At 45.8% G+C, this 72,089-nt stretch overlaps 2 protein-coding genes across 2 annotated transcripts in view; both read right to left on the reverse strand.

Annotated features, from left to right (window-relative positions):
- Nucleotides 1-2,585: 2,585 nt before the first annotated feature.
- LOC144179874 (solute carrier organic anion transporter family member 74D-like) lies at nt 2,586-45,816 on the reverse strand. The gene is made up of 7 exons (XM_077708299.1): nt 45,022-45,816; nt 35,830-35,994; nt 27,795-27,993; nt 25,376-25,514; nt 20,395-20,579; nt 14,928-14,992; nt 2,586-4,787 (listed from the first exon to the last, which is right to left on the reverse strand). Exons 1-7 carry the CDS (start codon nt 45,746-45,748, stop codon nt 4,474-4,476), a joined length of 1,794 nt encoding a protein of 597 aa, XP_077564425.1. The 5' UTR covers nt 45,749-45,816; the 3' UTR covers nt 2,586-4,473.
- An 18,029-nt stretch (nt 45,817-63,845) lies between these two features.
- LOC144179875 (uncharacterized) overlaps nt 63,846-72,089 on the reverse strand; it is a 17,651-nt gene continuing 9,407 nt past the window's right edge. Inside the window, exons 3-4 of the mRNA XM_077708300.1 lie at nt 69,121-69,219; nt 63,846-63,926 (exon numbers count right to left, since the gene is read on the reverse strand). Of these exons, the coding sequence (XP_077564426.1) occupies nt 63,846-63,926; nt 69,121-69,219 (180 nt within the window). The remainder of the gene's footprint in view (nt 63,927-69,120; nt 69,220-72,089) is intronic.

Genomic DNA, 72,089 nt, shown 5'->3' on the forward strand with positions numbered 1-72,089 from the left:
GTAATAACTACCTCCACAAGCTGTCTGGGTGGCTTGGTGTAAACAAGCTACAACTACAGTAAAACTAAATACATTGCATTTGCTCCTATTAATAAGCCGTGTGTATATAATTCAACCATTGTGTTTGAAGGCAGAAAAATTGAACAGGCAGCCGGTCAGAAGTTTTTAGGCGTATGGTTTACCGAAGGCTTGACATGGAACACACATATACAAAAACTAACTATGGAGCTTAGTAGAACTTCTGGGTGTTTATACAAACTCAGCCCAGTTGTACCAAAATGGCTGCACATGCAGTTGTATTATTCACTGTTTTATTCTAAAATGATATATTGTATCATGGTATGGGGTACTACGACACAAACAAACTATCAAAAACTATTGGTTATGCAAAAAAGAGTCCTCCGAGCCTTCGAACAATATCATGGCCTCATCAGGGACTTAAAAACTAAGCATCTTTTCGAAAAATACTCCTGTGAAAAATAACACAACGATATTTTTTAGGCTTTTACAATGCGTTCAGCGAGATTGCCCTCATAGTTTTCAGAACCCACCAGAAAATAAGAATATTAAATACAAGATGCGCCATCTGTACAGGAAAATTAACCCCATCAGGGAGGACAAATTACGTAAACAGCACGTCGAGTATCAAGCACCTGCCTTAATAAATCGTTTACATGGTCTCATAGACACCAATCATATTCATTCTAAAACCCAAATGAAGTCCATCCTTTTATGCCATGACATTGAATATATATAATAAAGTATGTTTACTTAAAACGCTTTACTGATTAATGTGAATTGTGTGATAAAACTGTTATGTGAACGCCTATGTTAAGTTTGTTGTGAAGTTCTACTCTGCAATTGTGCGAGTTTTTAAAAGTATATGAGTGACGTTTATATCTTTTTTAAGTGGAAGCCTATGTTTTCTAAGCTCTACTGTGTTGTGGTGTGAATTTTTATTGTCTGTGTTATTGAGTGAAATGCTGCGATATCATGTTTCATAATTGTTAATAAGTGCCCTATTTGTCCAATGTAGTTACGTGCAGAGGCCCTTGTCAGGCGGCAAAGCCTATACCCTTTGCTCCCGTCCCCGTAAAGACTCAGGACAAATATATTCTTTCATTCATTCAACGCCCTGCGTTGGCACGAAAATGCATAATTAGCGGATTTAACACACTTACAGATAATGCGGAAGTGAGATAATTGGTAGAATAAAAGTAAACTTGCGAGATGAGAAATGTACGTTGTACACCTTCACCAAAAAACGAAAATGAAAAATCCCAAAAAGAAGGACGCAGACACCAATAAAAAATTGTTAAATAAAGAATGAAATAATACAGAAAACGGACCAACCCTATAACACCCGCTATTTGCACATAAATACATTATTGGGGGAGTTAAGACATTCTATCATTACAGCAGACGAAACCGAGTTAATTGGTTGATCAACACTTAAAAAACGCGAGAAATGCAGACGATGCAGAAATGCTGGGCCGCTATACTAATTATTCGAATGGGTATAACACTTGTTATCTCTTGCTTGTCATAATTGGGTAGTCAAGCATGGAGTTGCACACAACTAGAAACTCGTGCCTGCATCAATACATGGGTTCCTCCTGGAGGCAGGTGGTTATGGGAAACAGCTGCGGCTGGCGCATTATTCAAACTATCCCGAAACAAATTGTACCACAATGGTGTGCTGAAAGGACTACTTACGCATCGGAAGTATTATGTGGTAGGTGTGAAGCAAAAGTCGGGAAACCGCGGGCCACATGCGGCTCGCGGTGCAGTCTTATGCAGCCCCCGGCCTGTCGTCAGAACCTACATCCCGCCCCCTGTCACTTGCTATACCAAGGCCGATACGCCATTTTTGACTTTGCCAATGGGTTAGACGGGAGACAAGAAACGGGAATTGATCGCTTCCAGTTTGCATTGTCCATCTTCACACTTAAGCACATCAGTGTCAATCATTGTCAAATAATACTGCCAATTTGATGATTTTCAGATGCAAAGCAACTCTTGCTCTCGGCTCCGTCGTCCGTCGTCCGTCCATCCACCGGCCCAGGAAGACACCGGCAACAATGCCGCTCCAGGAGCCCTTTAAGGGGAAGCGTGCTCGTCTAGTGCCGGCCCAGGAAGACACCGGCAAAACTGTCGCTCCAGCATCTCATGGTCGGGGCTATGTCCCTCCATTGTTGTGGCGCCGTCCACTACCCCACTGCGCATGCGCGGCTCATCTCGGGCCGGCCCAGGAAGACACCGGTAACACTGTCGCTCCAGGAGCCATTAAACGGTAAGACACCACCGGGCGTTCAGCAAGTCGAGCATGCGCTGTGGGGGTGTGGACGGCGCAACAACAAGGGAGGGACATAGCCCCGTTGAATCTGATAAAATTACACCATCTTCCCGTAGTGGAGCATTGAGTAGTATTGGAAACAGCCAGGGGCTCAACGCAATTTCCCATTTTGTAGTTCCGGTAAGTGAAAAGTGTGGTAGTTACCATGGAAACCAAACTGTAAATATAACGGTAGCTACGTACCTCAACCTAACCGAAACGACGAACTGAAAACTAATGGGCACTTGAATCGACCCCATGGCTGCTTTGCATACTACTCAGGGTTCCCCTACGGGAAGATGGTGTAATTTTTTTTCTTTGCCTTGTCGGGGTAAGTGTCGGGGTAAGGATTTGTCGGGGTAAGTGTTTGTCGGGAATCGTCGTATGACAGTATTGAATACAATAGATATTTTATTGCGTTGTGCTTTATGGTCATTCTATTTTTTTCGGTCTATTACCTTCATTCACCCAATTACCGTACGCTCTTGACCAACGGAACTTCAAGGGACGGAAAAAATTTGTTCCATTTAGCAGGAGCTCCGTTTACTGAGAAAGGTGTACGAAAGGTCAAATTTCAGTGCGTGCACACTCTTAAGGGCATTTAATGAAAGGGCATTTAATGATAGTTTTTTAGCAAGCAAGAAAGATACAAGAGGGTTAGGCACAACTTTCAGAAAGTTTATTTGGCAACAATTAGTCAGTGTGCCCTAAAAATGCATGAAAAGGGCCGAAATCCACCAAAGAGCTGTTTTCAAAGTCAAGAATGATGTCCTTTCTTTTCTAACATAAACCCATGGTATGCACGCTTCAGGCCTGACTATGCGAGTGCTTACAAGCCACCGAATTTAGAAGACGGCAACGCGGTAATGAAGCACGAATAGCACCACAATGACACGAACGAGGCGGCCCTGTAACCTAGGCGACTCCAATCAAGATCGAACATCTAGAGTAAGAACTGTAATGTGGATTTCGTCGCGCTAACACGTCTGACAACCAACGAGACCAGTCTTACGAGGCCAACAAAGCTAAAAAAAGAAAACAAAAACGAAACAGCCGCAACCGAAAAAGCTGATGCTGTTGGCCATGGGTCTGACAAGAAGTCCCGTTTTCGGTTCCGTTTACATGGTGAGGCGGAAACTTTAGTTCCGATTACAGAAAGTTTCTTTATATTGTATCTAAAAACAAAACCAACCATCTTACAGGCTACAGTTCCATTTAAGCAGCGATTCCGCTTAAGCGATTTTCGTTTATCCAGATTTTTTAACGTCTGAAGATGTGAACGTCCCAATTTTTTTTTTTCAGGTAGAGGTGGCGCCGATGTGATGCTTTTTGAAGATTTTTATTAGTGTACGGATTAGGTTTTTTTTTTGGGGGGGGGGGCTTCTTTAGTGTGAGGCGGTAGATTTACACAATTTTGATATTTTAGTGCATTTTATGTGCTTAAATCTTTGTTCTTTTATTTTGGATTTCTCGAAAAAAAATTTACCCAATTACACCTCTATACACCAAACTATAAAGATTTAATGCGATAAAATGCAAGTCACTTATATTTGCGCGGTAGCTGGCTGTTACATATTTTGTACTGTGGGGAAACGGCAAAGAATGCTCACGCATTGTAACCACACCTGGGATTGCACTTGTCTAGAACAAACCACCACACCTATGTAAGGTTTAAGGGTTGGGCGAGTTGGTGCATAATTACAAAGGAGGGGAACACCGCAACCCAGACGAAACACAAGAAGAAGGAAGTGACAACCACGGTTGAAGTGAAGTGACAATTAAGTTGTAAGTCAGCGCTGGTAGTTGTCACTTCCTTGTGGTTGTGTTGCGTCTGTGTTGCGCTGTTCCCCTTCTTTGCATCACACCTACGTTCTGTGAAGTGCTCTGGGGCACAAGTCCAACGACATCTACGAATTTCTAACATAACTTCAGGAGAGTCGGAAGGCTCATTGCAATGCATGTTTCAGCAGTGGGAAGATGCTGTGTTGGCTCAGCGTGTTTAACCTTGACCACTTGTTTGGAGGTAATGAGGATGCCATGTACAGTTTCAACACTCGCGTAGACTGTTGAGCCCGTCTATGTATACCTACACGGGACGAAACTTTCCCCTTGTAATGAAACTACACTTTCGACCTCTGTCACGCAATGGAGTCATCATTTGAGTCTTCTTTTTCCGGGAGTGCGTTGAGCGGTACGGAGGTGGGCGTCCAGGACTGGTTCTCCACTGCGGCGTAGTCGTCGTAGAACTGCGTCACGTGGCCGCTGTAGTGAACGATGGGGGCCTGCAAGAGGCAGCCCAGGACGAGAAGAGCGGCTGTGACTCCATGTACAGTGAAGCGGAACTTGGGCAGGTCGTAGAGCCAGCAGGCGCCGCGCTCCCCGCACTTGTCCTCCCACAGCAGACAGCTGGCGTCCGCCAGGGCGCCGTAGATAAGCGGGTACGGGATGAACGCTGCGGTAACGACAATGCGCATGGGATTGAGAAAGGAGTAGGGCAGCGATTACGTGCGGAAGAAAATAGAGTTTTCGCACTCTTTATGATCCGTCTGTTCCGTAGTTACCGTGTTGACGGGGACCCGACTGCGCCTGCGCGTGCGGGAAGGGCGAGGAGGACACCCCCATCGTAACGAAAGCGCGGCCGTGGCGAGGACCGGCCCGCGGAACTAATCCACCCTACTTCGACGAATGCTACAGAGCCGAGACGGGTTCCGGTCAACACGGTACGCCCGAACAACAGGGAGCATACAGAGTGCTAAAACGCTCTAATATCCCATGTAACGTACAAACGTGTGCTTGGGGATTCATAACTTTCGAACTGTAGCGCAGAAGACAATGGACAACGAACGAGTGGAGACGCATAGCGCTGTGTGTGTCTGCTCGTTCTCGGTGTCTTGTCTTCCGCGGTACAGTTGAAAGAGCTATCCTGTGTAGCTCATTAAAACTAAGACAAGTGCTAAGAGTTCTGCTTACAGGGACGCTGAAATCAAAATATAAATTGCTCTAGATCGACTTATTGGCTCACCGAGAACACGACTATATCCCTGTCACGAGTAGGTCCTTTCAAATAAGGTATATAGTGATGAAAACGTGAAGACAGCTATCGCCGCCATTGGCTATACCGCGCCACTTGCAGCGGAATTGCTTAAATTGTCTGATCTGCGGAATGTCTTTCCTGGGTGCGTCAGGATGGCGCTACTCGTTCATACTCGGGGCGGCGGTACCGCTTTTCCAGGAATCGTGCGAGCTACGCACGAACGGTTGGTTCGACGCCAACATTCGCGGGGTCAGAAAAAAACAATACGTTCTTCTTCAGCAAATCAGCAGTACTGATCACGGCTCCCATGAAAGAACATTTTGCTTAGTGGTCCGGAGTGCAAATGACGTGGGAGTTCGGGACAACACAACTGATTAGGATTAGGCTGAAACTGACCAAACCTCTCGGTACGTTGTAGCGTTGTATTCAGTTGCTTATATACCGCTATACATCACCGCTGCCTGGCTCGCTTTCGAATTATCGTGCCGGAAACAGCACTACAGTCGTGTTTGTGCCATGTTAGATCAGTGTTAGATTATTGAGTTCTCCCCAATTAAGGCATCTTTCGGCAGCGAATCGACGCTAAAATGGCTATGGGAATGTGAGACTTTCATTTGAAACCAAACATATGGCGTCTTCTTTGTAACTTTGAGGCTTTCCCAGCAGTAACTGACATAATTACGGCACCACAGAAAACTTTTCCAGTGTCGCTGAGGGACCTGAAGGGCCACTGGAGTGAATTATAAACATCGTCTGATTACCTTACTAGATACAGTTCTAGAATGCGTATGTCATGATGGGAGGTTTTTGGTCCACTTTAAACACACTGAAAATTAGAAAACGTGTTTGAATGTGCAGTTTATCTCGTAGCATCCACCCAGCGCGTTTGCGGACGTCGCCATGACATCACACTGGCAAATGTACAGGGCTAGATTAGGAGGTCGCCGGCATTTTCAACTTGATCAACCTTATTCTGAAGGAAGGAAACTTGATAGGGCTATGAAATGTCCAAAATAAAAATTTGAAAGCTGAGAGAGAGAGAGAACTCTTTATTATAAGAAAGCAGAGAGGTCTGCAGGCATGTATTCGCCTACATGCTACTCTGCGGGGATGGGGTGGAGGGCGTAAAGGGCCTATAGGAAGTAGGACGAAAGAGAGGGGGAAAAAGGAAGAGGTAAACAAGAAGGCCACATGGAGTGCTCCGTGGGTCACGTAAAAGTCCAGGTGCTCTCACAGGATGACGATGTAGAGTTCTACAGTGTCTCTGTGACGCTGATGTCGTGTAAATAACCAAACAGTGCATCTAACACTTTTCGCTGGGATGGTGGAGATGACTATGGTCCAAGAAGAGCTTTCAATGATAAAAGTCCGTTGTTGAGGTACTCGACCTTCTTGGCGAGGTGGGTCTTTTCATGGTTGTACGCCGGACACTCTAATAAAACGTGTTCAGCAGTTTCTTGCAAACCACAGTTATCACAATAAGGGTTTGTGGTTTGACCCAGGCGATGTCGGTAGGAGTTCGTAAGTGCTGCGTTGAGGCGAAGCCGATGGTAGAGCGTCTCAAGTCGACGTGGCATTCGCACTGGGAGCCTCATTCGCAGGTCAGAGTCTATATTATACAGAAAAGGGTGGTGAGTTTTGGGAAAGGATCAGAAGCAGTTTCGTTCCTCTAAGGCAAGCTGCTTTGCTAGCGCTGCAGCTTCGTGCTTTGTAAAGAAAATTTTCCTTACATTGCGCAATTGTAGCCCTCTGCGAGCCGCCTCATCTGCTTTCTCGTTGCCGAGAATGCCACAATGTGCGGGTATCCATTGCAAGGTCACACGATGACCAGCGACGTAGGCTATATGGTGCAGGCAGGTGATGTCGCGGGATACATGGTCGTGAAGGCTGAAGCAACTGGCACGCCGTAGGGTTTGCAGCGCTGTCTGAGAATCCGTGAATATAGCCCCTTCTGCTGATGGCTGACGAAGAATGTAGCGGACGGCTTGCTTAATTGCATGAAGCTCGGCCGACGTGGATGATGTTGCACGTCCAAGGAGGTAGGACAGCGCTTGGCCGGTAGACGAAACGTAGACGCCCGATGCACTACTGTGAGGTGCAGATGAACCGTCCGTAAAATTGTGGGCGATATGTGAATAACACCCACTGATGTGGGCGAGCACGAGTTGAAGGAGGCAGAATTGAGGGAATGTTTGCTTTGAGGTGACATCAGGTATGTTGAGTTTTATGCACACCGGTGACAGAGTCCAAGGGGGGAAATCCGAGGGCATGGTTGCTCGCGCTTGGGAAGGTACAGATATGTCAATAGAGTTTATCATCTCTGCAAAGCTGGAGCTTTCGGTCAGAAGATTGGTTCAGAAGATTGGTTGATGTGTGCGATCGATGCCGCAGGTATATTCGGAAGGTCTCCTGTAACCGAAGAACATCTAAGGGCACGCAGCCAGCCTCCGCAATGGTACCAGCGCAGGAAGAGCCCTTAGGAAGGCTAAGGCAGGTGGGCAGACGATTATTTTTGTCCCATCAAGCTGCTTTTTGCTTCTGGTCGACAGCCGCTGCAAAACACGCAGGATGTAACGCAGCAAGCCATCAACATAAGCCTTGGAGAGAAGCACCATCGATCGACAGTCACTGCCCCATTGACTTCCGGCAAGGTATCCAATGACTTGCGCCGCCGCGGAAATGCGAGTACGTAGTCTCCGAACCTCATGGGCCCAGGAGAGGCTTCGATCCATGGTTGTCCCGAGGTATCTTTGAGTGCGCACATAAGGCAGGCAACGGGCCCCAAGAATTAATGGGTACTGAGTCATCCGCTTGCGGGTGAATGCCATGACAACGCTCTTCTCAGGTGAGGGCGGAGTCCCTTCGGTGCAAGGTATTCAGAGATGTTTTTAGAGCTTTCTGGAGCCTCTGTTGTGTATTAAGACGTGACCTTGCTTCACTCCAAATGCAGATGTCGTCGGCGTAAATTGTGATCTTTACGCGAGGGGGACGCACACGGTTTAGGTAGATTAGCGTAATGTTAAATAACCGAGGACTGAAAACCGCTCCTTGAGGTACCCCCTTTTTTATACTGTAATATGATGTAGGACCTTCCGGTGTGCTCATAAAAAGCTCTCGTCCTTCCAATTAGCTGGAAATGTATGCATACAGCCTGCCACCAAGACCAAGAGCAGCAAGGGACTTTAGAATGGCTGTATGAAAGACCGAATCAAATGCCGACTTTATGTCTAAATAAACCACTGTTGGTGTATCTCCGTGGTGTAATCCTTCTTCTAGGGAAGCCACGATAGCAAGGATGTTGTCGATAGCAGACCGGTTTTCTCTGAACCCATTATTTTCCGGTGGATAAAGATTCCTGTTTTGCATGTACCAAGTCATTCTTTTAAAGATAATTTTTTCCATGATTTTGCCAATGCAGCTAAGTAGAGCTATGGGAAGGAAAGTGCCGTTCCGTGTTGGTTGCTTTCCAGGTTTTAGAATTGCTGTAATTTCGGCTCTTTTCCATTCTGCAGGCCCAGTACTTCGCAGCCGCGTCGAGTTATAATACTCCAGCAGGCGTAAGCGGGAGTGATGAGAGAGGTGGGAAATCGCCTCGTATGTTAAGCTGAGGGAGCACGAAAACACATTGCAAGGCAAGGTGTCGTCGTTGCGGCAGTTTGCACGGGTGGTGATTGACGCGTGGTGTTTACTGGCATTTTCGCCAGTACAGGTTAACTAAGTCTCGGGAGTTCAGCAAAATAAATTATGGATTCCATGGGTTAAACTCCGCGATGCTGCGAGTTCTTAGTATTGAGCTTGCTTTCATGCCTTTTTTTTTTCGACAGCGTTCAATGTGAAAACTTTTTTTTTGGCAGTCATAAAAACAGTTCAACGTGGAGGCCTAACCGAAGGAACGCCGCATTTCTTGGTTATGCACGTATATTTTGCCTCAAGCATGCCTGAGGTTTGCTTTAGTTTTAATAATGCGGGAATACTATCAAACCATGCACTAGTTTTAGTAATTCGGAACGGTCTTGCCTAGGTATACCTCGCGTTCAAGCGTCCTTTAAACTGTTTCTTTGTGTAGATGAGTAAATGGAGTAAAAGACATACATACATACATACATACATACATACACACATACATACATACATACATACATACATACATACATACATACATACATACATACATACATACATACATACATGCATACATACATACATACATACCTACATACATACATACATACATACATACATACATACATACATACATACATACATACATACATACATACATACATACATACATACAGACAGGCAGACAGACAGACAGACAGACAGACTAAAAGTTACTGTTTAGACAACCCAAGAAAGACTATTGCCTTTAAAATTCTGGAAATATAGAAACAATGCCAAGAAAGTAGACAGTTAATAACACCCCCACTGGACAACACAGTAATAGTGGCAAGATCTTGCAAATATGTACGGCGACATCTTAACTGTCGTTCAGCGGCATTTTCAGAAAAAAACACATTCCTCTACTACATGCATTGCTACAGCAGCGGTGGGCGACTCTCCCAATAAATCAATCAATCAGGCAACCTATACACTGCTACAATATCGGCACCAGAAAATTTCAAGCTGCATTGCAACCCCTTCCCTACTTCGTCAGTTATAAAATATGTAGTGCTAACCTCTCGCTGCAACATCAAGACTGCATATTTGATTTCCAAAATACCATCTCTTTCAAGGGCAACTTTTTTGTGGGCCTACCTGAAATGCTAACTCGTCAACGAAACCTTCATTGCTTACAGACTTCAGGTATTTAGATAGCAGTTGAGTGCGCGCTTGGCCCCGCTCCATGCATCTCAAACACTCTTAATATGACTATGGAGTGGCACTTATTGCTTTTTTACATTAGCTTTTGACTTTTAAATGCAGAGCATTTCAGTAACTCACGATGTCACCCGCGTTGACGTCCGTAGTCGTAGTCCGCACCCCTCCAACTACACTATATAAAAAAAAAACTATCCGGCGCCTGGTTCCGATCCAAGTAGGTTGTATAAAACTTCTGGAGTGGAGGCTGCTCTGGAAAACTGACGCCTACGGCCGCCATCTTGCCTTGGGCAAAAAAACTCGCTCCGTCGTAGCAGCCGCACCGCATCTGTCGCGCTCTGCCGGCTCCCTGGTGCACGTCTGGCGGTGTTGCACGCTCGCACTTGTGCATTTACGACTTAGTTTGTCGTGAATATTCTTTGCACGCTACAAAGGTGCAGAAATCAGCAATTTTGTGCTCGTGCGTCGCATTCGGCCGCGCTAATAGCGGGAAGAAGACACCGGGGGTCACCTCGGGCTTTGTTCGTTTTGTGTCTCACGAGTACCTCTACAGCGTTGTAAGTGCACACTTGACCACTATTTGTGCAGTGTGATGCTGATCCACCCTACTTGTTTCCGCACTTGTTTACGCAGATATGCAAATGTTTTCTCTCGTAGTTGCGGGGGTAAGTAGTCGTACCCTTTGCTCATACTATTAGACAATGATATTAGTGCGGAAGCAGAAATTGCGGCACACGTGTGTCCCACAATTTCTGCTTTCGCACTAATTTATATGCAGAGTGTTTGCTCAGATATATACGGGGTGATAAAAATTAGGTCGGCAGGTTTTTTTTTTTAGATCAGGCGCTTAGATTTAAGGGACGACCACCTCTACAGTGACGTTATGCGCCCTGGGGGACACAGAATAAGGTGTAAATATTGATGTCGGTGGCTTATTAACTAACATTTATTGATTAACGTTTTAGTGGCTGCAGTAAACAGGCATGTTTGTATTGAAAAGTTAGACGCAATCGTGTTTCTGAAAAGTTTCATTTGGCAGAATTCTTCTAGCGCATCCGAACTGCAAAGTTTAATTGAAGTTCGCATGATTACGCATGCAAGACAGTGAAGACCGGCGCAAGGGTCCTCCGTTTTGGTCTGTTTCGATAGCGGTTCCAAGTACGGCAGATTGCCCTAACGCCAGTCAAGACTGAAAGAGTGCCAGTTATCTCTTTTGCCTATGCCTCCGCCCCGTTGTCAAACTAAAAACCGTTCACTGCAGGCATGTGACAAAAGTGGGGGCTTTGTGTCGGTGCTCACTGTCTTGCATGGTAATCATGCAAACGGAAATTAAACTTCAAGTTCGATATCCCTGAGTACGGATGCGCTAGAAGATTTCTGCCAAATGACACTGTGTAGAAACACGATTACGCATAACTTTTCAATGCTTACTGCAGCCACTAAAATTATTAATCAATTTTAGTTAATTAAGCCACCGAATTCGATTGTTACCACCTTCTGTTTCTTCCTGGGCGCATAACATCACTGTAGAGGTGGTTTTCACGTACATCATTTAAGCGCGTAATTATAATAAAACCTCTGGACTTAAGTTTGATCACCCTGTATGGTAACAGACACAAACCAAGGCAGTGCCGTCTAATATTTGATTTGCGCTCAGCCCGCCTTACGCGAGTACTCGCACGGTTTTGATTGGAGTTTAATGGTAAAGGCGAGGTTAGCCGAGCCATTTTGCTTAGCTTTGTACAATTCATTGATGAAATACTGTCCCGAGTTCTCGGTCTCCATGGTTTTTTATCAACAGCAGGCGCTACTCGCGTGCAAACGTACGCGGTTAGCGAGGCTGTAAACGCTAATAGTAACCTCCCGCGCGCAGTTTTCTTATCAATAGCAGGTTGCTCGAGTGCGAATGTGCGCGGTTAACGAAGTTGAGAATGTGATTGAGTAACCTCCTGAAAAAGGGAAAAAGAAGAAATAGCGCCAGCGAGACGCGGAAATCAGATGGATATGTAAAATTCACGAAGTACATTACGCTTTTGTATCCATACGTGACATATGCGCGTTTGCCCTTGTCGCAGGTTTTCTTAACATGGAGCGCTTCGTTTTGCGTGAGAGCGTGCTGTAGGCTAAATAACTGGAAACCGAGAGACGACGACTGAATGTGTTTAATTCATTTTCCAGCAAAATTTCCGCAATTTGTCTCATGCTTCCTGTGAAGTGCATAAATGATAGGGACGGTGTACCCTGAATAAACAAACAGCTTTAACGAGCTTAAGGGTAATCCTTATACATTTTGTAAAACACAAGGAAAAGCTAGAAATTGCAGAGATAAACTGAAAAAAAAATTGTAAAGTGTGGGCCGAAGAGTAACTTAGCATGCTACTTAATTTAGCCTTGTGCATGTACAATCAGTGGGGATGTCGTACAAACCAAAAAAACATGCATGTGAAGAAACATATAAACACTTCAATATCATATTACTTGCAGCACTGCTTGCAAACAAGTCGTCTCAATACGCTGTTTTGAAAAAGCTTGCTTGGGTGTGAGAGTTGCGTGGTTAATATTATCGATTCCGGCACTGCTGCTAGAAGAAGCAAGCACCAACTAATCACGCTGGAACAGAGGGGTACCTAACTTTTCAGCACGAAATGCGGGAATTAGTAGCCGTTTTCAGGAGGCATCTCTTGCCATGGTGTGCAACATGTAATTTTAATGCTTAAAGTGCGACCTATAACCTCAGAGACACCGAATGAACGTTTATTGAAATAAATGGTTGATTGATTATGACGTATGCTAATGCGCCGAAGCAACGCAGGAAATGAAGCGCGTCGTAATGGAGGGCTCCGTATTAATTTTGACCACCTAGGTACCTTTAACGTGCCCAGAAACCTCTAACACACGGGCATTTTCGGTTTTCACCTCCATCAGCTTTTCACCTCCATCCCGGCCGCTGTGGCCGGGAATCGAACCCGCGTCCTTGTGCTCAGCAGCACAATGGCAGAACCACTGAGTCACTGCGGCGGGTTTTATTTAAATGAAAGCAAAAGCGGTGTTTTTAACTAGTACAGAACTAGACTTTTCACCACGGGTATCCGCCACCCAAAGAGATGCAAACGCTAATGCGCTGCTCGAATCACGTCAACAGTTTATGCGAAAGGCAAAATTAAGGCTGCCGTCGAATAACCTCATCGAACAATCCAACTCAGCTATTGGTATCTGCCATGTAAACCCAAAGAAGAGCGCAAGCCCTTCAGCGTCCCTGCCGGATCAGCGCCCTTTCTGCCCACGGCAATATGGCCGCCGACCAGTTTCCCCGGCTTCACCTCCCTGCGTGCCGGCTATGGGAGGCCTCCACTCCAGAAGTTTAATACAACCTCCTTGTTTCCATCCCTCGACCCTGCGGGCGGAACGCAATGTACATGGTGCTCTACCCACTGCGCCACAAAGCCGACACAGAATGGGAGGCTACGAACGCGCCTTATATCCTTGACTCATTCAAACTACGTCAAGAAGCTGCTGATAGAACGCATTCACTACCACCAACTCCCCAAACACTAAACGTTAACGCAATACACCCACCCCCTATGCGACGCATTTACTCGAGTCCCCCTCGCGGGGAGATGGGCCCAATTTTTTTGATTAGCTTATAGCTTATTGACAGCACTTATTTTTGTTGGTACTCACTTTACTCGTTTGACGTTACTTACGTATCTGCTGAATTTCAAGTCAGTATAGTGTCAATATCAACTCTAAATCATGGACTGAATAAAGAGCATAACCCGTAGGTTGGTCTATCGGAGCAGATTGCTATCTTCAGTAACACCAAATAACTCTCAAATTCCGGGAACAGGTTTTAGCCGCAACTACTATTTCCATGAACAGTAGGCACACTTGCTGTCCATCTGAAACATATTCATGTTTCAATGGTGCGTCTATTCTCAATCTGTTAGCATAGCGTAACACGGCATATTATCAATGTCGGTAGGTTCGTTTAATCACCATTTAGAAAATGTTCATAGACATACGATATCTCACATCAAACTTCTAGGTTTCGGCAAAACAAGCAAATGGTTGGTGAAAGTTGGCCTTGACAATTTCAAAGCATTTCTGTTGATTAGAAGAGAAACCCGTCATACATGCAAGAAAGGTAAGATCCGTAGGAACTCTAAATATGTTTTAATATTATTAACGTATATTAGGAGCGGGAAATTTACACCAGGAAACATTGTTAGCATTAAAATAAACAGTTTCACAGAAGCGCTATGGGGCTTGCAGTCATTCGTGTTTTCACCACCTTAAGCACGCACCACAGCTGGCATTTTGACCCTTCATTCTAAGTGTTTTAGCTCTAAACGCTACGTGCGGCTGATACCAAGTAAAAAAGACCAAAGAAGTTTTTTGCATCCACCCTCGGATGGGCTCAGAAAAGGCCGCTGGAAAGTAACAATACCCTCACTTCATCAGTACTAAAATGTGAAGTCGGGTTAGTTGGTTCGTAATCATAGTTGGTTCGTTGGTTCGGTCTAGTTGGTTCGGGCTAATTGCTTCGTAAATGGGTCAGTTGGTTTGGAATCACTTCATTGTTTGGATAGTTGCAATTTTGCACCATTAGCACCTCCCTAACTAGGCTAAGGTGTCGGGTGGTCACATCAAATCTGCTGGCGCATTATGCATCCTATGTTCTGGAAGAAGGTCAACCCTCAGTGGTTACGCAAATCTAGAATTGAAATAACTACTCACCGAACACGTTCATTACGGCGGACAATACGCAGAGCGCTGCGCCCTTGTCTAGGGGGTTGAGTGACCTGAAATGAGGGTGTAACAATGTTAAGGGCGTAACATGAACTAAATAACATTTACTGCAAGTAGTCTATGATAGATTCCAACGAAGCGTTTTAATTTTCTTTCTTTCTCCGACGGTCATCATCATCAGAGAAAATGGGGCTTTTGCAGCACGTTTTGCGTCTACTACAGACAGCAGGGAGAGGCTGAAGGCTTCGTTTTACTACACAAGGCAAATTGCCCGGGCCGTCCATGGTCTCGGGCAGCGGGACTGCAACGGAAGACATTTCAAACTCCATTAACTTGGCCCCTGGAGACATTCGCCCACCTTTCCCGCCTACCCGAAAGAATCATCACCATCATCATCATCATTAACAGCCTACTCAGGCCCACTGCAGGGCGAAGGCAACGGCCCGGCCACAGGCGCCGCCATCGGGTCCAAGTTGGACTCGGCTGCGGACCCTCTGAGAAACTATCGGACCACTGAATAATGTTTATATATATATATATATATATCTCTCTCTCTCTCTCTCTCTCTCTCTCTCTCTCTCTCATTGTCTTCCAACAGCTCCTGTCCCGCGCCGCTCGAGTCCACTGTTGGCCACTGAAATTCCATATTTCATCCCTCCATGGTTTTATTGGCCTTCCCCTTCTTCTAGACCCATTTTTGGTATCCGCTTTGTTACCCTAATTGTCCGCCGGTTGTTATGTCACCTAAGTATATGGCCAGTCGTTGTCAACTTCTTTTCTTTACTTCAACTATGATATTATCTACTCAATTTTGTTCCCTGATCCAGGAAACTTGTTTCGTGTCCCTAAGTGGTACTACCATGATTATTTGTTCCATGGCCCGTTTAGCCGATTTATGTTTGCTTTCCAGGTGTTTAGTAAGGCGCCTCGAAATGTCTTAACCGGTAGTATGCACTAATTGTATATTTTTCTTTTCAGTGATACATGTAGCTTATTTTTATTATTTGGGAGTGCTGGCCGAGTGCTCCCAAACTCATGTCTATTCAGCATCGCATTTCTGTCTCGTGGTTGGGATCAGCACTAACCATCTGTACCAGGTAGTTATATTCTTGTACTTCGTGCGTTTCGTCTCCTAAGCTGAAGAGGGCGCTTTACGACATGCTTATTCATGATTACCTTAGATTTATTCATATTTATTTTTAGACTCACTCCCATGGATTCTGGTTGTAGTTCCTCAAGCATTTTTGCAAGTGTTCTGCAGACTCCCCTAGCAAGGGTAGGTCGTCTGCAAACCTCAAATGATTCAAGTATTCTCCGTTTATCCCTTATCCTCTGTTTTCCCAGTCAATCTTTTTAAATACACACTACCGATATGCTGTGAACAGCTTTGGCGCGATAGCATCTCCCGGTCGTACTCCCTTTCGGATAGACAATTTTTCGCTTTGCTTGTGAAGTATTATACTGCTCGTACATCCATTAGATATGATGTTGGTATCTTATATCCCGTGGTCCTTTAATACTTTTAGCACTGCTGCAGTTTGTACTGAATGAAACGCTTTCTCATAGTGTATAAATACCATGTCAGGGGTTTAGTTTATTTGGCAGATTTTTATATCACTATATTGACAACTTGGATGTGATACATGGCTGAGCAACCTTTCCTGAACCCAGCCTGCTTTCTGGGTTGCTGGTTATCCAGGCTGTCTCCAATACCGTCAACTACAACTTTGGTAAACAGCTTGCAAACAGCGCGTAGGCTGAGGGGTATGTAATTCTTAAGCTTCTTGGTATCTATCTCCCTTCTGAGGAATCAGGATAATGTTGGCGTTTTTCCAGGCTATGGGCCCTTTTTGAGTCCTTAAAGGGGCCCTAAATAGGTTTCCGAATGTCGCCATTTCAATCGCGCAATCGCTAGAGCACCCCTTCACGACAACGTGTACCAAATATTACACCTCTGCGTAAAGCAGGGGCCGCACAAACACGAAAAAAAGATTTCACTTCCTCCCCTGGCTCACCAACCATACCTTGCCGCCACACTTGCGCGCTCTGACGCAGTTCTTTGCGGCTCTGACGCGCCTCTATGACGCACGCGACACTGCCCGGTGCGGCGCCGCGAACGCGAACCACAGCGACAGCGCTCACCGTGCAACCGGAATCTGGTGGGCGGAGCATGCGCGTCGAGTGCTAAAAAAAAAAGCGCGCGCAGGGCTTGGCGCAGCCAATGACTGCACGTACATCAAGGAGGGTGATGGATTGCCCTGTTTCTCTCGGTGGTCTTGCGCCGGGTCGATGACGTCGCGGCTTCCACAGTGCTTCGGAGGAGCTACTAGAGGAGGAGAGCCCCAGGCCTTATGGGTGGCCCCTTTTAATGAGCGATAACTCGGCTAATACTTAACGCATTTAAACAATTTTTGCGGGATGACGTTCCTTGGATAGTACTCCAGTGACTGCGCACGCAAAATCGTAACATTTGGCAGCCTATTTAGGGCCCCTTTAAGTATTCCGAATATAGCTGAGCAAACTTTTCCAGTACTATATCTCCCAATTTTTTTATTCGTTTACCCTAAAGTCCCGTACGGGCGTTACGTGTGGGTGGGAGGAAAAAGAAACACACATTGTAACATTAAAAACAGCAACACTCATGGAAATACAAATACAAACACCTCGAAATGAATAGTTGCAAATTAAGGGTACACAAAAAAGAGCACAACAGTTATCCAAGTAAATGACAGGTTTAAGAAAGACACAGGTTCAAAATGACACAAAAATTGAACATTGGACTAATACAACACTCTCAAAAGTGACGCAAACTTGACAAATGATTTATACATTGAGGAATAACTGCAACTTCAAGGGTGATGATGTCACCTGTGAGCTGCTTCTAGTGACAAATAGCAACTAAGAGTGGCGATAATATAAAAAAAGGTTGTTATGTTGGAATATTGCCTCGACTTTGAATGCATAATCTAAACGGGAAAAACACGACTAGCGGGTTTTAGGTGTGAGACAAAGAAAGAAGACTGGCTGTGGTACGGCTGATGGAAAACCGACAAAAGACTATGAAACCGGCGTTGTTGTAGAGGCAGTATGTTCAGGGATTTTTTAGATGCGACGCATCTCTTTCACTCGCCTTCTCCCTCCGGCGTCTTCCGTCGTCCGTAGTCCGCATCCCTCCCCCATTCTCCTCGCCGCGCCAGCAGCGCGCTAACGCCGCTCTCACCGCAGCGCCATCTGCGTGTTAGCGCTCGCTCCCGTCGCCGTGCCAGCTGTGCGTCAGCGTGCGTTAGCGCTCGGTTAAACATCTAACACATGCGCATCCGCTGCTCTCTCTCATTCCCCTCACCGTTAACGCGCGGTACATATAAACGCGGTAACTGCGCCGCTCCGCTCAGTCGTTCCGCCGCTCCGATGACATCCGATGACCACCGATAATTTGAATGGAGACTAACAGGCCTGCTATCGCGATGGTCGGCGCAACCGTACGTAATATAATGGAAACAACAACAAATTGACGCGCTAAATGGAAACAACATAACGGAAACGCAACAGAAACCCCACGATGCGTCGCATCTACCTATGGTTCCCCTCGCGGGAAGATGGTGCAAGTTTTTATTTCTCTTATGCTTGATGTTCGTGAGTAGTTCCTGAGAATGAATCGGGCAGCTTAATTTTAGAATGCTTCAACTTTATTGTCGAGATACGACTGGTGGGGTTCCAGATTAGCACAGCATATTCTACAACTATAGGTGTTTGGTAGGCCAGAAGATCCACGGCTATACCGTCGTCGCCTGAAGCTTTTCCTCTTTTCATGTCCTTGAGAGCCTTTCCTACTCCCTCCTTAGTTACTAGTAAGACATCGGAAGTTGAGCTTGCATTCTCAGTAGTTTCCCCTGGTCTAACGTCGCTGGCATGCAGCCTGGTGTGGAATCGTTCGGCTACCTTTATTATCTCCAACATGTTGTGCGTAGGTACTATGCTCGTCTCTGAGTGCGTACATTTGGTCTTTGCCGATGGCGACCTTCCTCTTAGTTGCTTTCAAACTTCAAGAGTTGCTTTCAAATTTTAATAAAGAATACCGATCACTTTTCCTGGAACATTTGGAACCTATAAATTCCACGAGGAAGCCTTGTAGAAACCATGGATATTTTCTCGCTCCATACGCATATCCGACGCAAAGGCGGCATATCTGCCGCGCTTGTAGCATTCGAAAACATGGAGCGTTCGGTAGACATCGATAAAGATACACTCTACGCCCTTCTCGGCCTAGTATTCAGCCACAATAACTAAAAGTTTCACAAGAGGCATCAAGTTAAACTCACTTAAACGACAAAGGAAACAAAAATGGCTCAAATTATGGGAATCTTTTCATGACGTCGTTGAAAATTCTCTTTCTGAAGAAGTGACCCATGAAACCATTGTTCTGTAGAAAGTTCCAGGACAATTTATTCCTTGCATGGAACTCGGGAAGAACAAGCCTTATATGATTATTGAGAATTTCGAAATCTGATTTTAAATTTGACGGCGAGGTAACTCATTTCCAGATTTCGACATATCTGTAAACGGAAACCACCTCTGCACAACACTATACAGAAAGCCAGCGGACCGGCAGATGAGCCCCCGTTTTCACAGCAGCCAGCCCCACTCCCCTTCGTAAGACGAGAATTCACACTCTCAGACCAACAGATAACGCAAAAGTGCTGTGTGTGTGAGTTAGAGAGGGAGGTAAAAAAGGGGTATACTCAATTAGCAACGCTTTTTATTCGTCGACATTTTAGTCGGAGGTCGACTTTCCTCAAGACAAACCTTTGGGTAGCTTCTACGCGTATTTATCATCCTGCAACCGGACAAGAAAAACCGACAGTATTCTGTTCGTTTTTTTTAAATGCCCTAAAAACAACTCTCTCTCTCTCTCTCATTCACTAAATCTTTCTGATTTTCTCACAGAATAACACGGGATGGTGCTATGGTAACGTTCTGGAAAAGAGACATGCAAGTCGGAGAGGAACACGAGAATACCATTTGAGAAGACCCTATATATATATATATATATATATATATATATATATATATATATATATATATATATATATATATATATATATATATATATATATATATATATATATATATATATATATATATATATATATATATATATATATATATAATATATATATATATATATATATATAAGAAAAGGAAAACTTCGAACAAGGTATAAACCATGATTGTTGCCAACGTTTCAGCAAAGAGACTTGCCTTCGTCTTTGCTGAAGCGTTGGCAACAATCTTGGTTTCTACCTTCTTCGAAGTTTTGTTATCTTGTGTTCTCAACCATCTTCCAAATTTTATTGCTCCCTGCTATATATATATATATATATAGATCTGGGTGATGCGGTCCTTATAGGAAGCGATAGCTCCAGATGAAATTGTCGGTCAGCGTGTAGCCGAATACCTGAGCAGGAGCAGCGTTGATCCCACCATTGCAGTGGAGTAGCAGACTTGAACCGCAAATAAAAGAGCAGAAAACGCAATGAACGCGGTCCAGCAGTCTTGTTCGCACTGGCCAGATTTAACAGACCCGCTGTGGAAAGTGGAATTGTTGCCGGTGTCCACGAGGCAGTGGCAGTCATTAAGAATCTGTAAAAAGAAGATTTAGGATCGCTGTAGGGTAGCGTCTGCAGAAATAAAACAACCACAATTATGTTCGATGCAGCAGTGACGTACGTGTTGGTTTCTACCCCCATATTTCGGGTAATTGTGGCCACTACGGAACAGAAAATGCTCCGTGAAGGCTGTTGTGGGCAATACTAGGTGAAATGAAACACTATTTCAGTGCTTCTAAAAATGAATATACTGCTATCTGCAATTTTTGCAATAGCGTTTATTTATGCAATTTAATTACCATAAATGAGTGAGTGATTTAGTGAGAAAAGAAGCGAGTATACACAAAAAAGGCATAATATGCGTCTCGCCTAATATGAGACAAAATAACCAGTTTTCAATCCCTCCCTTGAAAGGACAATGTTCTGAACCTGGGTTAGTATCGTACTATTCTACGCGAACTTCGACAGTAGCGATAAAAAAGATGCCGTCGAGATGCTCGTAATTTCAACGACAAGGGAAGAGCTTCGGTACTAACAGACATAAACGGACGGCTCCCCAGTTTATCTATACTCTCGTGGATATTAGACGGCGGACTTTGAAAGGCTGGCATTTTCCGGTGATCATCTTTTGAACATGCAAAACTTCTTCTGAGATTTATTACAAGATGATTACGCTGCAAAAATACCCGGAGGATACCTAAGCAGTTATTATGATTTAAGAATTCTAAAGCGTTCATGCCCATTGAACGCCGTTGAGCGCTCCTTATGGTTTAGCAGTGCGAACAATAATTTCCAAGTTTTTCCGTGTGGCATGCTTTGCAGTTTTCTGAGTGAATGGGTGTGGGAGTGCTGTACACAATTTCTATGGACACAAGTTGGCCGCAAACTTTAGTCTAACAAATGAAGGGCATTTTTTTACGCAGTTTAGTAAGCAACGTCTGTGGAGAGACCTGCTCCTCCGATTTCGTCTGCCCTGGCCACGATGGGCTCATCCTCCGGCGAGTAGCGGTTTGCACTGCCCAGCAGAGCGACTCGCACTGCCAGACAGAGTGGCTTTAACATCTGGTGATTCTTCACAGCAGGAAGCAGCGCGCGCGATGTGGAAAGCGTAGCTGTCAATGCACGTGGCTTTGCGTAAGCCGGCAGTACGTGGGTCTTTGTGCGTCTCTTGTTAGCGATACGTGTTGAAAACACAGCTGTACATGGTTGTGCCATGGGTTCGCAGCTAAAGCGAGGTTCTGGCACGTGAGAATTTCTGTTGGTTATGTTGACGCGAAGCTACATGAGAATTGGCGAATCTGCTGTGAGATTTTGTAGCTAAGTGTCATCGTCATAGGCAAATCCTCTAAGGTGGATACGTAACATTTCTCACCGCGTCTATCGGTACCCTCACCATCCTTTCGTCCCACCTGTTCTTCACATCCATCCCTCATTTTTACTGAGAATGCACTCCGCCATCACTTGCCCCCTCCCTCGCTTCCATCCCTTCCTGAGAGCTCCGGCTGTCTCTTTCGCCGGCAGTGAACGCCGCCCAGGAAGCTCTTTGTGAGCATGTTCACTGGATCTGCACGAATATTCTTTAGTACAACGTGGACATAGTGAATAAAAAACTTGAATTAGAGCCTGGAGGGAAGTCCTGTGGGCAATAAAGTTTGTTCTCTCTTTGTTCTCTGTGGACAATAAAGTTTGTTCTCTATCCCTCCCTCTCTCGATGTCTACGGTAGACATCTGAGAAGGTATTTGAGTATGTTAGCGTAACAGCCAAATGGTGAGTGGTGAAACAGCCGCTTCCTTTTTACGGTAGCGCTCATCATCACTGGTAAATTAACCTGCTTGGGGAATCCGTAACCCTCAATGCAGATAGGACGTGTGAAAATTGAAATTTCTGGAATGGCAGTTTCCGTCTCACGCAGCTCTTATCGTCACTAGTAAATTAACCTGCGTGGGTATGTTCTTAAGTTTATATGCAGCTTGAACTTGTGGTTTTCTAATAGTTAGCCTACCGTGCTGTCCATAAAATTCGAACTCGTTAAATGTGGAGCTGGGCGTACCGGTTTTCGGCATTTTCTACACCACAGTCCGAAACCAAGTACTAAGTTCATCTTTATTAAGTTTCAGTGATAGAGTCTAGCCGGTACTTTTGTTGGTTACGTGTTTTCCCATCATTCGAGAGGCCTGGGATCGATACCCGTCCAGACCCAATATACTTTTTTAGGTAATTGTATCAGAATACTGCAGCCCAGAATTGCACTAGAAGGAGCGGCAAGTTAAGGATAAGTAAGCTCTCGTGGGTCCGGCGAAATACTCTCCCCGCTTACATTGCGGCGGATGGTGCCTGCCACACTGCATTTATTTCACGACCATTGCCTTTACTTCCACTAGACACCACAGAACAGTTTCTCCAAAGGAAAGAAGATCTTCGGCGCGCCACACGAGCTCTAATTCCACCTTGTGGAAACGGACCTCCCTAGCATACTCGCTCGGTGGGAGGAGGTCTTGCTGCGAAGACTTCGTATTGGTGTAGCCCTCTCTCCCGCTGTTACCCCGGAGTGGCCACCACGTTACCATGCCCCGTTCGCACAGAACTGCCCCTTTTGCACGGCTCCTGCCGAAGATGCGGACACTGAACATTTGATTTGATTGGATTGATTGATTATGGGGTTTAACGCGCCGACGCAACGCAGGCGATGAGGCGCGCCGTAGTGGAGGGCTCCGGATTAATTTTGACCACCTGGGGATCTTCATCGTGCGCCGAAATCTCGTACACACGGGCGTTTTTGCTTTTCGCCTCCATTAGAAAAGCAGCCGCCGCGGCCGGGAATCGAACCCACGACCTCGAGCGCAGCAGCGCAACGCCTTAGCCAGTGAGCCACCGTGGCGGGTGACACTGAACATTTGCTGTGGACTTGCCCTTCATTGGAAGCGGCGAGAACAAGACACCTCTGAGGCACAGGCCTCCACCCTGGCAGACCCCCTGACCTTCATCGGTGGATCTGGGGACCCCATCATCGCTCCCTCCTTGCGTTTCTTCGCGAAACGGGGGTTAATTTATACCTGTGACGTAGTATTTATGCCAACGGGCATACTATCGCAATAATAATAAAAAAACAATGGTCTGTATCAGCAACTAAAAAAATCAAGAAAAAGATATATTTTTTGTCGGAAGATTTTCTTCGGTTTTGTAGTCCTTGCACCGTCGGCCATTTTAGGGGGTGCTTCGGTACTACAGACGCCTAATGTGGGGTGTGCCGCTTTAGAAAATTTCGAATGTGTTGCAAAATATATTTCACATTCGTAGGTTTGATGCGCCTCAAAGTTGCACTCGGTTGCCATCATTAAATATTTGCAATGTAAGGATGCAGTCATTCCTGCTTAAAATTCATTCGATTCAAGCTTCTGGAGAACAAATCCCCAGAAAGAAATAAATATAATTAATGAAATTGGTTTACAAAAAACCCAGGCCCCCCTCAACACATTTTTAGGTGTCCATTTGTGCACACAGCTTTCAAAACATCTGGGCCCATGCGCAGGTGAATGAACAAAAGGTAAGGAACGTGCTACGTGCAGCGCCGTCAAAAAAAAGACAATAATGTATAACTATGATATTGTATTCCAACATCAGTCAGTGTCAATGTAACAAGCACGTAAGGCGGTAACAACCATAACATTTAGTTCTTCGTGCACAATTGTCGGTGTAATGAATTAACACGTGCGTTTTTTAGTAGCGTACTTTTAATTTGGTGGCGATAAATATTTAAAACAAGTCGCCTTAACAGCCCGTTCCAAGTGGAATTTTTAAATTGTTTTCCCTTAGTCAGCCCTTAAACCTTCCTATGGAAACTGTCACCAGAAATTCCAGGACAGGCAGTAAGCATTATAGCCACATCCATGTCATTTAGGGCCTTTCTGGGCCGTTTTGCGTGACATATTTACTTACGCAAACCTTATGAGTTGATTTCTTCACCTTTTGTTCTGTGTGCCTTTAGGGCCGAAGCCCCTTAGGGGCTCGGGCTGTCAGCATCCCCTGTCGCCGTCGTCGTTTTATGTAGTCACGGTACTAAAACACCGGGACACTCGTTTTGGAACGTCTCGAACTAGAACGTAACCCGTACTAAAAAAACACACCGAGACACTCTTTTTTCGACACCTCGCCCTGGAACGTTTCATCTGCGTGGGCAAAACGCGTATCAGAAAAACACCCCGTGACACTAGTTTTTAACGCCTCGCGCTAGAACGCTTCGTGCTTCAAAATAAACCAGTATTTTACAGCAAAGCTGTATACCTCTACCCCCAACGGTTTCATCTCCCTGGGCGAAAGCGCCAAGGCGCCAAGAATACAGTTATACACTGCATGCTTTGCCCCTCCCCAGGTTTCACGTTAGTGGAGATTGCGCGCGATTTTTCTCGCCTCCATTAGGCGCCATTTTGAGTACTGGCAGCGTACCTTTCTTAAACGCAGGCTCCTCTTATATATCTCCCAGCAATGCAAAAGTCCAATTTAAGAAGGACAAGGTTACTATATGTGGGTTTGATTGCGGTTCACCACGCTCCTTCACGATCGGCTTCACTACTAGGCTAGAAAAATTGCTGGGAAGACTTTCTGCCAGGGGTAATAAAGCAGACCTAAAGAAAAGTAAAGGCTCGATGACATTTTATTCATATAAAAGCGACGTGTTTTGTTACGGACGAACGCACGATTTTTTTAGTGAAGAATCCATAGAATGCTTACGCATTAAATCCTTTCAACGCAGCGGCTAGCTGTTTCGCAGGCTAGATGCATCTGCATCGTATGCTCTCTACTATCCCTTACCCCTACATTTATTTACTTACGCTATCATTCGATGTCTGAGGTGTGCAGCCAGCAAAACATGAGGAGAAGTACTGGATTCCAGTCGATGTGTCGCACACGGGACGGTGGACGTTTGAAGAGCAGGAGCAGTGCTGCATGCAGGAGTTCTCCAGAGTCATACTGCAAAGCGAAACAACGTAGTAGCAGCAAATGAATATTTGTTCTTAAATAAAACTCCAGTAGCGCGGACCTTGGCCCTTCTACTGCCAATGAGATCGACCACGATCTCAGTGCTATTAATGGACCCGAGGATAGTAAATTAGTACAGCCAAAACCCGATATAAAAAGTCACCCGGAACCGCGAATTATTTAGTTAAACGAACAACTTCCTAAATTCGGGACTGTCTTTGCATAAACCGTTGATCCTTTAAATTCGAGGTCGAAAGGCAAGCGCACCCCGTAGCCATCATGGCATCGTAATTGCGGCGGCCACGGCACTCGCCGGTCGATAATTTAGCAATGCGACAAAAACACCCGGTAAAAATGATAAGCCAGCCAGGGATTGCCCTTACGCCGACGCATCCCAGCAGATGTGCGAAACACAGCGCTTTCTGTGGTGCCACTTCCCCGCTGAGCTGAACGGTATTGGCTCTCATATCCTTGAACCTCCAACTTCTCGGGCGCGGTGGTCTAGAGGTTATGGACGCAATTCCTGGCGAAGTGGCGTACTCCTCCTTCAAAATTGTGGAAAGCGGGCTAGCCAGTATGCCGTGGTCGTCGGCCACGCGATTGCTGTGCTCATCTAGTATAGCTTCGCAAAGTCGAAACTAGATGCCTCGTTCTTTTTCAGACGTGGCACAATAATCTTCCTGGAGTTCTGACACAACACATTCGAAATTTCTTCTGCTTTTGAATGTGGCGGTTTTTCAAAATTCTTCGTTAAATCGGCAAGTGCTCTGAATCTATTCGTTAGTTCAAGTTCATAAAAACCTTCAGCCGTATAGGCACCTGCCGCGTATACAGAAAATGTGTTCGCTAGATCAGAAAATTTGTAAGATCGGGTGTCGTAAGATGGAGTTTTGGCTGTAGCTCGAAGCTCCCCATTCAGGGAGCTCATAGTAAGGGGTGCAGGGACCAGGAAAAATTGGCGCAGCTTAACGAAATGAGTTGTGAGTCGCACTTCAGAAGAATTCTTGAAATTACGGAGCCCTTCCGAGATGGGCTCCGACGGCCACCGTTTGAGGTTCCTACCCTTCACCTTAAAACACATCGACACGGTTGGATCCAGCTGATGTTTGGGGCTTTTGTATGTTCCTTCTTGACATACAAATTCCCTGTAGGACGCACCATACCTTGGCAACGGCAAAAACATTACATACTGATGCACGGGCAAACATGGACAGATACCTCCTCACCCCCCCCTTCCCCATTGTGTTAATTTCTCTTTAACTCTATCTTAGTGGTGCAAGGCTGGAGAAACAGAGCTGGCGGCCTGTTCTTTTTGCGAGCTTCTCACATGGCGGAAGCCCCCGTACAAGCCTGGACGACGCCAAGAACTCCTCATGAGACGCACGCACACGTGCGCTAGGCATTTTCTTGTTATTTTGGCTGTTTATGAACGTCGCAGCTATGAGCTTGAACAGCTGTGCTGTCAAAATACCCAGCGTGCGTGAGCATGCTCCTCATGAGGAGCGGCCGGCGTCGGCTAGCTCGACCTTCGAGAACACTCTATCCGGCGTTCGTGGCGTGATACCTCGCGTGCTGTTCTGCTCGCCAGTTCACGTGCGATCGCGACTGAAATGGGGACCACAGACGCCGAATTCGCGCTACAGACACTGGGTTTGCGAAGCCGGTTGCCGGGGGTTGCCTCCTGTTGCCACCTGTTGCCACGGGTTGCCACCGGTTGCCGCGGGTTGCCACCTGGTTGCCGCCGGTTGCCACCTGATAACGCGGTCCACTTTGGAGAAATGTGAAAGCCTGCGGAGAAAACGATCCCGGCCTGCCAGTCACTGAGAACTTTCAGCGGCAAGTTCGGAAATCCATTTCAGGTGCAACATCCGGGTCTCCGTTGAAAGAGAGAGGGGCCTCCAGCTCTGCTTATTCTCAAGCCTTGCACCACTAGTGCAAGATGCGCCAATTTTTTTCTGGGCATTTCTCGCGAGCTCCTTACGTGGCGAATGCCCGCGTGCAAGTCTGGACGACTTCGGGCGATCCTCGCGAGCGCACGCTCGCGTGCGCTCAGTATTTGTCATTGGTATTTTTTTTAGCGAACGCCACCAGACTAAGTTCAAGTTTCAACAGTTCTGCTGTTTAAAAAAAAAACGGCGAAGAAGGCACTGTGTCCTTTTTCTAACGGCTTTGACGGTGGTATTTCTAGACCACGTGTCCACGTGGCCTGAAGAGGCGGGAAACCACCTGCTACATTCAAAGTTGTGGCTGTATACAGGATACTTGGTTCACCTTCCGGTCTCATGGTCCATGGTGGACGGGTATCGCACTGTGTTGCAGTCCATTGCGGCGACTGCAGCAATGCCCGCGGTGGCCAACACTGTGACGATAACGCAGTGCCACGCGATGACTCGAGGCCGGGGCTGCCACTTTTGCACATATATAGCACCGGCAATTGTACCAATTATGTTGGAGAATAACATCGTTGACCCTGCGGGAAAAACATCAAATTATTTGAAGGATTTCGTGATGCGACAATTTCCCAGCAAAACGATAATTTCGGCAGCCTGTTGCGGGAATTCAGTGATCGGCGCGAGTTCTTCGACGTCTGGACAGCTGTCCAATGGTAGAAGGCCATCATCAGCAGCAGCCTACAGTCCGCACACCCTTATCATAGGCTCTTGCTAAAATCGTCTCCCGGAGCCGACCGGATCTACTCACGTTGGATAGACGACTTCTACTGGCCTTTTAAATAATGCTCAGAATGCAAAAATCGGACAGCGGATAGCAAAAAGGACAACAAAGAAGCGCTGTAAAGTTACAAACAAAAAAGCGCCCGATAATTTATAAATGTAACCTAAATGCGTGCGGGTGTCGGCTAGTAAACCATAATGCGCTTGATTGCTGTCCTCTTCTCTGTCTGTTGTCCATTTCTTGCATTTGTGAGCATTATAATTTACTAACTAGCCGGCCCTCTCAGGATTTTTGGAGTCAAGGGCTTCACAATGCGGCCACCTGCTACGCCACGGTGCTACCCATTTGAAGAGTACAGGCATTCAAATTCCGACCACGCCAAAGCACCGCCAAAAATAACGTTCCTAGGTATAGACAAGCCAACGTAGCTCATGTTTCGACCCTGCCGGAAACCTACCACTATGACGTCACCGCTATGAAGCGTGGCTTCATGAAGCGATCGCCAACTTGCAGAAGGCATCCTGAAGGAAAGAGAGAGAGAGAGAGAATAAAGAGGCCAGATGCCCTTGGGGGGGGGGGAGGTAAAAAGGAAGGGGTAGAAAGGTAAGGGAAAGAGCAGTTCAGCAGGCGTTCACCATTCACACAAACTTCACTGTTCATGCTAGGGCTCGCTGGTCATACGGGGTGCGCAGTAGTTCACTCATTTTTCACTTTTCACACAAAGTTAAATCGGAAAGATGGCGCGCGTGTGGTGCAATCTAGGGGAGTCGGACAGTGAATGAAAGCGTTATCCTTGGTACTACATTCAAAGCCCAAGTTGCTATTCCATCCAATTCCACCAAAAGTATAATAATTTGAGCACCCCTGATGAAGTATACGTCCTTGCACTGCAAACATATCCTTCATGCCACTTAGGGCAATGACCTAAGAACTACTACTACTACTACCTTACCTGAATCCATTACAAACACTCCCCAAAAAGCGAAAATTCGATCCCTACACGACTTACGAGCATCTCTCAACCCACCCCCATCCTGCGGCTAACTTCGGCGTATCGTGGAGAATGCTGGGAACCTGGAAGTAAACGGTAACCACTTGTGAGATCATTCACATCCCTTTTTACATCAAGGCTATGGCCTCACATAGTAACGCACCCACTGATAAGCTATACACCACCGTATTTGCTGTGGAGAACTTGGCACCGACAGTATATTTGCCTCAATGCCAGCGCGCCATCTGCAAACGCTGCACGCACCCGTCCCTGTACCTATCTACGACTGTAAGCGCACGTGCTGAGACTGCGGTCCAGACCACCTCACGGCTAGCAGAGTATGCAGAAATTTCAGTGACCGAGTTCAGACTGCATTGGGCTGCCGTTAGGAGAGCTTCTCCGCCCGAGTCGTTTTGTAAGCTCACCCGTAAGGGTGCTGTTCCTGCGCCGTCGCTCTTCATCTCTCGCAATGCAAGAAACAAGTAAAGTTCGAAACTACGACCGCTGCTACCACCTTCATTCGATACCCCAATTCCCCTAATAAAACAATGCACACCGACCAGCAACCCCTGTAAACTTAGACCCCCGCCAGCAGCAAATAAAACCCGCCAATCAAACACCACCCACCGACTAAGCTTGGCAGCTATCGTTGCACCCACGCTGCTCGTATATCTACTCCCCCAACCTTCCTCGCTACTCTCGCCACGCCATCAGTCCTTTACTTTCGCATGCCAATGCATAAAACAGAAGACACACAGTTGAAACAATAGCTCGAACTCAACTTTAGCTCACTTCTGGTGTAAATAAACTGTTGGAGCACACGGTGCACAATAGAATCTCACCCAACATTGAAGACAACGGGTATTTTCTACATACGATGTACGGCTTCCGCTCCACGTATCGACGCCCGACTGCTACCTCCAGCCTTGAGATGAACTAATGAGTAATATGAACAACCGCAGCGCTAAATAAACACCCCCATGCATATAAAGAGGCTTTTGACCACAACAAACCTCGCAATCTTGGAAAGTTTGTGTGTTGCAACTGCAACCATTCAGAAGCACGCATACAACGTAGCGACATGCTACACCGACGCCACACTCCCAAATCTGCCCACGCGGTAAGGGTAATCGACGGCCAGACCAATGAATATAAAGGTTACCAGGACATGCACTACATCTACAGACGCCGCTGAAGAAATCAACATCACCCTAGCAGCCTAACTGAAAAAGCAGCGAGTGTTGTCACGGAGGGAGGAGCAAGGACAGGACGAGTGGCAAGGGACCTGTGGGTGCAGAGGGTTATAGGAAAGAATGAGGTGCGGTGCGAGCCTAATGGGGCACGGATGACAGTAGGCTGCGTAAAGTAAATTCAGTGGAAACCAAATATACTAGCAACCGTAACTGCTCTTCCGCCTCGATAAATTGGAGTGATCGCCCCACATATTCACGTATAGAAATGCCTCGATGTGATAATTCACAGCGTTAGGGAAATGTTTTTTTTAAATGCGAATGCATTCCTTAGTCGGGGGTTGTCGTGCTCCGTCGGCGTGCGCCTGCATTCCTCCAGCGCGAGCGCACGTGAGCGCGCGCCTCGTAGTTCTGCCTTCGTCGTCGTCGTCGTCTCGGCGCGGCGGACCCGCGCCGCTACAGTCGGGGGTTGTCGTGCTCCGTCGGCGTGCGCCCGCAGGTGTTATCTCTCCGCGCTCCTCCTCGCCCCTAGCAACAGCTGTGGCGCGCCTAGCAACCGGAGCAGGTGGTAGCTCGGGCGGGAGTAGCGGAGGGCAAGGGGAGAGGAGGAGCGCGCTCGGGCGTGTGAGGGCGCTCGCATCGCGGAGCTCGGCGGGAGAGAGAGCTCGCGCGCGGGGCGGGCGTGTTGCGCGGGTCTCTCTCTCCTCTCCGCGTACCCTCTCTCCGCTCGCTGCGCTCGGAAAATGTATATAAATGCAGTGGAGCGCACGCCTCTCTCCGTTACTGCTTGCCGCAGCGCACTCATCGGTGCACCCAATGCATTTGCATTTCCGCACGATCCCCTTCGGGGAGGTGGGGGGAGTTTTTTTTCATTTCATTTTTCATTTATTGAAGCCTTAATGGCCCGGAGGCATTACATAAGGCGGGGGAAAACAATATATAAGAGACTCTAAATCACACAAAAAGCTGAAAAAAGGAAGAAAAAACGAAAAAAGGGGAGAACAACATTGCTCTGAAAGGAAACAAGCAAGCAGAAAAATAACCAAAATCGTAGACTGGAAATAAAAGAGCAATAAACATAAATAATAGGCATCATAATGCATGGGTCACTAAAAGTTTGTTACTGACATGGTTCAACTAACAAGCCATTTCAAGAAAAAACAATTTAGGTCAGATGTATTGTTAGTTTCTCGCGAAAAGTCGTGGGTTCGGCGGACGAAACGATACTGTCGGGGAGGGTATTCCACAGGGTTATTGCATGAGGGAAAAAAGAATCTTTCATCGATGATGTGCGGCACTAAATGTGTGCGATTGGTTTGCTATGGTTGAGGTGCGGCGAGATTCTGGGCGGGGGTTGAAGTCGCGGGTGCCTGGCTAGTGGGTGATAGTAGAACGAGTGAAGTAAGCAGAGACGCGAGATGATGCGACGTGATTGGAGACATGGAAGGTCAAGCGTGCGTTTGAGTTCAGTGATGCTAGATTTCTGCGAGTAGTTTGACATGATGAAGCGAGCAGCGCGGTTCTGGATGAATTCTAATTCGTAGGTGAGATATGCCTAGGGGGGGTGCCAGATAGATGAAGCGTATTCCAATTTAGCCGAACGTATGTCTGATATGCAAGTTTTTTAATAGCGGGCGATGCAAAAAGCCAAGTGTGCGTGAGGCATGTGCGCATATTGTTTCAATGTGAGTGACCCACGATAATGACGATGTCAATGAACGCCTAGATACTTATAGCAGTCTGTTCGAGTTGTTTCATTTGAACTGATATGGTATGCGTGATTTGTGATGCTGCGTTTGCGGGAAAAGGACATGGATTGCCACTTATTAAGCTTAAGAGCCATGAGCCTTTTTCACACCATGCAACGATAGTGTCAATGTCATCCTGGAGATCAGTGGAATCGCTAGGGTTACGAATGGCATTGTAGATGACGCAGTCATCCGCAAAAAGTCGAAGTCTGATTTTTGTGTTAGATGACAGGTCATTGACGTAGAATAAAAATAATAGGCGGGATAAGCCTGCTCCCCGGGGGACACCGGATGTAACACTAGAAATTTGCGAGTCATGAGAGTTAGCAGTTGTGTATTGTACGCGTACTTTTAAGAAATGTTCAATCCAAGTAATCAGTGTCGGGGGGATTCCAAGAGTAGATAATTTTGCAAGAAGGTGATTGTGTGGGACACGGTCGAAGGCCTTCGAGAAGTCGAGAAAGATGGCGTCAATTTGTAGATGATGTCCAAATGTGTCAAATATCGCCGGTGAATTCTGAGAGCTTAGCTTCGCATGATAACATTTTTTTAAAACTATGCTGGTGCGCACAAAAGAAGGTAATTGATTCAAGATTGTTCATTAAGTTGGTTGCTATAATGTGTTCTAGCAGTTTGGATGGTATGCTGGTTAGTGAAATCGGACGATAATTAGGTGCTTTTGATCGGTCTCCAGACTTATGGATGGGAATGATTTGTGCCTTTTTCCAATCGTGGGGAACTTCACCAGTGCTTAGTGACTGTTGGAAGAGTAAGGTTAGAGTTGCGCTTGACAGGGAAATTGCGTTTTTAAGTAGTCTGCTGCAGATTTGATCGCAACCGGCCGAGGACGATCATTTGAGATAGTTTATTAACTTAGCTATTCCATCAACGTTAATCTGGATATCAGGCATTGTGGTAGGTGAGTGGTGTGGTAATTGGGTAAAATTAAAGCTTTGAGCAGGTGAAAATACTGACGTAAAGAAGTCGTTAAGAGCTGTAGCAGATTTTTCAGTTTTAATTAATTCGTTTTCTGCGTTTGAAAGAATTGGAAAGAATTTACGAGGGTTAGACTGTAGGATTGATAAGAGGTCAGTTGAGAAGAATTTGTCTTTGGAGGCTTTCATTTCTGTAATGTATTCATTAGCAATCAACTTGTACTGATCCCAAACCCTGGGGTTACTAAGAAGCTGTGCTTTCCTATAAAAGCGGTTTTTTCTTGTTAAGTAGGCGTTTTAGGCGTTGCGTAAACCACTGGTTATTTGTGTCTGTATTTACAATGATAGTAGGAATATGCCTGTTTTTAAGAAGTTCATGTTCTTATATAATTCCCAATCGGTGTGAACCTAGCGAGCAGAGTATAACCGTCGAAAATCGTCGTAGAAGAGTGCAAGTTCACGGTTAAATGCGTCGAAGTTAGCTTTCTTGTAATCAGTGATTAATTTTTGCGTGGGGGTGTTCTTTTTTATAGGCAATGAAATGCTGATATGAAGTAGGCGATGGTCGCTGATGCCAGGGAGCAGGGTCACACTTTTTATGTTTTCAGGGCTAGATGTAAATAAGAGATGAAGGACGTTGTCGCCCCTTGTAGGGCATGTTACTGTTTGGTGCAGATTAAAGTCCAGAGTAAATTCAAGGAACTGCTTGGGTTCGCTATGTGGCGATTTGTTGGGTGCTGACAGTAGCGGCCAATTTATGCTGGGATGATTAAAATCCCCGAAAAGGAAGATTGGTGACTCGGGTATGTATTATTTATTTGTTCTAGGGAAAAACGTAAGTTATCGCAAAAGGAGGGGCTACTATCCGGTGGACGGTAACAGATTCCAAACACTATTTTGCCAATTGTACTGTGCACGCATACCCATGTCAGTTCAATGTTGTCGTCGTGAGTGATTAGTGACGACGATAAGCTGTCTCTAACGGCAGTCAGTACTCCTCCCCCTCGTCTGTCATGTCGGTCACGTCGATATACTATTAAATTGGGGTTGATTAGGAAAACGTCGCTGTCACTGATGTCCTTGTTTAGCCACGTTTCGGTTAACAAGACGATATCGGCTGCAGTGTCGTCTATGAAGCTTTCGAGTTCGTCACGTTTTGGGATTATACTGCGGATGTTGGTGAAAAGCACGTTCATGTTAAGGAATGAGTCAGGTCGGTTTTTGGAGGAAGAGAGGGCAACATTTCTTGTTCGTCACTGGGGTGCGTCACATAAGGTATCTCTAGGGGCTGCTAGTGTATTGCTGTTTGGTGCTGTGGGGTGTTCGATTATGCTATCGGATGCAGCATCGTAAGAGTAACATCTGCTACCTCCGTGTAGTTTGTCCAGGCTTAGATTAAACGCGCCTTTTTGGGGGCTTGACAAATTTTAACAATTTAGAGCGTGCAAAGCGCGTACTTGGGGCAAAATCTTTTGTTATTGCGAAACATGTATCTCTTAGCTTACGTCCGCAAGCCAATATGTTTTCTTTCGTCTTGGAGTGAGCCAGTTTTACTATTATAGGGCGTTTTTTTGTTCCAGAAAATTTTCCAAGCCGGTGTTCACATGCGGTAGCAGTTCTTCGTTACCACAACTTGACCACTGCTTGTACAGCTACCTCTAGTGGTCAAGTTGGGCTAACATCACCCATTACATACCAATTACCACTAGTACAAGGCTCATCTTGTTTACAGGGATGAAGTAACTCAAAGGAAAAGATTCTGGCTTCGTGTTTTTTGAAAAAAATTTCCTGCCTCGGCGGAAGAGGCTAGCAGTGCCAGTCATACCCGAAAGTGGTTGAAGTCGGCAAGAGGTGAAAATCAGCTGAAATAAAATTAAGCCCGTACGCGCTGCACAGCAGCCACGCAGCCCCGCTCTCGCCAAACACGGGACGAAAAAAGCGAATTTTTTTTTGCAGTGGTTGAATGGGGGTGAAACCGTGTTTGCCGAGCAATAGCTTTTGTTCGTTCAGAAAACGTCCATACAATTCCACCGCAAGACAAAACGCGGACGCTGCTTGGCCTGGTCCACTGTGTTGGCGCGAACGTGCCCTGCACTTGGGTGCATCAGTGACTCCTTGTACCATAATCTGGTGACAGATGCCCTTACTCTTTCCGCTACACCCTCTGGAACGAACGAGCAATCGAACGCTTTCACTCCGCAACCTCACGTGATGCTTGCTTGACCTTGAATAAGCTTGATGGTCAGACTGACGCCACGATAGAGGAGGCGTTTTGTGGTTTTGAGCATGGAGTGATAGAGCTTTATCTCTAAAAAGGAGGCTATGGCGCGCTTCCACGGGGGCGCACAGCAAACGTGCCGGAGAAGTTGGTATCTGCACTACTGCAGCTAACTGCGGCACACAGCAGCAGAATAGCTGCTCTTAGGACAATACATGCAACACAAACACGCACATACACATACACACCCGCACACGCGCACGACGCAACAATAGCATGCTAACAACTCCAGGCAAAAAAAAATGCCGAAATGAAAGGGTATTCCCAATAAAATGAAGTGCCCAATTGAAAAGCTAAACAATTGATACACATTGACGTATTAACCTGTAGCTTAATTGGGACTTGAATTACGCAACTAGTAAATGCAGTTAGAAGCAACTTCGTCGTTGTTGGCTGGCTTTGGGATCAAAGCAGCAGTCTACTAGCGGAACAGTGTCTTGCTCATAACGTTGGGCTACACTGTGGCGTCAGTGAGACTGAAGGAGACTTACCCGCAAAAAGGCTAGCTGTTGAAGCTGTCTGCTGGAACTGGTGCTGCGCGTACTTTGGGAAAACCATGTAGTAGCCTGTCAAACCTATGTACACCACGACGCTGCTAAGAGTCCTGAAGACGAGGAGGGGGTTTTTTGCTAGACGCCTTAGAACTTGAATTGCGCCTGCAAGAGATAGAGCCGAAGGTCTTTGTCATAAGTGCCACACAATTTAATCGTACATGAACCCCCTACGTCACTATTGCCCTCAAAACATCTGGAGCGTAAAATTTTCGCATTGTAGAGATGTCAATGCCATTTAGAGATCGTATTAATGGAAACCATCAAAAATCACACTAAAAAATTGCAGTTGAAGGAGAATGCTAAAAAAACTGAAACAATCGTTTGAGACGTTACAGTAATAGAGTAAACGACGATAAATAAAGATCTAAACACTACTTACAACTCTGGGAATAAGCATACGCAGTAATTGTGCGCTACGTAGAGATTATGGATACAAAATAGAAAGCAAGAATCTTTTAAGTAACCATTATAAGTATACTGCAAACGTATTCGAACATTAAGCGTACATGGGAGATGACGGCCGTCCCACGCTTGGAGTGTATTCCTGCATGCGTTTGCAGGACAGCAGCGTTTTGCACACAGCAGCGTTTGCACACGTTAGCAAATTGGTATCTACTGGTTACTCTCTCTTGCTACGTGAACTTCTAGAAGACGACGTTGACGACTACGTCCCTACAGGGAAGGTGACCGGACTACGAGCCCGACTACTCCCGCTGCCCCGCAAATACCATTTCACAACTTCCATCGTCCACGCCTTCGTGCCCAATGTGTTACAGTGTCCCCCGGGCCGCCGTGTTCACGTGATAGGCGGCTGGCTGCGCAGTGACGGCGTGTCATTCTAACCTTAGTCTTTCAGATGTCCACGTAGTCTTCTCCAGGCAGATCGAACTGAATGACGATCCTGCACTTTTCATTGTGATTTTCTTATTCAGCCTGTTCACTTGTACCATGAACGACTGGTGTCCGGCTTCGTCACGTTCACCCTCTACGTCATTGTATTTCTAACAGCGGATCTTTTGTAGGTCGAGCATTTTTCTGCGTCTGCGGTAGGCCGTGCGTAACTCGGGTACGTGCAGGATCCCATTCCCACCGGTGACGATTTCCAGACCCACCGATAGAGGGCGCAGTGGTCTCGAAGGGGTGTTGCACTGCCTTACGCTAGGGGAGGTAGCTTCCCGCCAATGAAGTTTAGCTGCCGATTTCTTTGCGCGAACCGCAGAATCTGGCGGCGACGGCGCGGCCTTTCTCGAGCGAGCGCCCGTTTACGTTCGAGCTGGCACAATTAGGCGAACGACAGTTCCTCTATTTCCGCAGATTTCGCACTGCATAAAACTAAGTTTAACTTTCCCTTTTTGCTTTTTCAACCGAAGGTTTCATCTTCTTTCGAACTTAGCCTTTTGTTTGGAAATGCTTCGCAGTCCTGTTTCGCTCTCGCAACACCATGGATCGCAACATCCACCGCTGTGTTATTAGCAGACATCACGTTGTCGAGAGTGATGTATAATCGTAAAGCCTGTCGTGTCTCGGTGCAGCAACAAGGGTGTATGCGAAGATTGGGAGTAAAAGTTTCTATGGTTAAGGGAGTCAGGCAAGGAGGCACAATCTCAGCTAAATTATTCATGCCATGCTTAGATTGGAGGTTTAGAAAACTTTACTTGAAAAAATCCGGTTACGGATTGACGGCGAACCATTAAATCATTTAGCATTTGTAGCTTACAGTATCTTACTTAGCCGTTGATATTGTTTCCGACAAATTTATTTGGAAAGCTTAGCATCAGAGTTAAAAATAAACAAGAAGAAATCGAAGGTAAGGCCCGAGAGATTTGAGGAGAGGCACAAATAACGTAACGAAATGCTAGAACATGTCTGTGATTATAACCCTCTCTGTACCTAGTAAAGACAGAGGTCTTTCCAAACTGTAGGGCACGTTCCGGAGCTTGTCGGGCAGGCTCGAGGGAAAACTTACGTTATTCGTCTCTCTCCCTCTCTGTGACCCGACAGCGGACGCGCATTAGAGAACAAACTCGCCTATGAGAAACAAGTGGTCCCGAGCATGTCATGTAACGGTGTGCAGACGAAGGAGAACAGCACGTGGATAGTCCGTTTAACAGAATGCGTTACCAAGAAACACTAAACGAAGTAGCAAGAGAGCCAGGATTCGATTGGAACACCAACGTTTTTACCACCTACCATAGATGGATGAATTGATGCGTGGGTAACTCTCGAACCAGAGATTTACGGAATACGTGACAATCCCACAACACCCCACCACCACAGCTTACTGACGGCAGCTCACTAGAGCTACATTTAGTGAATGCTTTGCGGACTTCGTCTTAGAAGCGCGTTTTGAAGACATGTCGTGAGGACAACAGGACTAGTTTGAGCATCCTAATTACAGAAGTAGCAATAAAAAAGTGGCAAAGGGCCTTTTGCCAAAATGTACCGTATGATTCGAAATGCAAACGTGGGTTTGTGCTGAGTCTTGGAAATGAAAAAAGAAAAAAAAAACAGACGCATAATAAAAAGGACAAGGATAATAATGAGAAGGCGCGTTCGGTAGTCGGACACTGACGGATTTACAATTACAACATAAGGGCTGTATATATGTCCCAGTAATTTTAACCCTGCATAATAATAATCATCATCATCATCACACTCAGGTACACTGCAGGGTGAAGGCCTCTCCAACTGACATTCAACCGCTCTAGTCCTGCGTTGCTCGAGTCCACAGTTTACCTCCAATTACCCCCAATTTATTTCTTCCCCACATCGTATCAATGGCCTTCTCTTCTTCTAGACCTTGCAACAAGGAAAAATGTTTATGGGTAAGAAGAAATATATCTTCTCATGTGACAAATTCCTCGTGTGGCCTGCAACCTTGTTGAGGCTTGATCAGAAGATAGTGCTGTTGAGATAGCAAAAAAAAAAGAACCCAGCTAAATTGTTTGATGCAATTTCCCGCGCTCAGTTAATTTTTTGTGTTGGTTAACCACTGCTCCACAGTGAAGAGAACACCGAAAAGCTTATGTTATTTTTTAGCTTCGAGCTCACATTTACCTTTCATTTCTTCCCGTATAGATGGGCTTGATGCGTGAGGGAGCGTTTTGGCTTGTTGCGACGGGTCCCCCTTTCGTGGTCGGCGCAGCTTCCTGGGGAACAGTGCCACGGGAAGTGCGCTGGCTAAGAGGCAGGCGGCCAGCACCAAGTACCCCATCCACCACGCGCCGATCCAACGGGGGTCCCATGGGGTTATTCCGGGATCCGCTAACCGCCAGGCAGAAAGTAACGCGGTTTTAATTTCTGTTGTAACTACTAATCTAGCAACGAAACTGTTTTAAAGACGATAGTCTTCCTTTGGCTAAAACGAGAATATTTTGGTCTGTCTGTCTGTCTGTCTGTCTGTCTGTCTGTCTGTCTGTCTGTCTGTCCCTAGATTTATCCGCCGGGCCAACAGCAGTTAAAATTGTTCTTGAACAAGAAGTCTATGTAGGAAGAACATTTACAAATTTCGAAATCTGGTAGAATACTTCACACTTCTCAACATTTTTTCGCAAAACGAAAACATGAATCCTATGAGGCGAAAAAGCACCACATAACTAGTATGCTAGCAGTGTCCATGTAATTAAAAATAGACTTGGGGTGGATGTTAGCGATAGCAAATACAAAACGCTTAAAATATTTTGACAAGAAGTACAAGAAGGCATCATGGTTGAGCACTGTGTTTGAGCCCCGAGCAAAAGGACCCAGACGTAGCGCGCAAGCCATGCAAACGCGGGAAAATAGAACCTAAATAATAAAAACTATGTTGCCTTATTTGATTTGATTGTAGGGTTTAACGCGCTGACGCGACGCAAGCGATGAAGCGAGCCGTAGTGTAGGGCTCCTGATTAATTTTGACCACCTGGGGATGTTTAGCGTGCGCCGATATTTCGTGTACAGGGTCGTTTTTGCTTTTTGCCTCCATCAGAAAAGTGGCCGCCGCGTCCGGGAATCGAACCCGCATCCTCGTGCTCAACAGCACAACGCCTCCGCCACTGAGCCACCGTAGCGGGTCTTTCTTGTGTTATTATGCGAGCAGGGTGACAGCAGGGAAAGAGAAGCAATTGCGTGGCAGGGCCGCTAGAAGACTGTCGTCTTTCGACGACATTTGGAGCGAATCAAGCAGATATACGGTCAGCTTTTAAGCTATTTCTTCCTCGAATGCACTTGTACACATAACAGGTTGCTTAAACGCAATAAATCAATATAAAATCATATTGCCTCATGGCAGCGTGGCTGCGATTATCACCGTTACCGCCATTTCACGAAAGCTGCATTCGTTCTCGAAGTTACCTCGTGTTACGGAGAGAGGCGGTATCCTTGTGTGACACACAATTGCGTATGCATAGCCTCGCTTTTGTGGGGTAGTACATGATCTAGGTAACTAGAAAACAGGTGCGCGTTTGCACACTGCGCAGTTAAGTCGTACCATCTTGTATTTGTGTAATTTATTGCCAGCTATACATGTTACGCCCACAGAAACAGTTCAATATCGCCTCTTCTTGGATGCGACATCCTCAGCCTGAAATGCTTCGCGCATAACGGTGGTTGATGCATCAACAATTCCGAGGTGACTTGTATTTTCGCGTTTACCGTGTTTGGTAACGATCACTGCTTTCCTGTTGTTCTGAACGTATGACAGAATTGATGCAGCAAAGCCGGTTTAATATTTTAAATGATTCAATACGAACGCCTAGAGGTTATTTTAAAACGGGCAATTCCGTTAGTTACAGCATACTACATTTTACATGGTTGTTTGTAAACACTGCATAGAACTGGGACGCACAACGCACACAGCTTGTTTAGGACGAGAGGACGAGTGTTTCTGGTCTAACTCGATTTGAAAATCTGTCGTTAAAACCTGATTTAATTTCTTAGACATTGGTTGGCTCGTTTTTTTTATGTGCAGGCTACTCTGGTTTGGACTATAAACGTTTTAAGAAGCCAGCTTTAAAGTCTGTGGGAATTCATCGTTAGATACTTTTCTGCCGGTAATCCCAAGATCAGATTAAACCTTTTTGTCGTATTTGTGCATTGTTCTGGTCAATAAAATGCACAGTAGTGGAACATTTCATGTCAGTTCCATAGAACATGGAATCCGTTAACGTACAGTCATGGAGAATTCAAATACGAACCGCGGAGCGCACGGCCGAAAATACCGGTGCCGTTACATGGCAGCGGCCGGTGAAAACGCATGGACATGCGCAGTAGAGATGTCGGGAGCGAGGCTGCGTGTCCCACTTCGATATGTTGCCCTCTGCTCGCTCGCATGATTGCCTTGTCGCGATGCCGCAAGAGCGTTGAAAACAATTGTTGGCGATGCGGCGCGAAATAGTATCTGCGGACACTGCATGCTCGGCTCACACGAGCGCTTGCTCCCCGTGTGTGCCGGCGTGATATTGCAGACATATATTTGCATGTGGAATGCAGTAACTTGAGCAAATAACGATCAAAACTTGGGTCGCGCCCAAACCACGCTCAGTGGTACCTGCTCCGCAGATTTCTAGAAGCACTGAGGTGCCTGGCAACGAAAAAAAACCCCCAAAAATTAGGCCACCAAAAATTGTTGTGCAAGGGCAACTGGCTTGTAGAATGGTTCGACCTGCCTATCTTCTTAATTTCTGTGAATATTAAAATTATTCCAGTAATTTGCCCAGCCCACAAAATGCTTGCAGTTGGGGACTAATTCTGGTGGTATAAGTTATTGTTTGCTGCACCGAATCCGCGAATTGCCTCAGCCATGACTCCGTCAAACAAAGGCGTGGCAAGGTATTACGCGCCGCATTGCTCTCAACTCGACCAACACCTTCAGCTGCAGTGGCGGTAGTACCATGTAGTACTTGCAGTGTTTGCAGCGCGCTTGCGGAATCGGCATAGCGACAAGGCGAGCATGCGAGCGAGGAGAGGGCGACATATCGCAGCGGGACAAGCACCCTCGCACCCGACATCTCAACTGCGCATGTCCGTGCGTTTTCGATGGCCGCTGCCAGGAGACGGCACCGGGGGCCCTATTCTCGACTGCACAAATTGCCGGCAATTCTGGTAATTTGCCGGAAGTCTTTTCTGATTGGCTTTCAATTTTGGTTACGCGCTTCCGGTTGACAAAGCGTTTGTGTGTGCTGTCGTCAGTTTGACGTTTCATGTCGTTTACGGACACCAGTTCGAAAGTTTGCCTTATTTCTCGTTACTAAAGGCGCATAATTCTTGGCCGGCAATGAAAAACCAGACTAAATGCAGCGGACATGGCAACGTAAGCCTGTCTTTGCTATTCAACAACAATACTGCTTGTAATACACAGCCCCTCTGTGATTGGCTGAGAAGGCGTGACGTGTTTACACAGTTAGCGGGAGCGATTACGCCATGCATTGGCAACTTCTGCCTGTGTAAAAGTGACGTAATTCCACGTAACAGCTTGAAAATGGCTGCTGTTTTTGTCGCAAAATACAAGCAAAATCGGGCAAAAAATTGCCCCGGCTTACGGCGCCGCGAAATGTGCGGCAATTTGCAGCAGGCGCAGTTTCGCATGCGCGCTGTTTAAAGCATGTTTCCTACCGAAAGAAATTATAGTTTCAATTGCTTCCAAGTCAGCGATCATGGAGCATACAAATAACGTGCAATATTTTGCTTTTATGTTTGGCAATAAAATAAAAATTATTTGCTTGGCGTAACCGCAACATAAGAGGGCAGTACAAGCCTTTCCATGACAAAGAGAACCCAATGCATGGCATTTGTCCATACTGTCCTAGTAAGCTGTTGGGTCACATGATCGAACTCAAGCGAAAAATAACAAAGAAAAGTCACTATTTGGTTCATTACAGCGCTGATTGAAGTCGAGCTTGACGAATGAGTGAATCGGCGACATCGCTGCGCCCCGCGGTTATCAGGCGTAGCGCTTCGCTGCTCTTATGTGTCATAGAAGCGATGGTCGCGGCCGTCTTTTTCTGTGATCACGCCATAAACTTGTAACATAGCAGCAGACGATGGCGTGGCGGAGGTGGCGGCAGGGAAGGTGATAACGCAACAAAGCTTGCATTGAAGCACAGAGCCTAGCTATGTTAATAAAAGCGATTGAAAGAAATAAATAGATGCGGTAAAAAAATTGTGTGATGCTCTTTAGCTCGACATCCGCCTTTCGCTCGCTTTTGGATCAACGTACTCGATCGCCTTGCGGTGTTGACGCCAAATTTGACCTCCAGAAATGTGTTTTTCTTGTCAGCCTCAGCTACCTTCTTAATTTTTATAATACATGCCAAATGTTTTTATATCTTTCTTGCGCAATATTTGATACCTTGGTACCGATCTTTATGAGTGACTCGGGAAATTACACTGCATGTCGTCATAGCTATAGTGCAGCACGTCACTGATTGTTTGATGGAGGCGAAAAGCAAAAACGCCCGTGTGTGCGAGATTTCGGCGCACGTAAAAGATCCCCAGGTGGTCGAAATTAATCCGGAGCCCTCCACTACGGCGCGCCTCATCGCATGCGTTGTGTCGGCGCGTTAAACCCTACAATCAATCAATCAATCAAAATCAGTCACTGATTGTTTACGTCATGCTTACGCAAAAAAAAAAAAAAAAGCATGGTGAATTGCCGGCAATTTGTGCAGTCGAGAATAGGGCCCCGGTATCTTCGCCCCTGCGCTCCGCGGTTCGTATTAAAATTGTCCATGACTGTACATTGTGGTCTCGTACATAGCCACTTGAAAGGCTTACGTTGACAGAAAAGCCCCGCGCATTGGCCTTTATCAGAGCAGTAGACCTCACGGAAGCTTCATTCCTATCTAGCTTTGGAAAGCACCTTTTGTTAAGATTATGCCTTGAGTCATGGGCTTATTATCTTTGTGCACTGTGATTTTTGGGAAAAAGATGAACCATGTGCCGTGTTTTAAAATGCCTTTGTGCTTGCGGAACGAGTAATAAGCATTGAGAACAGGCTTCCGGTGAAGTTACAGAACGCGCACTAACCAGGCTGGGCGCCACTGGAAACAGAAAATGGCACTTACTACGCAGGTCTTCGTAGCGAGTCAGACAGAAGGAGGCCAGACTTAGGCCAAGGACTGGTCCCACGAAGCGGCATACTATCATAATTCCTGCAAACCGAAACATTGGAATCTGAGAGAAAGGGGATAAACGGCGTTTCGTGCTTTCCCAACCTGAAGACGACAGGTAGACGTCCCTGATGCTTCAAAAACTGACTGAAATTGATTGCCGGTATTCACATAAGCCTGCGGTAATAACGTATTGCCACTTTGCAAGTGTTCTTTCATAGTTGCCGCTGCAGAAATTATTTTTAAGAATTATGTGTTATAGTCGCAACGTTCTCTTGTGTATTGTTCGTCTGCGCGATACTGTATTTTATTGTTTTATTTCGGAACACTCAAGACACTTGCAACACTACATCGGCAATAACTATTTTCTCCATGGCACGAAATCTGAGTAAGGGATGCAGTAAAGACGGGAAGTTTTTACCCCCGTAGTCCGATAGAGAAAAGGTACCTAAACGTTCGGGCTACGGTTGATTTGACAGGAAACTCACAAAGGTGACGGTGGTGAATATCTTGAAGATGGTGGTCGAAGTTACGGAATACGGTAAGAAGTGAAGGGTTTATATACCATTCCTTACAGTTACAGTATGCGTAAGTAATAAAGTGAAAAACAATGCACAATGTAGCCACACCTGCCTACTAGTCAATATGCGCTCCTTTAACACCGTTTTCCACATAAACCACTTGGGCGGTAACGGACGGGACTCTTTTTCCGCCACGGGATCCATATAGTTGCCCGGTTTGCAATAGAACTTCCGACGTGAACATTCAGTCCCCCTCAGTAAATCTCAGCCTAAAACCTCCTAAAATCTTATGAACCTTAAAAACCTAATTTAAAACATTAAAACCGCAACAAATCTGTCCTTTTCTCTTTTTTGGAGGCGACCCTCCAGCTCCTGTACCTAACAGAATTCTCGTTCATAACTGGAGTTCTGGTATCTCCTTACTAGCTCATTAAAATGTAGAAAGCTCAAGGCATGGGCAAAACTAGTACTTGGTTCATAGCAAGGGTTAAACTGCGCGTCGACCTCGGGAACGGACTTACCAAAGTAAAGGGCCGAATTTTTCCTCTTTACGTTGTCATCCATGTACGTCGTGCCGACCACGTAGCAAGCAACGCCAGCCAGACCATTTAGGAAGTTGGCCGTAATGAGGAGTCCCACGGCAACAAACGTCGACCAGTCTGAGTCGCGTGTTGCGCAATGATCGGTCGGACTTAGCAAGTCCCTGCCACTCTCGCTGTCCGCGCAGAACTGCAGTGGTGTGGCACCCATACTACCGGGAGTGCCGCCAGCATGTTTCAACAGGTGCGTTCCAGGTCCGAAGATGGCGTAAGGCAGGTAGCTTGCTAGGGCACCAATGACTGATAGGAGGATTCCTACTGATATCCAGTTAGGCATGCTTGTGCGGCGCAGGAACAACAAGAACAGAGCCGTGGCCAAAAGGGAACTGAAATCATCGGCGACCAGAATGATGCTGGACATCTGGCTGGATATGGAAAAGCGCTTCTCGAGGGTCGACAGGGTGCCCACCATGTAGGCCCGGAAGGCACCCTGTGCGACGCCGAGGATGCCAAAAACTAGCCCGTACATTCGCGACGTGGCGAACCGTTGAAGCCAGTCGGGCCGGAACTGACCAAATCCACAGCGATAGGCACGCTCGTCGTCGTGTTCGAATTCATCGTTGCTTAACGCTAAATATGCAGGTGGGTCCTTTTTCGGCGTCAGTTCCCGATCTCTGTCACAAAAAGTTAGTTGATCTCCATTTTCCATGGCTCTGATTGTTGAGCTGCGATCTTGGATGTTAGTGTAGGCCTGTGCTTCTTGTCTTCAGCCAGTTTAATCTGTGTGGTAAAAAAACAAACAAAGTAAGTATTACTTCATCACATTGTCTCATTTACAAAAAGGACTTATAGGGGCATTTGAGTATGCTACAGGCCTTTATTCGTTGAATTTTCGCTTTTGGACATCGACACAATGCTCTCAGTAACACCGTTTATGGAAATGCGTGAGTCATGCCCGACTTGATAAACTTTCAAGTGTCTGTCTGTTGGAACTGTGGTACCTTACCCTAAGGTCATTCCGGTGATTCTGCGAATAGTTTCAAGAGTCTGTTTTACCTATAACGCGATGAGGCCTTTCTACGGGTAATTTCTGTTGTTATGATCCACATTATTTTTCCCTTCCGAGCCATGGCCTCCAGTCTCTTTTTGTAAACGAAGTCTCCATGCATTGGACATGCTCGCAATGTACAGGCTGCAATATGTGCCAATCACGCTACCACAAAAATAAATTGCGAGAAGCTGTAAAAGCAAAAAAAAAACAGTGTTTTACCGACACATTTTGTACGGGGCCTATGTGCGGACGTTTGTGCGATTTTAAGAGCCTAATGGGTAGAGCAAAGAATTTTGTGTTGAGCGGTCGGTTTTGTGCAAAGCATTCAATGGACTGTTAAGTTTGTATTGGGCAGTGGCCACCTAAGCCATTTTGTAATGTTCGAGCTTCCATCCTGAGAACGCGTGCCAGGCTGAAAACGCTTTGGGAGAGCACAGTGCGCCGAAACGTATGGTTAGGTACTCAATACAGAGACTCCGAACGCAAATCTGTTACAGCTATGGGTAAAGTTATCGGGAAAAGAGCTTCCTTATGACCGACTACCACGATAGTCGAAACACTGTCATAGACAACCGAAGTTCATTTATTAATTTATTTTTAACTATTCTAAAAGCCCGTGTGTGTGCATCACTTGGAAGGGATTAGTGGGTTCGCAATCGAAAATGCAAAGTATGTTGTAATCGGAACTGTACACAAAAGGCATAGATCCTGTACATGAGTGCAAAAAGAAAAATCGAGAGTGTATGCAGAAGCAACGCCAAACAAGAGATGATTGAGAGAGGAGGACACAGTTACATAAAAAAATAGGCATAGAAAACGAAAGGAACACGGTCAGTACACCCTACACTCTACTGCAACGGATGTAGAAAAAAAAGAAGGAAAGAGATAAAAAGAAGAAAGATGGACGGGACGTGAAGCAGCTGCTAGACAGGTTTGGAGTGTGCCTGAAAAGATGAATCGATGAGCGTTCCGGTGTGAGGAGGAGGAACAAACGTTAATTTTACATATTTAGAGCAGATGGGCGGCCGCCTTAGTCCAGGTAGCCGCGTTTCCGGTGTGAGAAGACAATAAATTTTATTCCGTAATTGCTAGGACTTAGGGTGGTTTTTTTAATGTTTTACGTTTAGCGAAAGTTGCACGAACATTGCAAATATACCTCTACGCGGGCTGACATTGGCGGCGTTTGAGAGATGTGAACTTGGGGAAACGTTTTGTTACTGCGGTACAAGGAATGAAAAAAGATAGCCCAGCCAACTTGCGGTGCGTGTTAAACAAAGGCAGATTAAATGAATCTTTTGAAGATATGACTTTGTAGTGCGAGTACGACGACAAGGATGCACCGGGTGGCTTTGTTACGGATGGGTTACGAGAGGTTAGTTACGTTTGTGTCATGCCGATGCCATGTGATAAAGCGTATTCTAGTGAGGGCCAGATAAGAGAATCGTATGAGGGGAACTTGGCTTAATTTGTGGCTAAATGTAGGCGTCTCTTGAGAATTTTGAAAAAGCCAAGTCTTTTTGGTGGCATGCGCAGTTATGCGTTATGTTCTATTCGCCCAGCTTTATATTGGCTGCAAAAAAGATATCTAGATATTTAAGCGAATATACTAAATTTATTAAAGTACCATTTATTGTATGCTATATGTGAAGCGGTTGCGAGAACGGAACTAAATTTTGTCTATTTAGCTTTTTCTACATTAACCTCCACTTGCCGTCGGTTGCACCATTACACTAGCATAACAAGGTTAGGCTGCAAAATATCGGTGGCTCAAAGTTTCAATGACAATTCTCTATATATTACGCAACCTTCTCTAAATGGGTGAATTGGGGATTTTAGGTTGCATGCTATGTCGTTGATAAATATTAACAACAGAAGAGGACCTAACACTGACCCCTGAGGGACGCCAGATGGAACGCATTTCTGGTTAGAAGTGTAGGGTCTCTTTTATTTTTCATTTTGGACTGTTCATAACTGCTACAAGACAGCTCTGTATTCTCTCTGCCCACAGATTGTCTTTTGAGAGAGTACTTTTGGTCTGCTGAGCAACTGCTCAAAATTATTCTGGATAGACAAGTAACGGAGACCAATAATTGTCGAATTTGGCTGACTGTAAATGATCGCTTAAAAATTCTTTGATCCATTGTGTTGCCTTGTAACGAAGTTGAAGGTGGCAAATTTTTGGTAGCACGCGTCTATGCGGCAAGCAATAAAAAGCTTTTGAAAACAGAACAAGAATTCTATCATAATGAGGAGACCCACTTGTAGCTGAATGGAGGTCAGTTACTAAAGCGAATAGCTGTGTTCGAAATTGTAGATTCTTTCGAAAGCCGACGCTTAAAAGCACGTTTTTTTAGGTTATGGCGGGTAATATTATGCGTTAATATAACATTTTCCAGTAACTTGCAACAGAATAATGTGAGTGATGTGGGTCGGTAGTTATGAGAGATAGTATTGCCACCATAATTTAAAATTTGGGTGGTAATCCTTCGATATGTATTCTGATTGTACAAAAATTTAAAAAAAGGCCGAAATTTGGTTCATTAGAGTTAAAAATTCCGCTCTAATTCCACCCGATCATGGACTATTCTTGGGTGCCAAGCGATCTATTGCACAAGCTACGCCGTGCGCTGCGATTAAAGTGGGAAAAAAAGGGCCGTGGCACCCTTAACGAGCTATCTAGTGGCCGCTCAATGACGAAAACGTCAAGAATTAATTGTTCAGTTTTTCAGCTCATTCAGCAAGAGGTAAGGTCCTGCCATCATCCCTTGTGAGGGGTAGTGCCGGGTAGTTCTTGTGAGAACCAATAATTCTAAAAAAAAATTCAGGTTCCAGTTAGAAAATCTTAAGAAGCGTGAAATTGTAGTTTTTTTCATTCTCCCTTCATGAACATTTGCCTACCTTTGAAGCACTCTTAAACCAAACATAGAGACTCTAGTCCTAATCGCTTTCTGATGTGCTCTTTTGTTTTTGTTCAGGCATCTTTTTTAGGCACGCGTGGACAAGGGCTATCGTCAGTTTCACTCCTCCTTAGATTACGGGCACACAGTCTTTGAGTTTATCATGAAACGGACACCAGTTGTGCTGCTCCGATCGATCAGTGAAGTTATGTTGAAAGACTCCTTGAAAAATCTGCTGCAGGCAGTTGACGTTATATTTTTGCAACATTTTATTTGTCAGCACGTGGTAGCAGCAATAATGAGCAATGAACGGCGTTGTGGTCACTGATTTCGTCAATTAGGTTTAGCAAGCTCGGGGTGGTTAGTGAGCACAATATTTAATATGTGGTCCCGGCGCATTAGTCCAAGTACAACTTGTTTGAAAATATAATGCCGAATGAAGCCCAGGAAGCTCAATTGTTCATGGCGATTACAACGAGCAGAAATGGTGAAGGAGGTCCACTCAGTAGCAGGACAAAACTGTCTCTACCAAAGATTGACATACAATGCGGAAGCTTGAGTTATAAAATTGCGTCAAACCGATCACTAAGAATGTCTGCCAAGTCCTGCCGGCTATCAGGTTGTCGGTAGCATGCCCCGATGGCGCAATGAACGTGTTGAAATTAAGCAGAAATCCAAACAATTTCAAAAGGGTTATGAAGAGCAACTATTGTTGGGGGGTGATAAGTGATAAATAAAACTCATGTCGAATATAATTCCTCCCCTCTAACCCCGCTATATCTTTGCATGAGTGCGCGAATGTCGTAGAAAATGAAAAGTCAGTGTTCGGAACATGTTTAAGTTGCCATGTTTCCGTTCAACTGCAGAACACGCGAACACAGCAGTGTTGTGCACCACTTTGTTATGTAAGCTACGAAAATTTGCCGCAAGCAATGGTACTGGTTCTACTTGAGTTGGTTTTCAATGTGGTCCTCGGGAACGTCATTGTGCAGAGAACTCTTTCTTGGAGACCACCATGACAATACCGTCCTTCGTGGAATCATAACAAAAAGTGGAGTTGGGCATGCATAGTGTATTAAGTGGGCACAGTGTATTTCTATGTTCCTTTTCCGTTCGATTTCGCGTAATCTCGGAGCTTTTTCCGGGTTAGCTGTAATATGGTAAAAAATCCACTACCATCAGACTTTGGAGACTCAAAGTTATTCATGTTTGGGGCGGTAGTCAGACCTTCCACTTTTGATCTAAAGTTAAGAAATTTAATAATAATTGCACAGCGAAAGTCAGGCCGGGGTTACCCTAGTCTATGTGTTCCCTCGATTTTTCCAGCTTCAATGTTGGGGAAGTTAGAAAAAATCTTTGAAAATACGTTTAGATTCTGCGTATCCCTCATTATTTTCCATCAAGGTCTTTATGATAGGGTTGTTACATCTCATCCTATTATTCATGTCATCAATAATATCGGCAATACCTGCGTTTGTTCTACAGCCATTCAGGTTATCTTCGTGCACATAATCAGCAACTGTATCAAAATTTCTTTTCAAGTCGAGCACGCTGTCCACGGTTATTTCAATACCCGTAATTCGGGTCTCAATGCTGCCGATTTGCTGTTCGATTCTGTTCCAATTTGTTGTTGCTTCATGGCAGCTCTTTAGCAAAGCTAGTACGTCCTCAATCTTGCTCCCTGAATTAGCTTCAACGTCACCTGCACAAAGCAGGAGCAATCCAAGGCACTCGGACAGTACGAGTGTCGAATGGCCAGAGATGAAAACGCTCATTCCGGTGGAAAAATGGCTAACGGCCGGCAAGAAACCCTCCGATGCGCGCCCAATAGATATACATATCGACACCCGTGCCTTGTCCATAAGAAGATTGCTGTACAAAGATTAAATGCAGAAATTCATGCCTAGAATGGCAACACACAGCGGTTGGTTTCGCCGCAAATTGTGGTCGTAACCTACAGGGGGTGGGTACTTGCCTGCTGACTATCTAGTGTCTTGCTGGCCCGTGACGTCACTGGATTAGCACGCCCTCATTTGTTTATGCTTTTCGGGTAAATGGCATGGACGTCGGTGTCTTCTGTCGATGATCGTCGGCGTAGCAAAAAGGGGCAGTCAGCACGAGGCGAGGCTTTCCTAGCGAGAATGGCGGAAAACAGGTGTCATATATCTGCCACTCATGGCCGCGAAATCCCAGTTGTGACGAAATGAATTCCTGGCCACTTCAATAGTACCGCCAATGCTGCAGCAGATGTGGCAGACCGGTCGATGGGCTCATCACGTACAGATGACAGAAAGACTCCCCCACCGGTCAGAGTTAGAACACCTGCTGATGTTAATTTCTGTTCACCTTTGCCATTCGACGTCATTTCCCGGAAAAGCACAAACCAGCCTGCCATTTGACTTCGATACTTTGTAAACGTTAAAAATTGTGGTAACAGTAGACAGAAGTGCAAAGACGACTATAAACAGCTTGCGAGTAAGCACTCTTTACACAATACAGGCAATACACAGTATTCGCAAAGCTGAATGTTCACTATTCATGTGCTCATCTATACCTATAAGTAGAGCTGCCCTGCGTGCGGACGGACGGACAGACGTACGGATGGACTGGCTGACTGATTGAGTGACTGTCTGACTGACTGACTGACTAATCAACTGACTGACTTTTTATTTATTTATTTATTTATTTATTTATTTATTTCATGTACCTACGTCGGCCATTGGGCATTATTGTAGGGGGGTTACAGTAGAAAATAGAATACAAACAACAACATTATAATCGAACTAAAATCATGCATATCATTGTACATGAGAAATCTAAACACTTGCAGTACAGCATTGTAACAACAGTACAAAACACAAGATTATACAACGAAAGCAGTAATTATACATATCAAAAATCAACAACCACGAGAAATACAAAGTCAGCGTTAAATATATGGGCTATTTCAGCAACTCACAATGCTGCTTCAATGGCTGTTAGGAAATTAGAATCAGAGAATATTGATATTTTTAGCGCATTCCACTCGCTAATAGAGTTTGGAAAGAAAGAGTATTTAAGGACATTTAATCGACAGGTATATTCTCTAATTTTATATAAGTGATCTTTCCATTCGGACATATAACTAGGCGTCTTCAAATACCGCTCTTTATTTATTCCAGTCTTACCCTGATACATATTATAAAGAAATTTAAGTCTTTGAACTTTCCGTCGTCCACAAAGGGGTTTCTATCCCAAGGCCTGAAGAATTCCAGAAGACCTTATTCTGAAATCGTAATTACCTGTTACAAACCTGGCAGCCCTTTTTTGCACCCTCTCCAACTTTTCTTTCAGTACATTCGTAAAAGGGTCCCAAGTAACACAACCATACTCTAGAATTGGGCGCCCATTTGTAATATGCAGGGTTTCTTTGAGTGTTTGCGGCGCGTCGCTGAAATTTCTTTGGAAAAAATGAATTAGGCGCGAAGCCTTGGGTGTGATTAAATCTACGTGACTGGTCCAATCTACTGTTGCCGTGAATGTTACGCTAAGATACTTTACTTGATTTACCTTCTGTACTTGGCAGGAATTTAAGTAATAAGACCTGGATACTACCTTTTTTTGTTAGTAAATTGCACATGAAAACATTTAGTTAGGTTTAAACTCATTTGCCACTGAGCACACCAAGACACAATCTTATCGAGGTCAGACTGCAGTACTGTGGTGTCATCAACACACTTGACTGGGTAATACAAAACACAATCATCAGCATAAAGCCTCAATGTACATTTCAAATCCAGTGGCAAATCATTGATAAAAATCAAAAAAAGAAGCGGCCCCAGAACCGACCCCTGTGGCACCCCGGACAGTACATCAGCTGTTGATGAATACACACCATTTATCACAACACATTGCTTACGGCCGCTGAGATAATCCTTAATCCAGTCTATGAGGGTTTTAGGAATACCAAGAAACGACAACTTATGCAGCAAAAGACTCACTCACTCACTCACTCACTCACTCACTCACTCACTCACTCACTCACTCACTCACTCACTCACTCACTCACTCACTCACTCACTCACTCACTCACTCACTCACTCACTCACTCACGCACTCACTCATGATTCCCAAGCCGAATGTGCTGGGTCTAGAGTCTTGAAATGTTGGGAGTACTTTTCTATCATAGCGAAGGGGCGTACTAAGGCTGGATTTTCGGAAGTTTCACCACTACTGAAGAAAAAGGGAAAGTTGTGTTTTCGCTATTTCGTGATTATTTAGCCAGCAAGTTGACATACCGTAGGGGTTTTGCCGACACAAGCAGCCTGTAAAAATCTCCAATAAGTAGTTTCAGGGTTTCGCCTTATCGGGCTCCTATCGTGCATATCTGCATTGCGGCATGTAATGCGAGGATTTAGAGATTTCGCGCTATGTTTTAGACAAATGGTATATAGAATTCGTTTTTTCTCAGAGATTTCACTCACAAAAATGCTCAGAAATTAGGTATTTCGCCGTAAGAATCCCCATAGAAGGGCGAGAAAGACCCCACCGAAATAACACCCCTAACGGACTGAAAAGGCCTAATAGGTAATATCAATGCCAAGCCAAAGTGCTCGTCCTAAAAGATTGAAATTTAAAGAGTACATAACTACACAGGTGTAGATACTCAGTACACTCGGGGTTTTAAAAATAACAGCCCTGAAAGATTGAAAAGGGCTGAAATATTTTTCAAGAATTCCTAATTATATGGAAGGCACGTTCAGTACGGGTAACCCATTCGGATGGCTAAAAGCTGCATTTGGTGTTTTAAATGAGCAACGCCTAATCGGCTTAATTGGGATTTTGTTTAAAAAACGTACTTTTCTTGTACTTTCCTACAAGATATATCAGACCGTTGACATATCTAAATTGCTTCTTTTCCTTGAAATGGTACCCAAACAAGTACCCCAAACCAATTTCAGGAATTTTCTTTACAAGACGAGTAAAAGGGGCAGCAGGATTTTTGAAATTACGCCCGCCCAGAAAGGAAAAATGGCTAAGGCGCGATCTGAACGCCCAGCACAAAATTCGGGACCAGCAGACTTGAAACCTCTGCACTACGTTCCTATTATGGCAAAGGCGCTTAATTAAGCTATTTTTCTCCTACAGCCCTACGGGAGCGGAAGCAGTTGGCCGCGTATCTGCTTGCTTCGCTGAAAATATCGTGGAAGGATGGTGCTTCAGCCGTCCCTGCCACGCAACTTCCGCTTCTCTCTCCTTCCACGTCAGGTGATTTTTTTCCTTCGTTTTTCTCCCTCTCCCTCCCCTCTCCCCCTCCTACAAAACGTGTTCAAGAAAAAAAAAAAAACACGACAGCTTTTAAGTGGCGATTTCGTATTCTCCTCAATTACTACCTCTTTTTTCTTACCCTCCCACCCTTCACGCTCTTTTTTTCCGCTGTGGTAACTCACATAATGAATATAATCGAAGTTTGATTAATTTAATTTTCCTGCGTTCTCAAAACTCCCGCAATCTGTTGAGACAGCGCGCCGTTCTCAGTGCAGCCACACGCATCGCGTTGAGACCATGCTATTTCTAATATTACGTAAGATCCACGGAGTAGGATGGTTTTCGGGAGCGCGTTTGCCAGTGAAGAGGGGTGTAAAAGAGTCATTAAACGGAAAACATTCGCCCCACTAAAAGTATCTTGGACCAAACGACCTCAGGAGCTATTCTTTGGATGACTCCTGAAGTTAGTTTCCACCCTTGACAATCGGGATCCTGAGGTGTTTTGCGGGGGAGATGCGGAACAGGCGAATTCGATTTACATGGCCACTGCTCGGTCGAGCGTCACCAGAGGAAAAAAGCACGTCTTGACGAGACTGGCGAATTCGCGCAGCTACCAGAGCTTGCCATGCAGAGCAGCAAGCGAACAGAGAGACCTGCAGGTCTGTGCCAGGAAAAGACGTAAAAATTGCAATGTGCGCTTCATAGGGATGCATTTCTTATCTAGTGATATAAAAGCGCATAGCAATTTCCTGTTTCGGTAACAGACTACCAGTATGGGGCCTGAAAATTTTCTTAGCACTGCACGTGTCTGTAGTAAAGAATCTGCCTCTAAAAAGGGGCTTAGGCATTTTTATAGATGATAGTCTTTCTTGAGCTACGTATACCCTAAAACGTTTTATCTGCCTTTATGGCCGTCTTCCTGTATGTTTGTCCCTCGATTTAGATTTCCGGCCAAAAGTTCAATGAATACTATAACGAGGGGTCATAAGGCAAAACTTTTCCGAACCATCTAAACTTAGAAGAAAACTTTGTACTTGTCAACATTGTTGAGCGAAAAGAAAACGTTAGGCATATTTGAGGCAAGAAATGAATGCAAAAATGACACTTGCATTTTTCTTTTAATTGAGGACGAATTTGTTCTTGAATTCCGTGATAGCAAATAAAAATACGCCTTGAAAATATATTTTCACTAAAAAATACGAACAGAGCTCGCGCGAGCCTGGGACTCGCGGCAGTGTTCCAAGTTCAGCAGTAACAAAAAGCTTGAGTAGATGGCGCGGGCGTTGGAACTCGGAAAAATTGAGTTGACTGGGGCGAACCTCCACTGTGTTTATCGTAGGAGGATCAAAAGGGACGGTGAGAGCACGCGAGGTGGGCGGGGAAGAGTAGAGCGGCATTTACGGGACAGGCGCGGAAGAAGGCAATCGTCCTTCGACGACGGCAAAGTGAGAAGATAGGCGGCCAGTTTTTAGACGTTCTCTCTTGCGAATTTCGGCAGTTTCTTTTTGTTGTGTGACTGGAGGAGTGTTTACAGTTCTCAGAGGGGCTCGCACGGACGGCTGGCGAGCGCGCTAGAATGGCGAACATAAGCCTAGTATCTATTTTGCGTTAAAATGAGTGAGTGTGTGGTGGTTGCGCGTGCGAGGCTATTGCCACGGTACGCTCATGCCCCATTCCGTTCTTATGTAGGAACAAGCCCGAGATTTCCTGTATAGGTCTCGAGAAATTTATGTTCGCTTTCAACACTCCTGCTCGTTTCTTGATAAACTGGCGAAACGAGCGTGATCTTCCGCTTCTACTCCCATAACCTAGGTGTAAAGTAGCAGGTTCTGATTCTCAGGACCAGGGTTTGAGTCCCAAAAATTGTTGCAATTTGTGTGCGAAATGCTTTAATTTACTATTGTGAAAATTCCTAAAATGCAATGTAGCATTGCTTTATATATATGGGTGGTTTGGTGCCTCTCAGGCTGTTTTTGCTGCGGGCGCAGTTCATCGTTCTGAACAGCGCCGGACGTTCCAGGGCTTGTAGCTACATTAAAACAGAACATCGCAATACCCACTGCGTGAAAGTGCTCACAAGGTGTGGTAAGTTTTCCTGCTTCCTATCGGCGTGACTGGAGCGTGCCTAGAAAAGATGCTCACACACTTTTCAAAACTAGAGGGAATGTGTACCAAGTCTGCAAGAGTCACCTTGAGATGAGATGACCTCGACCCACAAGGATAAGCGTAGGGTCTTTTCTGTTTTTATCTTTCTTATGCCGGGTTAGGTACTGTAATTTTACGCATATAAATTAAGCAAGTATTTTATAATGGCAGCCAAGCAAAGAAAAACAAAGAAACAAAAGAACGAAAATGCTTACCTATGCCAGACCAGGACAGAATGATGATGAAGTGGTGACGTGCAGGCTTTAACACTACTTTGGTGCAAACCCTGCCTGTTTCGTCTATAGCGCGTATGAAATTTCCCCTGTCAAACTCTCTTCGCCCAGGAAACAACTTGATGGAGGGTGACAATTGTTCTGAAGTTGCAGTCTGAAAACGATCAACTTGTGCTCTCCAATCTCAATTTCGGCCCCTGCAGTTGGCGGTAAAACGAAGGAAGAACGAAAAATAACGAATAAACGAGGCCAGAACGGCCTTTTCCATGAAAGCTGGGATGACCTCACGATAAAAGAGTACGATCGGTAATAAAAGTTGACTGTATGCTGCCTAAATATACTGGTGACTCCAGAACGGGCTAACACGTCGCTTTTTTTCGGTATCACTGCCGCCAGAGAAAGTAATAGAGAAAGAAAGAAATAACGGACGGAAACCATTCTTGACAGTAACCAGGACCATAAAAAAGCTTTTATCCCAGTAACGAGTATTTGGCCAGGCACGTGGTGGTACTGCGAACTATAGGCGCTGCAAAAATACAGTTCAGCAGGTCGACAGCAGATGCGTGTGCATTCCAGAGCAGAATTTTATAATGACTCAAGATGTGAGCGAAGCGTAATCTAGCATGCTCAGGGAGAACTTTGTGGCTTCGCTTTTTCAAGCACATTAGCGCACAAGAGGGTTAGAACTGTGAAGAAAACGTTCTGCCCAGTGCGGGCCATGTATAGGCGAACAACCTCGCCAACTATTAACGATTCATGCGTTTCAACATGGTTAAGTCCATGGGAAACACTGTACGTATTTGAGGCAATGAATAAGTGCATATCCTAGTGTTTAGTGTGTTTTTGATCAAAATTACGAAATTAAACGTTTCTGCGATAACTAAATTGAAACGCTGCACAAAATGTGACAACTGATTACGAGTCTGTCACATTAAATGTATTTTCGGTGTAGATGTTTTTATCCTCAACCTGAATCATCGCCTTCACGCTGATGTTGTCAAACCAGTGCTCGTGTCACTCGAGCCTTATACCATCAACATGAGTACGTTCCACTAGAGCCGCCATCTGGAGCGATCTCGACGGCTCGTCCCTTTCCCAACATGCCTCGCGACTGTGAATTACGGAAAGACGAGATTTTTTTCTTGTTCACTCCACGTGGTCAGGTCTCCTCGTAGTTTTTCTTCTTTTTTTGTCTCGATATGTTCTTTGCCAAGGCCGCGCACTAAGAACACATGTAGTGTTTGGTGGTGGATTTTCTCAAACATTTACAGCGCACTATAAAAAAGGTTGACGGGAAGAATAGAACACCACGAGCGCTGAACTTTAACCTTTCCCATATACTTCCGCCCACCTGGCTTTGAAACCGAGGTTGAACGTCAACGCTCGTGATGGGTTGTTTTTTCCTCAGTCCTTGTCTGTACTGTGCTGTAACAGCTGAAATGAAATCGAACGCGGAGAGTGCAACTACGTGAAGTTGAAAGGCATCAGCGAGTGGAGCCTCCTGGCTTGGAAGCGGCATTGAAGCAGAAGGAAAGCCAATAAAGTGACCCTGCGACTTCGCAGAACGTGCCGGTTTGAGAAATTCCCGGATCTATGCGATACAAATAGAGTGTTAAAAGCAGGAAGCAAGCATAACGGAGTCAAAGGCATCTCTCAGTAAACGAAGTTTATATACGCTCGACAAAAGGTGACCTGTTGGGAGCAGCTGCTCAAGGGGAAGTTCAATCGACCATTTTGTATGCTTGTTATTTTCCCAGAGGCCAGCAGGAAGCAGAGCACAGGTTATGCCGACCTCGTCGACATGTTATAAAACAAGAAGGGTCGGGGAACAGCCTTATGCCCATAAGTGAAGCGGAGAGGGGAAGCCTATGCCATCTGCAGTGATTTTGGTATTGTTGCGGTGACATCCTCACTGCAAAAGGAAGGTCAGGGGCCCAGTCGGTTACCCGGGCACGTATTTCAAAATGCTTCGCTGCACAGCGCACCACTTGTTCGCGCGATGCAGAATGCAATTAAACGTGGTGATAGGCTCTACCCCAAACTTAAAGTGACCTAAAACATACCAAACACCATTATTAACAACAACAACGACAACAAGATTTGAGTTTGGAAAAATTTCCCTCCTTCCCCCCAAAAGAAAGGAGTAGACCCGCCGGGACTTCAACCCAGGCCGTCGCGCCAGTACTCACTGCCCAAAACTCTAACGCGAGGCTACAAAGCGAAGCGTTCGGGATTACGTTAACGGGGCCGGGGAAGGAAGGGGTAGTGCACGCGATTCCTTATGACTGGTTCGGCTTCCATAGGACATGGAAAGGCACTGGCAATAGCGACTACGGTGCTTGTGCAAGTGCAACCTTCCTAGCATGGAGTTCTGTCGGATGTAACAGGTTTTTCTTGTAACAAGTTTTATTTGGTGAGGGTCTGGTTGTTGCGTATGGAGGCTGGACATAGAGTTAAATATGGGTAGTTACAAATGCAATTGTGGATGTCAGCTGGTTTGAAACATGAGAATGTGGCCATTCAGGTGAGCGGCGAGCGAAGAACCCCTACATAGAGTCTCGTACGTGTAGGCTGCCTTAGCGCTGAGCTTATGAACAAGCATTACCCCGGAAGTTCGGTGTGAATGGCAACATCAAGGTAGTGTGGAGGGGCGACATCCTGGTCATGCTGTTTTGGTCTCCTTTCTATCAGGTGATACGCAGAACAGTGAGAGCGGTTGTTTCCAAAAGGATCTTTGGAGAATAGGCTTTCCAATCCGCTGTGATTTGGGTAGCACGATAAGACACGTTTAACACCATGAAACTGAATTTATGACATAGTGAACTTTTTTTATGGGTTCAATCAGAAAGCCGAGCTGAAACCTGAAATAGCAATTAAAAAGCTTACCAGAAGAATAAAACAATTCACAGAGCACCCGCAGTTGTATCAGTAGTAGCAGTAGTAGTAGTAGTAGTAGTAGCAGTAGTAGTAGTAGTAGTAGTAGTAGCAGCAGCGGTGGCAGCAGCAGTAATAGTAGCAGTAGTAGCAGCAGTAGTAGTAGTAGCAGTACTATCAGTAGTAGTAGCAGTAGTAGTAATAGTAGTAGTAGTAATAGTAGTAGTAGTAGTAATAGCAGTAGTAGCAATAGTAGCAGTAGTAGCAGCAGCAGCAGCAGTAGTAGTAGTAGTAGCAGTAGTAGTAGTAGTAGCAGTTGTAGTAGTGGTAGTAGCAGTTGTAGTAGTAGCAGTAGTAGCAGTAGTAGTAGAAGCAATAGCAGTACGAGGAGTAGTAGTAGTAGAAAAACCTTTATGTCGTGGAGAACTGAGTGTGGTTCCTCAAACCAGGATCCCATGTAATAGTTAAGCGAGCTATGCCCCGCGGAGACCAATATTAGCCGGGCCAACAGGTCAGCGATGGTCGTCAGGTTCACCCACCACTCGGGAAGCGGAAGAGGAGAGGAAACAGGTGGCAGGAATGGGTTGTCGCCCCCCCCCCCCCCTTTGACAATCATGTCGGTTAGGGTGTTCCTGGTTGAAAAAAAACTCCCACCTCCCCTCGCGGGAACCCCTGTGTAGATGCGGCGCATAGGGGGTTCACGTTGCAGCGTTGGACAGCGGAGGAACAGCGCTGGAACGATGGAGCGGAGCGGCGCAGGCATCGCGTTTTATAGCGCGCATAGCGGTGAGGGGACGAGCCGGCGCCAGTGCGTCTGCCGCGGCTATGACGCAACACAATCCAACACAATCCACTTTAATCCAATCCAATCCAAATCCAATCCAAGCCAAGCCAAGCCAAGCCAATCCAATCGAATCCAATCCAATGCCCCTCCCGAGAGAGTGTTCGCTATCGGAGAGGAGAGGGGGTGAGCGGCGGAGAGCGAAGCTGGCGCTGCGAGGAGAATGCGGGAGGGGTGGACGCCGACAACAACGACGCCGACGCCGGATGCATGGACAAAGCGGGTGAATGAGATGCGTGGCATCTAAAAAATACATTCTGCGGGGTTTTGGGTTGTGCAGAGGTGGTGTAGCCAGCTGGGGAGAGGGAAAGTGCTTGTGTCAATTCGACGGAGGGTACTTTTTTCGGGTTGGGATGATGACGCGGGAGGGACTCACTGACTGAGGGCGCGGCAATACTGTGTGATGTTTTGGAAGGTGAGCTGCGGCGGAGTGCCCAAATCGTCCTCGTTAGCCTGGGAAGAAAGGGCGCCGGCTTGCTGGTGAGCTTTTAAAGCGAAGATTTACTACTATCGTCCCGCAATTTCGTGGAGGATGCGCAAGGTGACCTTTTGACCGGAGACACCCCCCCGGTGAAACACCCCTCGCAGCGGATTCACATGTTTCTCCGGGTCCGGTGTCGGTGCTGCGCACAAGTCCCCCTTTTAAGTCATTTTGCGATTTAGCGGTGGCGGCCGCTACTGGAGCGGCCGCTCAGCTGATCGGCAGCCGACCGAAACCGCCGCCTTCTGCGCATGCGCCGCTTGGTCGGCTCGGGCTTTGTGACTCCTTTTGCGCCGCGCTGTCCGTGAAACAGGAGCACCGCGTTCGCCCAGAATGCAAGCGAGGCCGGGCCTCCTTTTGTGGGCGTTGCACGGCACCGAACGACCTTGAGCCGTGGTCGCCAATACAGCTACATCAAAGGGTAACCAAGCGAAACTAGGAGTTATAACCAGAGTAAGCCAAGCTTTTGCTTTGCATATCCAAGGTTAGCTGAGCTAACCCGCAGCCATTTCTTTTTTGTTATTGGGTATAGCGACACAGTAACTTTCAATAAATTTCGTGTAATTCCACAGTAACAAGAGTACGACACGTGCTGTCTCCCCACTATTTTTTTCTAGACGAATATAAAAAACGAAAGCTGCGAATTGCTAGAAGTAGGATCACAGCTGGTCAAGGAGCGGCGAAAATAGACAGGAATATTATTCTGATGTGTCCGTCGCCACGGAAGGTGATGGCGGAAGGTAATGACGTCACAAGTGATGCTGCTTGTTTTCGGTCACCGCTTGTGGGTTCACTTTAAGATTAGTCGTGACTGTACAGTTTGTAAAACGCGCAGTTGTCCAAGCAGCGAGCACTTTAGGACTTATTATATGAATAGCTGACAATTGACCTCAAGCAATACGAGCTATAATCAAAACCCACTTACTCCGTTTAGAATTGAACAGACTGAACATGCAGATTTTGTGTCTGAGAATAAATATAAATCAATGAATACCGAAGACAGGATGATGCCGTGGCAAGTTAGTCAAGTTTAAAAAAAATTTAAGAGCGTACCCGCTCTGGCCGCATTAAGGGCAGAGGTGCGTAGGCTATGGGCTGAGGGTTACTGGCAGAATACTGTACATCCAATAGAGATCTAGAAAAGTGGGGTCTTGTATCAAAAATGCGCGTAACCTGAAATCAAATCTGAAAAAAGAAATTCCACGTTTTTCAAGCGATAAAAACGCAGCTTAGAATGTCAGCTATTTGTTAGCTCAGTTGCCTTTGGGGATGGTTTTTAACAGCGAAGCTGTTTAGCAGATCGTACTTTGTCGTGTCCGTAGTTAAAAATAAAAAGAAATTGCCGACTGCGGGCACGTGAGCACGGGCCTCGCGGTGACCGCCTGGCAGTTAAAAAAACCAAGAAAATGCCTAGTGCTCGCGTTTGCGTGCCTCGCGACGACCGCCCAGCGTCCCCTGCGCACGTTTGTCAAGCCAAGCATACCCACTTAGGAAGATAGGGCAAGATTGCGGCGAACGCGCGGCAGTTGAAAATCCCCCCAAAAATGTGGTTGATCCCTCTTTCATAGGAATCGGTAAAACACAAAAGTGAGATGTGCCATTACAGGGTCAGTTGAAAGTTTAATCTTCATCGATATGAACTTGCACATCGCCATTTATATTTTGTCGGTATGGCACCGTCAGACTTATCAACATTAGACAGTGGATTGTACGTGCCGGAGCACTGCGTAAACCTGAATGAAACCGCACACGGTCGCAAACCATGTAAAACACGGGAACGAAACCGAACGGGCTGCCAGCGAGTCGTTTGGTGAACTTACGGTCCGCTGCAATGAAAGAGCATGATTTTCAGGGCTGTATTGTGGGTGTGCTTGGTGAGTGACAACCTGCTGGTGCGTCGCTTTCTCAAACATGCGAGCACTGCGACCCTGCTCCGTGGAGTGTACGGCAGACGGTTGCGTTGCGACGAGCTCAGCTGGCGCCAACTGCCGGCGCTCAATAGCTTCGTGATGCACTACTTCGCTTCACCTCCCTTAAACAGCAGCACCCTCGAAATAGAGGAGCTGTTAGGAAAGATATATGGAGCGTTCATGCGGCTGTCTGCACTTCAGCTCGTAGCGGAGCCGGTAAAGCGCCTGGCACCTCCAGTTGGGGCGGCGTGGCACCCGGCTCGAATCCTCGCGCAGCCGCGTTTTCCTGGCGATGACATTTCCGTGACGATAATGACGACAGTGAGATCTTGGTGGCTCCCGGCATAAAACACTTTCGTGTTAAAAAAAATGCCCGCCACCTGTGTGTGGGTTCCTCTCGGCGACTGGCCAGCGTCTACGGCGCAGGCTTGTCGAGCCAAGCATACCCGCTTTTGGAGATTGCCCAAGATTGGCTAAAAACTCAAGCATTCGCCGCCGTAACCATGGCAACACTCGCTCGTAACGAGAAAGAGTCCAGCGTTCGCTATAATCGTGGAAACACTTTCTCTAAACGAGAAAACACGTCATTGCGTACGCCCCTCCAAGGTGACGCCCAATGATTATCACTTCAAAAAATGAAAGAAGCTCACACTTATAGCGACAGTGATGAAGTAAAGGTCGTTGTGGCAGCAAAGAGGAAGAAAATCGGCTTCAATCGTGGACTTAAACCTTTGTGATTGTTGTAAAGGTTGCGTACTTCACTACATTCAAGTCTTAGATTAGTCTGGGCTTCCTTCATTTTCTTTTGGTATTTATTTGCCTGTTTCCCATAACTTTTGATGGTCACTAGAATTTCAGCACCATTCGAAACAAATTGCGGCAAGACCATTTTGTTCATTGAAAGGAGAATCCGCTGTTCCCGAGGAGCTACGGACCTTCTGCGCCGCGATTGTAGAAAAACGCAAGCACAGTCCCAAACGTCCGACGTAAAAGATTTGATAAAACGTGATCGTGTCGCTTTGGCTTTCATAATAAGCACAATCAGAAAAGAGGTATGCGTGTAGCCCCATAACAGAGGTGAACTGCAAACTCGCGTATCCCGGGTGAAGTAAAAAGACGTCGCATCTTTATTCAGGTTTGTTAAAAACAGTGACGAAGGTGTAAAGGCCGTGGAAAAAGTGCACCACTCCACACCCGACTCCTGAACCCTGCAAAAACGTAAAAGCAGAGGCATAGAACAGCTACGTGAGCTTTTATTTGCAATTGGTGCATCGGATTCTTTCCAGCGTGCCAAAAGATACAACGTAATTGGGAGTATTTGCCGGGAAATGGGCTTAGGATATCCCGGATATCAAGCACATAAAACAAGAAGGCACGTGGAAGCTGAATGCATCTCTACAGGCAACAGCTGAGCGACGAAAGCTCTACGAGGTCGTGTTGAATGCAGCTGGCAGCTTGTGCTCACACCGTAGTGGTTTGTGCGGAACCTCGCTAACTTCCCAATCGTGATGAGCTCGAAACTAGCGTAAACACAAAAACAAACACAGTTTGAACTTGTGGCTTTCGGTCTGGCGTCGACACCAAAACGAATATAATTTGAATTAGTAGCTTTTGGTGGGGCGTCTACAGAAACCTGGCGCAGCTTGCACGCGTAGTGCAAGGCTGGAGAAATAGCAGAGCTTACGGCCCCTGTACCTTCGTCGGAGAACTGGCTGTTGCACCTCACAATTATTTCCGAACTTGCATTTGCAAGTTCTCCATGACTGGCAGGCCCCGATCATTTTGTTCGCAGGCTTTCACATCTGTGCCAAAGAGATGCCGTTATCACGCGCTAGAACCAGCGGTCAGGTCGAAAGCCAACGCCCACGCTAGGAGCCCAAAGGAAACGATCTGCGCCCGGAATGCGATGATAGCTTAATGGTAGTAAAGAAAAAAAAGCGATGATAGCTTAATGGGATAGACACCGGTCCCACAACGCGAAGAACCGTGGTTCTATTCCTAACACGAAAAAGCGTTTCTTTTTTTCCTTCAGTTTAGCTGCACATGTGTTGTTCCCCGTGGAACAGTGGTTAGGTTGCCAGTATCAGGGCGTAAAGCTCCCGTGTTCGATTCTTAAGACCTCGCAAACCCCTTTTTTTTTTTTTTTTTGAGGTTTCGAGGTATCTTGGTGTGCGCGACGGACGGACAAAGCTGGGCCTAGACGCTCTTTGTTATTAACAATTGTAGTTTGAATTTGTCGACTTTGTTGTGGCGTCAACACAAAAACAAATACAGTTTGAATTCAGGGCTTTCGCCGAAAAGAATTTACAAGAAAAAGGTTTGGCCACCAGGCACCCGCTGATTTATTGTTGGTCATCGAAGGCGATTAGCAGCTTAAAGGCCAACTGGGCTCAAACTTTCGACAACGTAAAATTAATTTCACCTAATAGTACATATAAAAAGGGTGCGAAATGCAAAATACTGCGCTTCAAACATCAACACGCGCGACACAAACGGCTCGCGACATTGGCGTTTTCGTAACCGAAACTGAATAGAAAACGCGGACATAGCGGCGGGCGGACGTGACGTACGCGATGGAACAGAAGCGCCCGCGCCAGGACCGGCGGCCGCCCAGAGCCACCTTCAAATGCGCGTGGTGGCGCCGCGTTTCGCTCTGTTATTTCCGCAGCAGAACTTCCACTAACGTTTGTCCATGATAATGGAGTTAGGCGTGATTCCGGCATCCCGTTGCTATCAGTCGAGATGAAGTAGACCGCCCGACATTAGTTTTTTTTCATCATAATAACTGCCGGAGTAGCAATTTTTGGCATGGCAAGTAAAAAAAGCGGATCCTGATTTACAAAGCTACTTGCCCGTACGATTTCGAAAAGCAGCTCTCGTTATAACCGATGCCTCCGCTATAAGATCGCTCTCTTTGAAGGGAACAAACCGCACGCGGGCGGCGATCAATCAGTATTTCTACTATACATTACGTACAAACAGCTTCGCAAATATCGGCCCCGTATTTCTCGACTTGCTGCACATTGAGAATCGAATTATAAAAGTGGTCTGAAACTATAAGGCAGCTTACACAGGTAAATGATGCCCTAAAACACGAAAACATTTCCTGTCTACCGCTGTTTTCTACTTCAACCAGAGACAGGTGCTGTTGAAAACATTTTGCTTTCAAATAAACTGAATCAAACACTCAAAGTAAATACTTCACTTGGGAATTGAACAAAAATCTAGTATATTATTTAGGAGAGGAGCAGTTTCCTTAGTTTTCGCACTTCGCGAAGACGACGGCCTATATTTGTGCGGATGTATTTGTTACTACGAGAAAGGCTGGTTTTGATTTAATTAGCGAGTAAGGCAAAAGTCGCACAATTGTTTATAGCCGCGTGTACAGCAACTCTATTTAGGTCGTCAAACTTTTGGAAAGGTCTAAAGGATGTAGGTGGCGTTGGGCCAGCCCAAATATGGCCAAAATTGGACGCGGAAGTGCAAGTGGTCAAGAATTTATAAAATATCTTTTTTTTTCTGTGGTAAATACAAAAGGAAGGACAAATGTAAGGCAAGTTCTCGTTTCGCGTTTTTTTTTTTTTGAGTAAAAATATTATTTTCAAGTAAAAAGAGTTTTGCTAACTCCAAGACGTTCTCCAGCGCGTGAATAGTTTGTAGGCCTCTAATATTTTTTTTTCGCATTAAGAAAAATGGTGGATATTACTGCCTATGCGTTTAGTTTAAACATGTGATGGCTACCGCGGTACATCGCGCTGGTGTAGCAGAGAAACCCTGGGCGAATGCATCTCTGCGCCCGGCGGAGCGCCCTGCAAGTCGCCGGAAGAGCGCGAGCGTCACGGGACAGGTTCCCCAACCTCCGTCACAGGCCGCTCGGAACTTGTTTCGGCGACTCTCCGCCAGGTGCAAACGCCGTCTGCTCGGAGGTACTTTGGACGGCGGTACCTAGCGCTATCTGTGATTACGAAGCTAAGGATTTCGCCATTGTGATTTTAAGAGCACAGACTACTTATTTGGAAAAAGAAAAATTGGAGTGCAGTTCGCCTTTAAGGATACGGGAGGACACCATATATAAAAACATTGCTTTATTTGCTAGACTTCTCCGCTGTGAGCTTACCACAATTTAGTCTGACGACAAATGTTGCTGCTGTCACTGACAGAAGACAAAAGAGCCCAATGAAAATGATTATAGAAGGACTACACCCAAACACTAAGGTGTAGTCCCCCCGCCGGCCTTGTCTTTTGCGCAACGTTGTTTCCCATGGGCTGCAACTCGCCCAACCTTTCACGTTACGGTATTTGACAGGTGTAATGGTGAATTGGCGGATTTCACATTTGTCAGTTCTTTCACCGTCTTATGACGGACTAAGTGCTCTAATGCACATTGGCGAGTAGCTTTAGCGGTATTCGCGCACTCGATGCTCGCAGCGTTATCCTCTTGATCATGCCTATTTCCCGTACATTTTTGCCCTGTAGCCATTTGTTCATTGCATTGCAGTGGCTAACTCGCTTTCTTTTGATCTTCGAGCCGAACAGTTTGAACCGCAAGTCAAGAGAAAATAGTTCACTTTGCAGCTGCTCTTTGTAGTAACCACCCGGTCGTACTCAATACTCTTAGGGTGTCTGAAGCCAAGTGCGGAAAAGTGGCTGGTGCATAGCCACCATTTCTTTCTTTTTATGAAGCTTATGTATTTTAATTCTGATTACAGATTTTTACTAGTGTTATTTCACCACGGCAATATCTCCAGTGACTCGGCATTGTGTGTTGCCCTTAGGGTTCCTTTAAAACTGAGAGCCCCGTTAGCGCCAAATGCACAGCCAAATATCGACTTATCGCTTCGCTGGCGATACGTCGATACTGCTTTAATTGTGTATGCCTATTTGAAATTTGTCAAATAACGTTAATAAAACCGTTCTTACTTTCATTTCGCGAGATTCGCCCGAATATAAAGCTGTCATACGTATAAACAAGCTGTTACAAATGCTTGAAATGTTACGTGAAACGCCGACAGTGCTTAATAATACGGGAGAGTAACCAGCAACAGCCAGCCACTTCGACGCACGGCGGTGCTTGCGTCCGTCTGGAATAATCCTGACAAGTTTACAGTGCAAAATAATTGATTCCCAGACACCAGGAATACCGACGTGAGGTGCGTAGCCCACTAGTCTTTTTACACTATTCTTGTTTTTTTTTTACTTTTTATAATTCTGCTCTGAAATATTTCCAAGTAATAACAACTCGTGCCCCGGGAGTTCGTCCGGTATGAAGAAAACGTGTTCCTGTCAACTTACACCAGATACCGTCAGCGTCGCCAGGACCCAGGACTGTATTCAGCACCAACATCATATGATTAAAGTTTATGCCATCTGATTTAACTTTCTCGAACCAATTAAAATTGCCCCGAAAGCCGCCCTAAAGCCCATAGCTATTATCACCTATGTGTTTATCAAAAAAGATTTACTAGACAATTGAGCAACTACTGCACGTTCCTTGAATTTTTTTAACTCAGCGGTGCTTCTCCAGTAGCTATATGTTTGCTGATGTAGAGCTCGAAGATAGCCTTGGGCGTGGTAATAGTGTTGGAAAAGTGGCGTCGACTGGGTGGACAGTGAAAGGAGTCCATAGTACTGTGCGTTTCCTTGATCATTGGCAGTAAAATCATGGCAAAAATTCAGTCGGAATGCGGTCGCTCTGTACTTCAACATCAGGAGCAGGTTTGATGCAGATTGCTCAATTTTTTCAGTCTCTCTTGAATGTGTGTTTTAGATGCGAAGCATCTCATGCTCGGGGCTGTGTCCCTCCCTCCCTCGTTGTCGTTGTCCGCCGTCCGCACTCTACTGCGCATTTTTTTTAATTTTAGCTTACTTATTTACCTCATCGTTATCGTTATTGTTATTTTATTTGATTTCTTCGATTGGTTTTTTTCTTACTTGGTATTTTCTTTCATTTATTTCAATGGATCACGCTGTTCGCATATTTGATTACAAGCCAACCGCAAGATCAACCCATAACACCCGACGGCAAAACGCGGGAAATTCGCTCATGCACATTTTGCATTGAAAATTTGGTTCTCGCTTGCCCAATCCCTCTATTTTTAAAGGCCCGGGTCACTTACGTCGTTAAACAAGTTCCGAAAACCCGCGCTTCGAATCTTGGTGTAGCCATTGCGAACAGCGGGTAAACACGTAAATATTACATGGCTGTGGCGCCCATAAACATATGCGTCCCAACGATCCGGATTTCGACGCGGCGCAGCGCGGCAAAATGCTTCGGACTCGTCGGTCTTCCGGCAGCCAAAGCGGTTCCGACGGCCAGGGACGCGTGCGCAGAAGCGTCCTTTTCCACTGAATCGTTTCGCTGTCCGCGCATGCGCACACCCTATGCGCGCATATGAGGCTTACCGCTGCCAGCTGCATGAGAAAGCCTCCCTTGGCCGCCCCCATGAGCCAGCCTCCTGTGATGAGCAGGAAGCCACTTCCCACCAGGTGGTACAGCAAAGACTGGGCATGCGCGGAGCAGAAGATGGCACATTCATAAAGTTACTTCACAGTCAGTAGATGTCTGCGACGATTACCGACGACCACGCAGTAAATGTATGTTGAAAGTGTTGGTACTGGTGGGTGAACCGCCTATACAGGGTGTCCCAGCTATTATGCACCAAGATTAAAAAAAAAGAGTAATGGCGTAAGTCGCAGAAATTCTAGTGCATAATGTTTGCAGTACTGTGGAGAAGCGGGCAGCATTTTTTCGTTAATGAGGCTTCACCAATTAATTGTAAATAATTATCTAACTGGCGAAGTAGTGTCCTAATCAGTAAAGTGTCCAGGAGGGGCATCTAACGGCGGTATTTTCAGCGACGAACTAATTGCGTACACGTTTATTCCGACTGCATGATAAAGAAAACCCGTGAAATATGAAAAATACCACGTGATGGTGCCCTCGCGCGCATCGTAAAGGAATGCCGTCAAACAGGCTGCCTCGGAGTTAGCCGGAATGAAATAAACAAAAAAAGAAAGAAGAAATCGCGACAGAGTTTGTGCCTTATCTGCACACGCGCCCCGCGAATCTTGTTGTTGCTGCCATAGAGTTTCTTAGTAAGTATACTAGAGAGGAAACTGCGCCTTGTAAGCCATGTCGTCGTGGGGGTTCATGGGAAGACCCAGTTTTTGGCTTGGGCTTGGCATGACAATTGGATTCTTAAGCGGTTTTGTTGATTTGCTTTCTTCACAATGCATTAACACGTTTACAAGCTACAAGGAAGCCGAAATCCTCCCTGTTCTGTGGTAACCGTGTTCGGTGAAACAGCAGGCAGTGCGTGATCACACCTGAGGTTGCTCATGCCGCAGTCGAAGGACGCATGACTGAGCGAGTAATAAGCCGCCGCGAAATTTGTAGCCGACGAAAAGAAGAAACAAAACGTACTTCGACGAAGACAAGATACGACCACGGGGATACGACAGATACGGGAGCTTGTATGCGTCCTATCGTGCCATCGGGCACGACTGTTTAACTCCACGTTTTCTTTTTTCTTGTTAAGCTAGTCAGCGGTCGGTGCACCAGTTCACCACGAAGGCAACGTTTTAATAGGCACATTCAAAAAACTTTCCAAACTCTTCAAACAACTTATTATTTGCAATAATGGTAAAATTAATAAAATCAACCTTTAATGAGTTTCCCCCCAAAATATCAACATTGTTCGTGACCACAACCTTGGCCTGCGGAATAGCAGGCACAACCGGTCCGGCAAAAGTACGCTTTACTTCCTTTTTCCTTAGTTTTAAAACAGCCTGTTTTTATTTTACACTTACATAATTGAACACTATTAGAGTTTTTGTGGCACTTTGTTTAAATTTGCGGTCACTAAAGCGTTTCAATCCAAGCCAATGATGGAACTAAGGCAAGCGCGATGAATAATGACGGTCTATGACGACACAGGCGGCCTTGATGTGAGCCGCATAAACGCTAGCGCCAGATTCCTCTCTAGTGTATATTGTAAGGAACTCTATGGTTGCTGCTCCTTCCATGGAGGCCATTATCAAGGTGATGCGCTGTCTCTTCGGGCGGGTGACAGGCGAAGCAGTTGCTTTCAATCAACTTATTTGGGGACGCTGCTGTACAATGCGCGCGGAAGCGCCGTCACGTAGTATTTTTCATAATTACTTGGTTTTAGATGCAACGCATCTCATTCACCCGCCTTGTCCCTGCATCCGGCGTTGTCGTCGTCGGCGTCCGCCCCTCCCCCATTCTCCTCGCCACGCCAGCTGCGCTCTCCGCCGCTCAGCCCCTCTCCTCTCCGATAGCGAACACTCTTTCTCGAGGGGCATTGGATTAGATTCGATTGGATTGGCTTGGCTAGGCTTGGATTTGGATTGGATTGGATTAAAGTGGACTGTGTTGGATTGTGTTGCGTCATCTTACCTGTGTGTCTGTCTGTCTGTTATTCGGTTTAGTCCCCCAGTGAAAACTGAATAGAATTTTTGAACTAGAAGTTTATAGAGGCGAAACTTTTTCAAACTACTAAATCTGGAAACGCACTTCATACGTGCCAACATTTCTCAGCAAAAAGAAACATTAAATAATATTTGAGGCAGATCGCATAATTGGTATTTGGGATCTAATCTTTTATTTAAAATAACATTTTTATTTATAATAAATGCGACCTCAAGTGAGAAATTAGTGTTGAAACGAATTTGCTGACTCAAAAATACAAAAAGCCCTAGCGCCCCAGCGTTGACCTCGTGGCAGCGTTCAGAAGCGAAAAGTTTCTTTGGATAGCAAGGGGCAACGACGGCCAAATAGAGGAAGCTTTGCAAACGGCAGTGGACGAAAGTGAAGACTATCTCTCGGGAAAGGGCATGAAATGCTCAGCGGAGAAGTCTGAACTTTTCGTCCTTCACACGCCAGGGTCAAGGATTAGGGCCCGAAATCCGACTATCCAGATTAAAGCAGGTGGAAAAGAAATACGAAGAGTGCAAACCATCCGCATACTGGGTCTATGGCTTCAAGCCAGCGGCAGAAATAATGAGACAATAACTCGTCTAGACTGCAGTGCACAACAAACTAGTAGGCTCATTCGCAGAATTGCAAACAAGAACTCAGGCATGAAAGCAGCCAACCTCCTCCGACTTGTTCAAGCGTTCGTGATCAGCAGAATCACGTACGCAGTACCATATCTAAAGCCAACCAAGGACGAGAAGGACAAGCTAGACGCGCGCATTAGAAAAAGCACCAAAACTGCCCTAGGACTTCCCAAATGTACCTCCATGGACAAGCTCATGAAGCTAGGCGTCTCCAACACCATAGACGAGCTGATCGAGGCGGCAAGAATTGCACAGCACCAAAGACTGTTGTCAACCAAGGCAGGCAGGCA

This window comes from Haemaphysalis longicornis, unplaced genomic scaffold (assembly GCF_048455015.1).
Source record: "Haemaphysalis longicornis isolate Haplotype H1 unplaced genomic scaffold, Haemaphysalis longicornis Haplotype H1 scaffold_4, whole genome shotgun sequence".
NCBI lineage: Eukaryota > Metazoa > Arthropoda > Arachnida > Ixodida > Ixodidae > Haemaphysalis > Haemaphysalis longicornis.

Excerpts from the sequence above, each read along its gene's own strand:
- LOC144179874 (XM_077708299.1), bottom strand. The coding sequence starts at position 45,748 with ATGGAAAATGGAGATCAACTAACTTTTTGTGACAGAGATCGGGAACTG. Across the intron at positions 35,995-45,021 it reads AAATTCGGCCCTTTACTTTG|GCGCAATTCAAGTTCTAAGG; the intron begins GTAAGTCCGTTC and ends TATCTCTTGCAG. Across the intron at positions 25,515-27,794 it reads ATGGACCATGAGACCGGAAG|TATGACTCTGGAGAACTCCT; the intron begins GTGAACCAAGTA and ends TTCGCTTTGCAG.